Source organism: Sipha flava, unplaced genomic scaffold, assembly GCF_003268045.1.
Source record: "Sipha flava isolate LNK unplaced genomic scaffold, YSA_version1 42_pilon_pilon, whole genome shotgun sequence".
NCBI classification, from domain to species: Eukaryota; Metazoa; Arthropoda; class Insecta; order Hemiptera; family Aphididae; genus Sipha; species Sipha flava.
The window spans coordinates 2,241,678-2,313,766 of record NW_020273159.1 but is presented as its reverse complement, the minus strand read 5'-3'; the positions used below and the strand labels follow the sequence as shown (position 1 = coordinate 2,313,766).

The window sequence follows — 72,089 nt, the reverse complement described above, 5'->3', positions numbered from 1 at the left end:
ATTTTAATAATGTAAACACTTATCGCAGTCACACGCGCGCCCACACTAGTTTCGAGTGTTGTCCACACAACACCACTGTTATATTCTTACGTAATGTACACACACATATATATATATATTCCTCTATGCGGAATGCGCTTCTGGTGCGCGCGTAGTTAGCATTGAGCCGGGAGACCATATATACTCGCGACAGGCTGTTAACGATGTGGTTTCGGTCATCTGTTGATCGTCGTCGTCGTATACACTCGTATTTCGTTGCAGTTAGTGTAGTTATCTTCTTAGTGGATCTTTCTCTATATCTCTCTCTCTCTCTCTATGTTCGGTGGTTAAATTCAATTTATGATCAACTGAAGACTTCGGGTCGTTCACCACTCGTGTGTCCACTGCGAGTACTGTGTGTTTCGCACTGTCAAACATATGTATTTTTGACGGTTTTTTTTTTTTTTTTAATTTATCCGAGCCCCGTACTCGAACGATATTTTGTGTGCCTCGGTCGATCGAGAATTAGTATACATCGACCGAACAATCCAGAATTATTATAACTATTATCGTTATCATCATCATCTAAATCGTAGTATATGTATAAACGAATGCATTTGCGTTGTGCGTGTAAAAAAAAAAAAAATTAGGATAAAAAATTTTTTTGGTGGTTTCGAATAACGCACGTATTTATTGGTTTTTCGTGACAAAGCGTGATAAAAATCGCGCAAATAATTTGGCTGTAACGTTATGTGACCCGAGTGCTATTGGTCTATTCGCCATCGATAAACGTACCATTTTCTGTTCGAATAATTATGTGATGTAGTCGAAAATCTGCTTGTCGGTTTTCGACTATATTATTACGATAATTAACCACGTTTTAAATATCTCTCGTTGCCAATTCGCCTTTTAAGTACATCTGAAGCTATCACAAGTCCATCCGTATATTATTATGTAGTATTCCCGCTGTGCTCGTCACGACATCCACCGTCTCTACAATATACAATATGTTTAATATGTTTACTTACCATACGTTATACTATTATTATATTGTTGGTTTTGCATAAAAGCAAACAAGAGTTGACAACTTTTCGATATCACCCGATATTATTGTAATTCATACGAATACAATATACATATTAATGTATTTGGTTTTATCCACGTGAAATCAATTAAATTTCCTATTATATTTTCCATTACCTATCGTATGTTATAATAGTTATTTTACAGATAACCATTTTAATATTTATCCGTTCATAATATATTGTATAGAATTTGATCGGGCATCATGCGAGTATAAAACGCATTAATTATCCAGACTATATGTATTTTATTTGTATTCATAAATTACGTATAAATAGTAACCATATACACGTTCATACTAAACATTTATATACACAAATACGCTTTTCTTTATACTTGTTATTATCTAAAACGATGTTTCGATCCTATAGAATATGTAATTTATACCCATTTGAAATGTATTTTCGATAGTATAAGCTATCGAAACGCACACACACACACTTATTTACGGTGTGTTGTCGACCATCTAAAGGTAGAACCCGTCAAGTTCGATTGGCCGAAAACGAGAACGCTTATAGTTCGTATTTTATGGCTCGTTAAAACGACGCGACGAGAATTCAATTATAAACAATATATACGCGCGCGCTCGCTGTGTTATTATAATATATAATATATGAATAGTCTACAGAACGATTTCTAGCCACTCCGGCTACAGCAATGTTTATATGTATAACACTGATATTCTATGGTGTGTACACAATTTAATTTTTCTGGTGCTAATAGAATTGTGTTTCTTTTCCCCGTTTAGGTGTCAGCTTCGGATCCGGACTGCGGCGTCAACTCGATGGTGAATTTCACGTTGTCAGAAAACAGCGGACCGTTCTCCATCAAATCGGCCACGGGCGAAATATGTTTGGCTAAACCGTTGGACTACGAGACCCGAAAGCTGTACGAATTCCCGGTGGTAGCCACGGACAGGGGTGAGTGAATATCGAAAATAATATTTATGTTATATACCGTACTGTGCACGATTTCAATATTATAACCAGCGGCTATTAGATTCAATTAACAACGCGATCCTCGGCGATAATTACTCGAAAAATCATTATACGCGTATTATATAATTACACTAATGAAAAAAACGCCTTTGGGCGAGTGCGAGTACCATCTGTCTCTGTTGCATACGAGTGTATTTGTATATGAAAAAAATAACAACGCCAGCAATAGACTATAGCGTTTCAGCAGCTGACGCATACTTATATATGCGTATATGTTATGGAAATGTAACCTAATGAAACGTGTGATAAAACACGACCGTTTTTTTTTTTTTTTTACAATTTTACTCGTTTCGATCGAAGATTTATTATTTAAATTTATACGCAAAGATTTTTGGCGAATCAAAACATACGTATATATATATGCATTTACGCGAGCAAAGTGAATAACGTACAAGACCCTTTTGCGCTGTCGGCGATCACTGCACGTTTAGTACTGAAATTCCCGTCCAGATTTTCGGACAAACTCGCAGCTCACCTCCACTATAAATTTATACGCGCATATTTTTTTATTCGTTACCGTTCTCGCATGACCTTTTTTGTGCCGCGCGCGTTTCCGTCGATAAATCAAAGACCCAACTCGGGCGTTCGCGTAAACCGGTTGACCCGCAGACACGTTCGATTCTTATCAGTCAGTTTCGAGTGCGCAGCACCTCCGAGCGATCCGTTGAAATCAATCCGACCATACACAACGCATATATCTCGGCCTCATCTTCCTAAGGCCACCTGCTGCTGAGTGCCGTCATGGCTCATCCCTTGCCTTTCAACACACACACAACTCTATTTCCCTTTCTACTTTTACACCTCTCTTTCTGTCGGCTTAACTTATCACTCCTTTTCTCCCTCTGTATCGTTTCATCTCTCCGTCTATCCAACTTCTTCACTTTGTCCTGTTTTATTGCCGCTTTTCATCATCCGTGTATTACAACATCGTATACACACCAAACCGCGCACAGCCGAGGATCGCCACATGCGATCGTCTTGAAAATATTATAAGCGTGCCACCGTTACGATTTACGATGCAATCGCCTCGGCACGTGTATCTAATACATTATTAACATTCTTACAGGTGGCCTGAGTACGAGTGCCGTGGTTAAATTGGACGTGCAGGACGTCAACGACAACTGGCCAGTATTCTCGCCCTCCGAGTACAACGTGTCCATAGTGTGGAGCCACCGTGAACAGGGACCAATTGTAACGGTTCGTGCCAAGGACTTAGATTCCGGATCATTCGGCGTTGTTTCCTACTATTTGATATCGGCTAAAGGTAAAACGACAAATTTTCGCTTGTTATCCCATTGCTATCCCTTCACTATAGATCTAACATATGGTGCAGGTACACATAATATCGGTAGACGTACAGAAAATAGTATAAACTGTCTGTATACAATATTTCTCATTTCCCATGACCTGCGCACGTACCTATATAATAACTCCAACGGACGAGAAAAACGTTTGCGTGTGTAATTACAATATTCGTATACTTATGTATAGTAACATTAAAGAGATTATTATATCTGAAATCGAAATAACTTACATCTTAAGCCATCTATATAGATGTATTGTAATTGTACGTAGACCACAATAGTCTTCGAATTTAACTGTAAATGACGAACGTTTGTGTTTCAAAAGTACATTGTTCGATTCACGACGTAAGAATATTATGTCGGGTTACATGATTTCTTGAATTTTGTGGTTTCCTTGCTCGGTCTTTTTGTTATAACACACGAATATCCTGCGCGCATTATTGTAATACATTCACACAAAAGACGCTGTTCCTATATACAACTACTTATCCGACAGCCAAACATTATTCGATATAATTCTTATTATTTTTTTTTATCACATTTACCGACGCGATCTAACGGAAACCAAATAATTTACACGCACGTTATAATATTATGTTCGTTATTCGAAGTGATAAGCATATATTTATTCGTATATATTCTAAAACATTTCTATGTTAAACTAGTACTGACTTCGTGTGTCTGCGTAGACGTTTTTTTTTAATAGTCCTGCAGTAGCTGCTATCTTATACAATCAGATAATATAACTAACTAGTATAGTTAGTACAACTAAAAATGTATCCAGAGAATCTAATAAAATTCAAAAAACATTTTAGCAAATGATTCAATCGATATTACTTTTCGTCATTAAATCCGTCGTAACAAGAAGTCGTTTCAGAGAAAACCCTATTTTACTACCAAATGCATACACAAACGTAAGTATGCGCGTATACAACGACCACCTATACTCTCTCATTAGCATATAATAAGTATGCGACGTAAAATATGTGTGTACGTTTCATCCCGCCCGCTTGGGCTGTGCACCCGACGATGTAATAATATTATATTGTCTTTGACGAGGAAATTGGCGAAATGAGATTTTGTTATCCAAATACTCATAACAATGCAATTAGTTTTAAATCCTCGTGAAATATATTTTTAATACGATTAATGGATTTTAAAATATATAATCTCCTTGGTGTTGGACTGCTGAGGGTCTTTTCAAAGGATTTTTGCCCGCAATACATTGATTTTTAACTAACACCTTTATGAAAAAAAATGAAAGGAAAAAATGAATCTCAAATTAATATCAAATTAACATCATAAACGAAACTCGTCAGCGTCTTGGAAAATGTTTTAAAATACATTCTATATGGAGTATTCGAACATATTGACATCGTAAACCGCTGTACATCGCTAACCGTTCGTCGTACGTTGTTTGTTGCAGGACCGGACAGCGAGGATGCGGATACCTCGTTTCGGTTGGACGCCAACACCGGCGAGATATGGGCCGCTCAACTGCGGCCGGGCGTCTACCGGCTGCTGGTGGCCGCCAGAGACGGTAGCGGGTACGAAGCCGCTCAAGTGGCCCAAGTTCGGATTGCCGTGCTTACTGCAGACGCTGCTAAACCGTACGCGGTGTTTGTCAAGTCGCAGTACTCGTTCGTGGTGCCGGAAGACGCACCAGTCGGCACCACCGTCGGTACCGTCGCTGTGTCACCCAACCAATCAGGTACGGAATTTACGCTCGTATAAAATATTTAAAATACTTACGTATGTACACACATGGTTTTTACGTTCTTCGTGCGCTCGCTAACACGCTCAGTACGCGTATACTACTGCTGCAGTGGGTGGGCGAAACAGAATCCGTGGCAAAGGGTTGTGTGGCCGGTCCGTGCGCAAATGTGCGGCGGCACTACCGGAATCTTTCGTGCGGAAACTTCGTCACACGTATGTTTATCCTTGTATATATATATATGTGTGTGTGTATTTGTGCGTGTGGTTGAGAACGGCAACGACGTGGAGCAAGACACAAAAGGCGAATATAATATGTAAAAAAAAAAAAAACGGAATGTGTACACGCGTACGTACAACGCAATATTTCAAAGTCGTGAAGTACGCTGGCGACTTGTAATACATCTTTATTTCGCATTCGATCACGATCCGTTCCGGGGGGGTAAGTTATATAAAGTACTATACATCCATTGCGATTAAATACACATATCCATACGTACATTTACTACCTCTCTCTCTCTCTCTCTCTTTTTTTATCTCTCTGTGTCTCTGAATCCGACCACGGAGTCGTGCGGCATATATTATTATTACGTCGCGGCTGATCGAAATTCGGTGGCCGTCACGAACTTGGTCGCCCCTGTAGCTCATTATAATATACGCACCAGCAGAATAGTCGCGTTCGAAATGATCGTCGTCGAGACGTACACGCGCGACTTTCTGATTATAATTCACCTACTAACTAACTAACTAACTAACCAACTAGTTCGCCCGTTTACATCACATAGTATATGTGTATGAATTATATCTAATCGACCCGATCGATCGGTATAGTTATTTATATATTTATATTATATTCTCGCGCGCTCACGGTACGGCAAATGTCTAGACAGATGTATACGCGTGTGCGTTCCCGTGATGCACCCGACGACGGCCAGTCGTTCGCTGAAAAAAAAAATTCTTTCTTAGACATTAACTACATTTATGTTATATCGACGAAAAACGCATACAACTCTTGTGTCAGGTGATGCATATAATAATACGTAAACGCACGCACGCACGTATAAATATAACGACCACAATTCATGTCTGTTAACTTATCTCGCCCCGGCCTCGCAGTGGTTATTTATCACCACCGCCGTCGTTGGTCCAAACGAATTGCTCGTCGTTATTAAAATTTTATTCAAATTAAATAAACCGGAACGTAGCGTTTTTTTTTCCTCCGGCCGCGACGGCGACGAAGACAACGACGAAGAATTTACGACGAGTCAACAATAGGCGAAGTAGAAGGAGATTGGGGAAAAAAAAACGATATCTGTCATATTTCGTTGCGTAGACCAGCACTACTGTTCCGATACGTCGCTTTGAGGCGACGTCGATGTTCGCGATTTTCGTACACTCGGCCAAAAAGGAAACAAATTGTATATATTCTTTCTGAACCTGGAGTTCCGTTCGGCTACGTGCGTATCGTGTCGCAGCATCATCCCTACCTCGCGGCGATCAACCGGTATTTCTGGATTTCAATTAAACGTTAATCTCCGCGCCCTCTCGGCGGAATGGCACGCGATACATATCCGTATACCACGATAGGTGCCTTCCGATTTATAAATAATACAATCGGCGCGTGCATGTCGATATCGATGTCTATCTCGGCGGAGAAAATCGACCGGGGAACGCACGCATCAAACATAAAATATCGTATCCGTTCCGCGTTACTTTTTCCGTTTCCGTTTTTTTCGTTAAAATTAATCTTTCAATCGAAAACAACGTTAATTAAACGCGCTCAGCGGATTTTATATATTTTTTCGCTTCTTCGCAAACCGGTCCCGTCGAATTTGTGTAATCTTCACCGCCACCGCGCGCATAACGGCTACCGGTCAGTTTTGGGTGGTGCGCACACCACACGCTGCATATGACTATAATATATATAATACGTCATATTACATTATATTTTTATACGTGTACACGCGCGTTTATGAATATTTAAACGGACACACGTATTCCATTGTTGACAACGGGTTCGTCACTCAACTTACACGTGTATATAAAAGTATGTGCGCGTGAGTGCGCGTAATATGCGACTGTCTAATTGTCTCGATGTCGTCGTATTTCAAATGATTAAGATAATTTATGGGCAAACGTTGTGTACATAAAATATAATATATTAACGCGTGCGAGATATATTGAACGACAGGAAAACCAAGAAAAAAAAAAAATCATATAAAACATTCACGTGGCGCGCTTACCCTACGTGTTTGTGCGAGCTTATAATACGTACACGTATTATTATGCGCATAAATGCGCGCGTCCGCATATTTAATCCGAGTAAATTAATAATAAATATATTATGTCGTGTTCCATACAGGTTTGGACGACCCGGACTCTCTGAGGTACGCCATACATTCGGACGAGGAGGCGGTCGGATATTTCGCCATAGACCCCGTGAAAGGAGTGATCAAGACCACGGCCGTGTTGGATCACGAATTGTTCGAATCGGTCCTGCTCAACGTCAGAGCCTATTCGGATTCGAACAAATACTACGGAGCACACACTCAGGTAAGGCGCTGCACGTTTTCGATCGCGAACACTCCTGCTCTTCGGCGCAATATTATTACGCATACCTCGGGGGTATAATATAACGTTTTACACTCTGTCCATACATCTCGATTATACATAATCGCAAAAAAAAAAACGCTTGTTAACTCGTACACGTCGTAACACACGGTTGTTTTGTGCGCACGCAGGTGAACGTGTTGATCGAGGACGAGAACGACAATTCGCCGCGTTTCGACTCGAGCTCCGTGCGAATCGCCGTGCCGGAAAACGTGGCCACGGGGTCGCCGGTGTACACGGCGCACGCCACCGACCCGGACTCCGGAGCCAACGGCCGGGTGCACTACGAGCTGATCACGTCCACGCAGGAACCGTCGTACTTCCAGGTGGACCACAACCGCGGCACGATCAGCCTGATCCATGGGCTGGACTACGAGACGGTGCACCGGCTGACGGTGACGGTGATCGCCAGGGACTCGGGCACGCCGCCGCTGTCCGACAACATGACGCTGGTCGTGGACGTGCAGGACATCAACGACAACCCACCCGTGTTCGAGCGGCCGCATTACGCGGCCACCGTGTTGGAATCTCTGCCGGTCAACTCGCAGGTGAGTGCCGCTTACCCGGGAAGGGGATGAGAGGGCGATAAGTGAAATTAATGAGCACGTTTTAAAAAATATCACGAAAACACGATTACGCGCTGCACCGTTAGCGCTTGTAATCCGCAGTAGAACGAGCCCGTTTATCCACCCCTGCCGCGCTCTTGAGCGTTGCGTAATGGTCGATAATCGTTTTTCAAACACGTGATTTGTGGGCGCGTCCGCAAACATGTATTGTACGTACGACACACCGAAGCGAAACGGACGCGTTCTACGAAGTCGTTACGACATTTACACCGAGACGCGTATTAAAACGTCGTTACGCGAGTAATTGCTCGACGTTCGCGCGCGTTCCGAACTCTTCCGGAAAAACCGATTAAAAACCCGAACGTTTACGCTGGTCCGAAAACGATCGGGGAACACGTGCCCCGCCCATAACGGGTCGACGGTCGTTCGTTAATCAATAACGGTACGCAACGGGTGCGCGCGATGACCACGAGGGGGTCACGCGCAGAGGTTGATGACGATAATGATGATGATTGCTCGAAATGCAACAACCCGGACAGCAGCGGAAGACGATTTCGCCGAGTGGAACGCGTGGCATAACGGAACCGCCGCGGCGCACGGTATCGTCCTCTCGCGCGTGCGTTCCTCTGGTTAATCGAGCCCACGCGTTTTTCTCCCGCCGTCCTTCCCTTCCCCCACCCCCGCCACCAACATTGGCTCGACGCGCGTACCACGAAAAATCTCACGATGGGGTGTTGTTCGACGACGGACGAAAAGTGTTGTTCCACGGCGCAAACCGATTAAACAATAAACGACGGCCAGTTAATGACGGTAACAACATCGGAACAACAATATTATAATAACGCGGAACAACAATGCGGTCGCAGCGAAGACGGTATTATAGCCGAGTGTATTGTGATGTGACTGCAGCGATAATCTTGTGCGCGTAGGTACGCCGCTGGAAGGGGTTAACGATTATTACTTTTCTTGCTCTTGCTTTCGGGACGAAACGCCCCCTGCGTGGTACAACAATAAAATGTATCTAGTCGAGAACGGCGCAGCTAGATAGAGAGAGCGAAAGAGAAAAATATAATAACGAGAACATCAACCGCCAAAGACGAGGAGAAGAATAGTAGAAATAGTAGTAGGTCGAGGAAAAGAACGGAATATAATAACTTTTTTTCTTTTTTTTTTTCGGTAACAGCGTCGTCGTCGTCGTCGTCGTCGTCGTCGTTGCCGACCGATTTCGAGATCCTAGAAGCGTATTATAATAAATACATCGGCTTCGGCGCGCGCGCAGGGGGGTGTTAAGGCCCCCAACGAGGCGCGAACAATGGCGTCATTGTGTTGGCAGAACTGCGCGTTCCGATAATTACTCGTCACCACGGCCGGTGATTGATGGACGGTGCGAGCGCTCGGGCCCGTCCCGGTTCCCCCGTGGGTCTCGGGGTCGAGTACAGTTCAAGCTCACGGGAATGCGCGCCGTTATCGCCGGCACCCCGCACTCATCACCTCACCCGTCCGTCCGTTAATACCGCGTTATACCGCGCGCCCGGTAAGAGACCGCCTCTCCTTCGTTGGCTCTAACCGTTCTAATCGTTTCAATCCGACCTTGTCGTCGTTCGTGTCAATATAATAATAATAACAATAACAATAATTATGAAAACAATAATTATTATAACACGAAATAATTGTACAGACAAATAAAAGCGTACCGTACTCCGGTGTTTCATTTAAACGAGGCATTTTATCGCGATCGCGTCGGATTCAGATGCGTATCGTATGGTCTCGTACAATGTGTGGTGTACACGTGTACGGGGCCGACTCGCGCGGACAGTAATCTGGTCGCAGCGGACGGCCAATAAATTAGTGCGACCCTGCCGACAACGTAAATCTCGAGCCCGATTAGCTCGCTCCGTGACGACACGCTTACGATTGTCATAAACGTGTTCTACATAATATTACCGAACGGGCCCGCGGCCGGAGCTCGCGCATTCGTATTGTACGTTGTGTATTGGTCGACGCCGCACCGCATATTTCATCGGCGGCCCGATTAGTCCGGCTTCTGCCTTTCTACACCGCGCCTCATCCCTAATAAATCTTGACGTTTTCCATGCTATCCCACCCCACCACAAAAAAATTAAAGATTTTCTTGTATATTAATTATTGTCTGGGGGAACTTATGGACTTGATGCTTGAACTATGGACGTGTTGACGTGATATGTGGTTTTCAACTGTTTGTATTCGTGTTCTCGCAGATCGTGCAGGTGACGGCATTGGACGGCGACAGCGGTAACAACGCTCGCATCACGTACCACGTGTCAGGAGGTGACAGTGACGGATCATTGGATGTGCATCCCACCACGGGATGGGTATATGTCAAGGGCCCGTTGGACAGGGAGACGCAGGACACGTACGAGCTTACGGTGGTGGCTGCGGACAACGGGTCTCCGGGCCCACTCGCTGCTACGGTGGTCGTTGTGGTCACCGTGGCCGACGTCAACGACAACGACCCGGAGTTCGACAGGGAGCACTACGAGTTCCACGTGGAAGAAAACCGACCAGCGGGAACGGTGTTCGGCGCCGTGTCCGCTACGGACAGGGACGCCGGTGACAACGCTCTCGTCCGGTACTCGCTGATTCCGACCAACTCCAGTTTCAACATCAACTTGTACTCCGGTAAGTGGCGTGCAGCTATGTGGTCAGAGAGATAGAAACTTCTCAGGGGCATCGGGTGGACCGAAAGGCGTGAAAGCAATACGCAACTATAAATGATCCATATAGCTTCTACGACATGATTTAAAATATCGTTGTAGTAATATTTAACGGATAACATTTGGGTAACATCCACATACTATGCGTTTATCGATCACGAAACGCGTCCAAGTCCGACTGTAATGTTACCCGAGTGTTATCACTGTAGGTGCACATATTTAAATACACCGCCTACGATTTTTTCGATGAAAGCCGTCGGGCGACGGACAACACTCTGAAAAAGAGTGACGCCGACGTACGCCGGTTTATTAATTTGACGCCCGATATTGATTGTTATTGATTCAACCGATTTCTAACCTATACGTAAAAAACACGGTTCGCACGACGAAGCGCGTGCGAACCGTTAGAACAAACGGATTTTTTCTTCCAAACCGAGTGCAATACGTGCATACAGCACCGCATGACGTCCAAGCGATTCGTTCTACTAATTAGTTTTTTTTTTTTTTTTTTTTTTCTTCATTCCGTTTGTTCTCCGACGATTAATGAGCACGAGAAACGTACGGCACGGAAGTTTCTCCACCTCGTCCGGTTCACCGGCTTTTGTTTCGCGCGCCGACAGACACTACGCGCGGCGGTGGCGTTCGATTAATTCGCTCGCGTTTCCCGTCGACGGCGACCAGGTTTTTGCTCTCGGCGCGACCACGAGCGGCCCGCGATTTCGTTTCTCGTGACGCACGTCCATTGTGCACATGTGGTAAACGGTGATGTTATTAGCGCCCGATCGCGGATCAATCGGATCTTGGCCGACGGCCGTTCCTGCGCGCGGTAACCGCGGTAAGCGACCGGCGACAAACGCTTCCGCGCCCGTACGAAAACCGTTATCGCGCGACATCGCGCCGGCCGGTTTGGTTTTTCCGCACGACAAGCGAAACGCTGTCGCGTCCCGTGTTCGTGGGATACGAACCGGTGAGACTCACAGATCCGTTTGCCACCGATGACTAGCCACGTTTAGGACCAAGCTTTTACGCGCTACACGTTGTGCGCGTACAACGTATTTACACGGTTTTGACTGACACGCGCGTAACGCGATGATAAACTAACCGAATGGAATTACTCGTCATGACCACTTAAGTTTCTTTTATTGTATCGTTATATTATACACGTGTGTACCGCGTTAGAAGAGGTCGCGTAACACAGACGACGGCTGTAAGTGATACGTGCGCGCGCGCATTCCCTCGTCGACTACATGGGCACCCGAACGCGCCCGGTCATTATACCGACGCCGGTGCCGCCGCAACCGTCGTGTTTATCATCAACTGTGCGTGCGAAACGACCGATGGAAAAAAAAACCGTAGTATTTGTCAATAATAATAATAATAATAATAAAAAAAAAAAAAAAACTTCCGTAGTCGCTTTTTTTTTTTTTTTTTTTTTGTTTCCATCGCGGCAGGTAGTTCGAAATAATAACGACGGCGGTTCACCCACGTACTGTAATTCTTATACTATACCTATACTAATTATACGGCAGTCTTAATTTTATACAGAGCGTGTGTGCGTATCAGAAAGACAGAGAAAGAGAGTGAGAGAGAGAGAGAGAGAGAGACGTATCGATTACGCGGCGGCTGCGCACAGGCAATTTCCTTATAGTAAATTACGGTAGTTATGTCGAAAATTTGGGTCGAAATAGCATCAGCCCGACGGTCGCGCGGTTCGGTTATGTCTTCGACGGCTGCTAAGACGGCTGCTGTGCCTTCCAAATTACGGGTTTTTTCGGTCTATATTCTCTCGTATACACGCGCGCGCCCACCTGTACACGTATTTCACGCGATCTACTCGTATCCCCGGATCGGTTCGGGTAGGTATATTTTCGGTTTTGTGCGTGTCTCGTTCGCGTGCGTTTTCGTCGTCGCCGTAGATAAATATTTTGGTATAGTAGTTTTATGTGCCTACGTACGTAGCTGCTGTGCCCGTCGATCGGGATAATGATAATAATATCACCCGCGTGTTTGTGTAGTGCGTACAAGTCGGAATCCCATCCGAAGTGTGTATACACCGCAGTCGATAGAAAATTGAGATGGAAAAAAAAAATAAAAAAACAATCGAGTGAGGCCTTGAGGTCGGAAACACCCTGCGGCCCGGTACAGACCTATTGCCTCTCGATCGCTTCTATGAGTACTTCTTCTTGTACCTACTCCTGCAGTGGTGGCTATTTTTACATCGTATCCTCGCCCTTAGCTAAATAACATATATATATATATATATATATATATATATGCACGACGAAACAGTTAGCCCGCCTACAAATTGGTATTTTCAATATGAATAATTAATCACGTACCACCGTTGTACGGATGACGAAAATAATAACAATTCATACATATTATTATTATTATATTATGTACTTCTGAAACGCGTTTTCGGCGCTACGCGCGTGCACGGCGAAAACATCAGTCGTCTGCTGCTGCAGCTGCGGTGCACTCGTCTGTCGCGTTAGTTAAGTATAATGAATGATGTTAGCGTTATTACTGCACTGACGTAGCTAGATTGTCCGCAACGCCCAGCTCAACACGCCGCCGCTGCACATGGGCGGTGTGCGTCGGTTCTTGGTTTTTTTTTCGTTCATTAATATTCATTCGATCCGGATATTGTTTTATTCTCTCGAGAAAAACAAAAAATGATTAAAGCATTTTTCCCAAAAGAACATTTATAACTAAATAAACATATATTTATTGTATTGAATAATATTTAATGACCAAGTACAGTATTACATTGACAGCTTTATGTCAAGATAAATGTTGGCATATACGCGCGAAAGAAAAACAGTCAACTCCTTAGGCCTTGTTTTTATGTGCCTATGCATTATATTATGTATATATTATCAAGATACATATAAAATAAATTATAAAACAAATTTCCTGGATTTCATATAAAAATGATATTTCAAGAATGTTCCGATCTGGCCGGTGTGTCGTAAATCATTAAACGCGACAACCAATTATTAAACGTATATTAACATATCCGTGAAATGTATATAATACATTAAAAATAATTCATAACGGCCCTGGCACTAAATTATATCAACAACAAAATTTTTTATATTTATCGGTTTTATAATAATGTATTTTTTTTCTATTAACACTTTTTATTCGTGTGACTGTATCTAAATTGTTACGATGCGGTGTTTCGGTTTTTTTCGATATTTTTATTGGTTCGATACACGGTGGTACATTTACACGTCGACGTTTTCGATTTATCGATAAAATTGATTTTCCTCTCAAACTTAACGACTTGTAAATTAATACGCGTACACATTATACAACTAATATATTACCTACTTCAGCCTCTACTCGGAATCGATTTTAGAATGTAATGATTCCGTCGTTTATTGGTATAAAGCTAACGTTTCCGTTATAGTGACCTGTTTTGAACAAAAAGTTCGAACAATGTCCCATTCCACGAACGCGTCTATCCGGTATCCTGTCCGAAGAGAGTTTTACGCTCGACATACACTCGGAGACCTCTGATGAGCTTTTTCCTGCTGTAACTGATAATTTTCGTACAATACGAAGCGAATAACATTCCATAGACAATAAATGTACCCGGATGATGTCCCCGGAGGTCTTTGTCAACTGAATCCGGACGACCGCGGCAAAACCAAACATACCGTTTGTGGTTTAAATTTCGCATTGCGTGGTATGCACGCACAAGAGCAACGGTGGCATACCGCCGCGTGCGCAAGGTATCAGTTTGAGAAACGTGCGCACATAATTGTTTATATACGTTAAAAATTATTTGTCTGTTTATTTTTATTTTTTGTATTTTTACCGTTCAACATTTCCATCGTCGCATTGGGTTTCTTATCGCCGGGAGTTTATTAGCTCGGTGCTGTACATCATAATAGTAGGCACAATAACTGCAGTTGGTCTCGGCGACAGTGTAAAAACCATAGAGTAAAGAATGTAAAAACGAGCCCATCGGCACTGCGTCACTGCGGCGTTGATTACACATTATTGCGCACCGCGTTCGCGCGCGCTTTTTCGGCACGTAGGCGGCGGCGCTCACCGCGCGCAATACGTTTGCCGACCGGTCGGACGCGGTCCCACAAGACGATACGCGGTCGCACGTCCAAGCCGAAAACGTTTTCACGACGGTACAATATTCTTTCCGCGGTCGGCGTTGTGTCGCATCATCGTCGTCGTGCGACGGGCAGCCCGTTCGGTCGTGGCGCGTTAATCGAACGGCTGCCTACGCATCTACAATCGTATGCTGGCCGTCGCCCGGACCGATTGTCTCGCTCTCCGCGGCCGATTCCTCTCGTCGTTTTCCGTCTGTTCGCCGTTTCTAATTACCACCGCCGCTGATCGCATCGATCATTAGTGAGATTTCCGTGCGGCCGCGTACGGCGTATTTGTAACACGAACTCGTTTACGCCCAGAAACGTGGTATCGGTTTTGAAATTCCTATCCGTGTGGTCTCCGTGTCGTACACGCCGGAACCGTTTACCCGCCGCACACGTTATTTTTCTCCTCTCGTGTGATACACCTCTCCGAAACGCTCTTATGTCTCTCCCGGGCACGGCGCACGTACGTGTGCATCGACACACAATACGTGTATGTATATGGGTAGATACGTGCGACCCCCGTGCAGCATACAGGGTATTCATAAAACAACTCTTCGTAGGGTCGAAATCTCACGACAACTGCAATTTGTTGACTGACACGTTGTTGGATAACCGACGGGCTTTTTTTTCACGCGGCCAAGCTTCATTCTTCCTGCGGGAACGCGTATAATACCTGCGATTTAAACGTCGCAATAGATATTTATTGCAGCCGTTGGGATCCTATGTAGAAGATGGTCGTTTTACGAACGCTCTGTACATGTCAAATATTGTACATTTATTATACCTACGTATATGTATATATTGTATGTGGATTGACTAAAACCCTAACCGCTCGCATGGCCCGCCCAAATATTGACACTCTGAAGACGTGCGCGTGCGTGCGCGTGTGTGTACAACACAAATGAACATACACCGAAACGCTATTAAAAACGTCAACCTTTCCTCCTTTCCTCCCGTGCTCTCACCATATAACCCCTTTCGGCGGCGCGTCTTAACCCGTCTGTGCGCTCGATACAATCCTAATATTTACCACAGACGGTCGTAAAACGAACGAAACACTGTATACGTACGCGGCGGGAAATAATAGTACGTCGGGAGACTTGTATTGTACCTACTTCGTACCTATATGTGCGTACAACATTATAGTATAAATAACAGACAGACCGGACCCTCGTACCGTAAACCGTAGGTACCCGCAGTATACACGTATACACGGCGGTTCTAATGTCTCATTCGTGGTGTGAGGCGCGCAATCGTTCGCGATAAAGAAATGCAAACACCCGACCCGACCCAACGACGATGCGGTCGAGAAAGGATCGTAAAACTCCAGATTCTTTTTTCCTATCTCTTATGTTTTTACAACTCTCGTTTGTGCAAACACGCAGGCGCAAGCTGCGCGCACGACACAAAAAATAAAAACCGTTTTATTACAACGTCGGTTTTATATAATACGGTTCAACAACAATACGTAAATGTTCTGGTCTAAAGACATTGTTTTGAACGTGTTCTCCAGGTGAGCTGAGCACCAAGGAACCGTTGGACCGAGAAACCCGAGCCTGGCACGAAGTGATCGTTGAGGCCAGGGATCAGGACGGAGGGATCAGAGGTCGTAGCAAACGCGTGAAGGTCAAGGTAGCCGTGACGGACGTCAACGACAACGCACCCGTCATCGTGGACCCGCAACAGGACGTGGTGGCGGTTCGTGAACAGCAACCGCCCGGCGTAGAGGTAGTCACCGTCAAGGCGACTGACCCAGACCAGGGTAACAACGCTACGCTCACGTATTCCATACTTAAAGGTACGTATCATATACGTGGTTAGTAAAATCGTAAGGATATAGTTAGGATGTTCCAAAAATGCAGGTATTTTTTCCCCACCATCCAAACAACAGCCACTAAATTGTATTGATGACACGAATTAACAATGTTCTTGATAATTTAAAGAAAAAAATCTCTTTTTTCCAGAAAATACCATTACATGGTTGTTATTAATCTCAATCTGTATTGAATTTCATATACAATGTTCACTATCAAATATCAATGCGTATATAAAGTAGTAAATACTCGTGAATATTATTCTTATTATACGCAATAGGTTCATTTAGTTATTTTAACTATTTTAGATCTGTCCATAGTGATTTATCGTAAACTCTCCAGCATAGTTTTTTTCTCTGTCCTAATGCAATAAACGACGATGACGATTACACGCGTTTCGGAACGGAAATATCTATAACGAAAACCTATATCGTTTCAGGTCGCGATTCGGACGGCAACGGTGAATTCTTTATCGACCGCGTCACTGGTGTAATCAGAACAAAAGTGTCGCTGGACCACGAGGAAAAATCCATGTACAGGCTCTCGGTGGCGGCGACGGATAACGGACATCCGCCCAAACAGACAATTCGCATGCTAAGGGTTGAGGTGCTCGACTTGAACGACAACAGACCCATGTTTACCAGTTCCAGCCTCGTATTTCAGGTACAATTTGTTTTACCAACTCGTATGCTATACTTTAATTCGCTTCGTTTACACGTAGTAGGCGTTGTACGTATCTTCTGGGGTAACTTCAGCACCACATATATATGTATGTACGCGCTTGCGCGAATTCGAATCTACCTGCGGCCAATTCTCCGGGATGCGTCTAAATAAATAACGTAGTTTCTACCGCACACAATGACACACACACACACACACACACACCAACACACATACCGAATTTTCAATAATCATTTATATAAATCGGAAAACACGATATCATGCGAATAACCAGTTCGCCTCAAGTATACCTATAACGGTAGGTTAGGTTTATTTTTGTCGCCCAATTTTTTCGCTCGGCAATAAATTTGAATGTCTTCGTCTGTATATATACAGTATAATATATATATATGTTTATATGTATACTATGTGCGTATACATTTTTTTCTTCTGATATTGCAATCCTTGCGCCCCGCCCCTCTCGCGCATTTCTGCGATCCGAAATAAATTGGATTATCTACAGGACATAAATCAACCACGTAGAAAGGAGGACCCCGAGTACTAATTGTGCGTGCGCGTGTCGAAGCGTATGTAGACGAGGTCGCATTGTACAAGACTGCTGCATGATTTCGAAAATATCCAAAAATCTAGATAAAGTCATTATACGTTAACCTGTTCATTTTCGCGTGGATATTGTTTATGGAGGCTAAAAAATAACAATAATGAATAAACAAATCAAATGATAAAATAAATAATAACTCGTATTTGCCGACGCCAGTCCATTGCAATAAGCTTGAAAAATCGAAACTGGTTTTCGTGTGCGCGCACGCGTAGTTGCTTAGTGTGTAATCGAGAAATACGATTGCGACCGAAATAAAGAATAAAATATACGAGATAAAACAATTCGCCTATATTCAATTGAAACCCGGTTTCAGACAACGACGACAACGGTACATACGCATTTATATACTCTTTGCGCCGCGTTTGTTCGCGGTGCCTTCTATTTACTTATATTTATTGTTTGACTTCTTCCTTTTTTTTCTTTTTCATTTATTTATTCCTTTCCCTCTCTCTCTCTCTCTCCTATATTTCTTTCTCTCCTTACCTTCAAACACACGTACACACATACGACGAGATCCAGTGCTCACGATAAAGCATTGTTACGCGAGTGAAAAAAAAATTCAATTGCATAAAAAAAAAAAAAACTAACAAAATCGAACTTCTTGTGTTTTACATATTATTATTATTATTACTGTTGCGTAAAGCCCGACCGACTCCTGTTGACACCGTCTGTCTTTTCGGCCCTAATGAACGTCTCTTTGTGCGCCTCAGTGATTTTCTAAATGTAAATACGCTCTGTCGTCCGACGTGAACTTTTCGTGAACAACTTTTTTTTCTCTTTCCCTTCCCAACGATTCGAATCCGATACTGGATTAGTCACGAACTAACGAGATTTGCATTTATAGTTTTAAATACCACGCGGACCTTGAAGATTTATACGTTTTCGATTTGGATCAGTTTAATTAAGAGACGCATTGATCGAGTTTTATGAAATGAGATTCTAGAAGAGAGAAAAAAACGCGTTCGACTGATGTTCCCTCGCGCGCGCGCTGCGAAACCACTCGATAACCGGCCGGAGAGCTGATCGTTGGACGATTGTTCCCAAATGAAATTTTCTCTAGTTCGACGAATACCAATGGAATTCCTTAATCGAAACTCGCCTTTTGTGTATTGCGTATATTATTATTATTATAACACAACGGTACATGTAGAAAACCTCTGGTACAGCCTAATTTTAACAAAACCATTTGCGAGAAATTAACAATGAATATAAAAAATTTGAAGTACTTATGTCGTATATTGCTCGTCCGCGTTTGAATGTAAATAAACGCAATTATGTGCTTCACGGTTCATCATTGTTCGGCCGGCTTCTCGTAAAACTAGTATTATTATTTTCAAGGTTAGGCAGATAACTTCTAGCTTGACGAGTTAAATGATTTTCTTGAAGCTATTACAAATAGTTAATCAATTTTTTTAGTCACGTTGAGTTAGTTGCATTCCTAATTAAAATTCCAGAAGTTAAGGATAAACTTATACGTTCTAATTATTGCTTTTAATAATAGTAATAGAAATTATAATCGTAAAAGATTTGAATAGTATGTTTCCTGGATTTCAGTAGAAATTAAAATAACATACATAAATATCTTCATAGAAATATCATATTATTCGGTTCAAACCACTTAAAGTGTTGTAAATCGAACAAGTTGATAAAAAAAAAAGAGGCAATTTTAAACTTTAAACGTAACTTACATCGATAAATCTTACTTGGCGAGTTTGAAAATCAGTTAACTTGTCCAGACTCGATTATTATAAATTATTATTATTACTAACCGCGAAACCGAATAATTCGTCGGCGATTCGAGCGAATCGGTAAACGGCGTAGGCGAAAAGCTCAACCCAAACATAACGGTACCGCGTTCCGTGTTCGCAGGTGAAAGAAGACGGGACGCGGTACCTTTTTTTTTTTTTTTTTTTTTTTTTTTTTTTTTTTTTTTTTTTTTTTGCAGGCCGCGGCCAGGTGAAGTACACGCTCAGGCATTCGGACGCGAACCAGCAGATGTTCGACCTGGACAGGAGCACGGGCGCGCTGATCGTGGCCGGCCGCGTGGACCGCGAGACCAAGTCGGTGTACGAGATGGAGGTGCACGCGCTGGACACGGGCGCCAGCACGAACCCGCAGAGCAGCTCTGTGTCGGTGCGCGTCGAGGTGCTGGACGTGAACGACAACGCGCCCCGGTGGCCGGAGGACCCGGTGACCGTGGCCGTGGCCGAGGACGCGGTGGTCGGCTCGGTGGTGTACAACTTCACGGCGTCGGACGCGGACGCGGACGCCAACGCGGAGTTAAGGTACACGGTGGTGCAGCAGGGCCCGACGGCGGCGACGGCGTTCTCGTTGGACCCGCTGACGGGTATGCTCACGCTGGTCGAGCCGCTGGACTTCGAGACGACGCGCGACTACGTGATCGTGGTCCGGGCCACCGACCAGGCGGCCAACGCGTCCGAGCGGCTGTTCGCCGACGTGACGGCCAGGATAGCGGTGCAGGACGTCAACGACAACGGGCCACGGGTCGTGTCGCCCGCGTTCGGCACGCTGTACGTGGACGGGTCCACGCGGCCCGGCGACTGGCTGTTGAACGTGGTGGCCGTGGACCGGGACGCCGGTGACAACGGCCGGTGCGCGTACACGATCGGCGCGGGCAACGACAAGGGCACGTTCGGCATCGGGTACGACACGGGCGCGCTTGTGCTGGCCGCGTTCCCGGACACCGTCAGAAAGTACGTGCTGAACATCACGGTGGCGGACAGGGGCACGCCGGCCCGGCACACGTATCTGGCGCTCGAGGTGGCGTTCACGGCGAGCGCGGAACAGTCGGTGCAGTTCTCCCAAAAGCTGTACTCAGCCAACGTTTCCGAGGACGCGCCCGTCGGCAGTTTCGTCGCCAAAGTCACCGCCAACTCCAATGACAATCGTGAGTACCTACATTGCCGTCCCATTACGCTGCCTCGTAAACGCACGGTTTACGTGCTCGAAACGTGTCCGACCGCGCCTCCGTGCAATAATGCGCACGGGTCGCTCTCGGGTCAGGCCGATTCCAGTAATAATTGCTCATCTCGGTGTACGCCCTATAACGCGGCCTACCACCTTTGTACCGCGCACGTCGATAACGAGTTTATATTATGCGGGAAACGCACGCATTCGTACGAGAGACACCGTTGCGTTTTAGCCTATCCGACACGACAATTGATTTGACCTTTAAACGCGATGTGTGAAAAATTCAATAAAAACTATCGCAATCCAGTATCCTTAATGGGGCATCGAAACTGTTTTGCATACAGTACACAGAGCACGAAATGATTGGATTTCGTTTATGCTGTATACTCCATGCGCACGACCCGATATTATTATAAAAGTCGTTAAATTGCCAATAATAAAAGAGTATAATTACAGCAGTAACTATCGATTGAAAACCTAAACGTTGATTGCTTATTCGTTTAACCGACAGTTCTCCGCGCGCACAAATAATATAAAATCCTATTACAAGGTTGGCGTTATTATTATATGTACAGACAAAAAAAGAAAAACCAAACTAGTAATTATTATAAGTTGCAATTATATTATTTAAATCACGTCGACGGAACTGCATTGCTTTACACCGCGCGCGTATCCCCTCGCCAATACGCTTCAAAATTAGTATACCCGTTCTAAATGAAAACAATTTAACATTAATTGCGATAATTGCTGTAAAGGTCAGTCACATATCATCTCCTAAGCCACTTCCCCTTAACCCCTCGATACACTCATCTCTTTCACTCCCGTTGTCGTGTGAACGTGAGCCGTCTTAACGCTCACACTGACTACAAGGCAATTATTTGTTTTTTTATTTTTAGGGATTTCGTATAGCATACCGGAAGGTGTGGCCGAAAACTGTTTTCGCGTGGACAAAGACCGCGGAATCGTGACCTTGCAAAACCGAATCGACCGGGAACGCACGTCTCACTACGTATTGCCCGTGTACGCGACGGACGAGGTGAAGTCGACCATGGATGTGGTGACGCTAGAGGTGGGCGTGTTGGATGTGAACGACCACAGTCCCAAATTCAAGCACGACTCGTGTCACACGTTAATTGTGCCCGAGAACCAAGACACTTCGGTGATCCGTACCGTTGTAGCCGTGGACCCGGACTGGGGCGCTAACGGTCAGGTGGTGTACAACATTATCGGGGGTAACGGAGGCAACAAGTTCCATTTGGATCCCAAAACGGGCGAGCTGACGGCCAAGATGCTGAACCGGGAGGTACAGGCCAAATACCAACTGCAGATAACCGCTCAGAACCGTGGTAGCACCACAGCGGGTCACTGCAATCTGACCGTCATGGTGGACGACGAGAACGACAACGATCCAAACTTCGAGCAGAGCAAATACGAAGCGGTGCTATTGGAAGACGTACCGCCTGGCACTAAGGTGCTAACCGCAAGAGCGCATGATGCAGACGTGGGCGTGAACGCCAAAATAACCTACTCGCTGTCCAATCAAACGGAAAACATTTTCCAGATCGACAACAAAACCGGAGTCATCTTCACCGTTGGGTAAGTAAAGACAAGACAAACATCACTGTTACAAAGATTGTAAAACTAATTAGGTATCAACGCTGTGTGATATAGTTTTCATAACGCTCCGATTGGTTTTAGAAATTTGGATCGAGAAAAACAACCGAACTATTGGCTGCAAGTCGTGGCCAGAGACGGCGGAAAGTATAATCCGCGATCTTCTACGACACTCGTGTACGTCAAAGTGCTGGACGTGAACGACAACGTGCCGATATTCACGAAATATCCGTTCACTGCCGAAATACCGTCACACATACAACCGGGAATAGATATCGTCCGAGTGTCGACGACCGACAAGGACGAAGGTTCCAACGCGGATGTGTTGTACTCGTTTAGGGAAAACCAAGGAGCCGCCAACAAGTTCCGAATCAACCACAACACGGGTGTGGTGACAGCTTCTTCAAGTCTGGCTTCGGACAATGGTCAAGTGTTTCACTTGGAAGTGATCGCAACGGACAAAGGAAACCCGCCTCAGAGCTCGTCCGGACTGTTGGAGATAAAGATCGGCGACAACTTCGATCGGATCCCGCTGATGCGTTTCAAGAACTCCACGTACCACGTGACGATACCGGAAAACTTGGAACAAAACAAAAACGTACTCGAGGTAAGTGGCTATAGCTACATGGTCATAAATCATGTCGCCGATCTTTTATAGCAAATTAATAATTTCTCGTTCGTTCTCTCCCATGATAGATTTCGGCGTTCCGTAGCGATGGTCGGAAACAAAAAGTCTTTTACAAATTGGCTCCGGTCAACAACGAAAACGGACTGTTTTATATCGACGAAGATACCGGCGTGATACACGTGGGCAAATCGGAAGGTTTGGACTTTGAGACGTACAAACTGGGCATACATTTGGTCGCCATCGCACAAACCGACGCGCCAGCCTCCGTGATCATGTGGGGCTACGCGGACGTATGGGTGCACTTGTCCGACGTGAACGACAACAGCCCGGTGTTCACGCAAAAGGAGTACACGGCCACGGTGGCCGAGGGCAACCCCAAGGGCGCGTTCGTCATCAAAGTGACGGCGATCGACCTGGACGACAACGAGAACTCCCGGCTGTCGTACCATTTGGTCGACGGGAACCACGACAACGCTTTCGTCGTCGACCCGACGGACTCCGGCATAGTGAAAACGAACATCGTGTTGGACAGCGAGATCAGAGATACGTACAAGTTGACCGTGATAGCGACCGACGAGGGCACGCCCCAGATGACAGGAATGGCCACGATCCGGGTGATCGTAATCGACATCAACGACAACCGGCCTTCCTTCCCGCCGCAGATGACCATCAACGTCAAAGAAGGTTTGTGCCGTGCACAAAGCACTCGTCCGCCGTCGTACCGTTCTTATCTTTGTTGCGTGTGTTTTAACGCGTATGTGTTCGCCGCATGTTGCAGGTTTGGAAGTCGGAAGTATGATAACGACAGTGGTCGCCAACGACGTGGACACGTATCCGACGCTGACTTACTCTTGGGCGCTGTCCGTGGGACAGATGGACCGGAAGCTGTTCGCGTTGGACCGGTACAGCGGACGCGTTTCGCTGATCGGTAGTTTGGACTACGAACAGACCCGCGCGTACCGTTTAGGCATAGTTGTGTCGGACTCGGAACACACGGCGTCCACCGAACTGTCCGTCGTGGTAACCGACGACAACGACAACCCTCCGGTTTTCGACCGTCCGTATTACACGTTCACGATGACAGGTACAATAACGATTCCGTGACATTCCGTGTGTCAGAAGCGCCTGGAACACGTGTCGGTAACTTTGATGTGATTTTGCAGAAAACGTTTATGGAGAATCATCAATGCAAGTGGTCGCGAAAGACTTGGACTCCGGACTCAACGGAAAGATAAAATACGCTTTATCAAACGACTTGAGTGGGTTCAGAATCGACCAGCAAACCGGTGTCATTACTGCGAACCGGCTAAAGTTCGATCAAAAACTAATACAAAAGGTAAGGTTTTGAGATTTCGTAAGTCGTACAACGAACATCCGTTACTCATATATTGGCATTTCTTTTACGTAGGGCATCGTCGATTTGTTGGTAACTGCTACGGACCAAGGAACTCCCGCTCTTTCTACAATTGTCGCGGTTCGCGCGAACGTACACAACACGATGCATTCTAAAACAGTGAAATTCGCTCAAAATGAATTCAGGTATGCATGTGTTCCGGAATACCTTACTATCGTTTCTCATACCTTTTTGATGATAAATATTAACAAATTATTTTTTCTTTTACTTTTTAGAGTATCGGTTCGGGAAGATATTGTTTTGGGAGAACCGTTTTTGAAACTGTTGCCCAGCTACTCGATGGACAGCTCGGTACATTTCAATATCGTCGAAGGTGATGAAGACAAAAATTTCGATCTTATAAGTCCGACAGGTGAGCTTTTCGTGAAAAAGCACCTAGACCGAGAAACTCGTGACATATATTCGCTAAAAATTACCGATAGCGGCAACAGTTCTTACGTGTTCGTCCACGTGATCGTTGACGACGCAAATGACAACGCTCCCAAGTTTACGACTGACGTTCAACAAAGTCTTTCTTTACCGGAAAACGCGCCAATCGGACACTCTGTTATCCGGCTGATGGCCGACGACTTGGACACGCCGCCGAACTCAGATATTTCATACGAGATAACTTCGGGCAACAGCAAAAATTATTTCAACATAGACCGCAACACCGGCGATATCTCCGTGAAATCTATTCTGGATTGCGACTTGGACGTTGCCGAACACAATCTGGTGGTAAAAGCTCAGGACGGTGCGATATCACCGGACCGTCCGTTGGCCACGATCAAGTTGGTCAAAATACTGTTGGAAGACGTGAACGACAATGCCCCGAAGTTCCCCGTCTCGGAGTACTTGGAGTTTGTGGGCGAAAACGAGCCGGTCGGAGCGCTGGTCTTCACGGCCAAGGCGATGGATGCCGACCGTGGCTATTACGGACAACTCAACTATTCGATCGCGTCGTCGGCCAGTTATTCGGGTGCGGACGATTCGTGGAAAATGTTCAAAATAGACCCGTCGTCGGGTCTGGTGACCACGAACGCGGTGTTCGACTACGAGACGAGGAGCCGGTACACGTTTACGATAATCGCCAGCGACGCGGGTGACAAGACGACCAAGGTGAGGGTAAAAATCGAGATCGAGGGTAAGGACGAGTTCGCGCCGCAGTTCATCGAGCGCACATTCAAATTCATGGTCAACACGGTCGACTTGCCCGTGGGCTACGTGATCGGGTACGTGTCGGCCACGGACAGAGATAAGGGACCGGAGGGCCGGGTGGTGTACCACCTGACCACGCAGAATGCGTACTTCAAAGTGAACCGGACCACAGGGGCGATAATGGTGAAAAAGAAAATCGACAGCAACTTCGACGCGACGCAGGACATCAGCTTAGTGGTGACGGCCAGTTCGGGTAAACAGGGATCGCTGACCAACGTGAGCGTGGTCGAGATATCATTCGACCCGCTATCCCAACCGGGTCTGAATATGGCCAGCAGCAGTTCGGGCGGCCAGGGGGCGACCGGCGGGCCGGGCAACAGCAGCAGCGGCCTGTTGGACTGGATCATCGGCGTGCTGTCGCTGGTGCTGCTGGTCGCTCTGCTGATGGGCGGCATAATGTTCTACTTCCATCTGAAGAACAAGCAACACCGGAACATTAACAAGCCGGAACTGAGCGGACACCAGCGGACGGACAACACGTACGTGGACCCGGGCGCGTTCGACACGATACCGATACGCGGCGTGGGCAACACGCAGGTAGTGGGCCAGTTCGCGCCGCCCAAGTACGACGAGATACCCACGTACCGGAATAACAGCAGCACTAACTCGGGGGCGGCGACCACGTCGGACCTGTCGGGCTCGGAGAAGTCGGGCTCGAGCGGTCGGGGGTCGGCCGAGGACGACGTGGAAGACGAGGAGATCCGGATGATCAACGAGCGGCAGAACGCGGACCAGCTGTCCGAGGTGACGGCGCGCAACACGCAGGAGTACTTGGCGCGGCTGGGCATCGTAGACGCGCAGACGGTGGTGCCGCCGCACCTGCCCGAGGAGAACCGGCTGTCTTCCAGGCGCCGGCGCAGGCCGATGGAGAACATCGACATGTACGACGAGGACGAGGCGACGGACGGTGACATCACAAACATGATATACGCCAAGCTCAGTGACGTGAGTAGCGAACGCGGTGCAGGGGGCGGCGGCGGGAATAGCTTGGTCGGCGCCGTGGTGGTTGGAGGCAGCGGAAGCAGCAACGGTGGAGCGGGAGGCAGCGAGGAAGACGGCAGTGGCAGCGGCGGGGGCCCGGGCGGCGTCGGCGGCGGGGGCCCCGGCAGCAAGTCGTCCAACGCCGCCGTGTACGCGGGCTCGAAAGTGCCGCCGCCTCAGCCGTCCATGGTGGGCTCGTTGAGTTCGATCGTGCACAGCGAAGAAGAGCTGACCGGCAGCTACAACTGGGACTACCTGTTGGACTGGGGCCCGCAGTACCAGCCACTGGCACACGTGTTCAACGAGATCGCTCGGCTGAAAGACGACACGAACTCGGTGAAGAGTTCCAACAGCGGCGCCGCGTCCACCACGGGCGGCGGCAGCGCCAAGAACAGCGGTTCGTCCGTCAAGAAAACCAATAACGTTCCTAACCAGCATCACCAACCGCAGCAGAAGAGCACGCCGCCGCCGCTGCTGACCAATATGGCGCCCAGGGCCCTGTCCTCGCGGCAGTCGACCGCCTCGCACCATCACCACCACCACCACCATCACCCGCACCACCAACATCACCAGGCGCAGCCGCCCATATTGCTCGTGCCCCGGTCGCCGATCAGCCACGAGTCCAACCCGGGCTTCAGCCAGTCGGTGGCCATGTCGCCGTCGTTCTCGCCGTCGCTGTCGCCGCTGGCCAACCGGTCGCCGTCCATATCGCCACTGCACTCGGCCGCGTCCACGTCGGCCCGCCAGAGGCGCCAGACAGCGGAAACCGAACTCAGGCTGTGACCACCAGTGCCCTAAACGTTGTTCTCCACGTCCTACGGTGTTAGATGACAATTGTTAGTTAAATTCCTCTTTCCGCGCGACGGCACACCGTTGTTTCGTGCGAAACACTAATGTCGTCGTCGTCGTCGTCGTCGTCGTCGCGTTTTTCGCGGCTCCGTTTACCATGTAATAAAATAGATTATTATTATTATTATTATTATTTGTACGTATAGTTTTAATCGTTCGTCAATTCGAAACGGCGGTCAAATCAAAGGCAAATATGTTTTATATTACGAAATTGTGATATTATTATGAACGTTATAAATATATATATATATATTATATATGTACAAAAAGGACACAACAATTATATGTTGTACGCGTACTGACTACCAAGCATAGTGTTAAGTTTTATTTTTCGTGAAAATTGAAATGTTTTCTCGGTTCAAATTGTGTAACGGTCGGTCGTATAAGTTTAAAACACCTTGCCATATTCGAAATCAAATCGTATCAACGCCCGAGTGCGATTTGCCCAATTTTTTTGTGTTTGTGTGTCCACACGAACTTAAGTGTAAATTATTTTTATAGTTTTTTTTTTTTTTTATCAACACAAACACTAACTTTACACTGTGGCGAATTAAAACTACCTATATTATGTATAATTTTTAATTTTATATTTGTAAATTACCGAATCGTGTAAAAAATGACTGTATAGTATTACTGAACCGTTAGGTTTCGAAAACCCGAGTTACACACATTTTCCTATGTATCTCGTGCCATCGCGTCCACGGTCTTCAGCTATAGAATATGTATTTTGTACGATATAATATGTAATTTCGTGTTATTATTAATAGTTAAAAATATTTATTCCTGCCATTTACTTAAATGCAAAGACTGTTTTCAATAACTCTTCTTATTTTTACATAAAACTTTTTTTTTTTATTATTATTATTATTGATTTCCGATAGGTACTTGAAATTATTACTTATTGTAACTTTATTTTTAATATTTTTATTTTAGGATGTACAATCACGTTTTCAAAAATAGCTAATACTCCAAGACTAAATATAGTTTTTGTAATTTGTTTACCATGTTTTTGTAGAAATGAAAAAAAAAAATAATTGAATGTTAAACTTTTGTAAATATGAACATTAAAAAAATAAATTTTGGAATGATAAATCAACGGTACAGTGTGTTTTTATCGATAAACGTTTACCTTGCCTGTTCTTAGCATTTATATTGTTTTTTTTCGCTTTCTTTAAAATCATTATATCGAAGCAATTAAATTAACAAATAAACAATTCTAGAGTAGTAGAAAATCAGTTTGTTTTATTACAAGGTAATACTTAATTTAATATTGAAATATGAATAAACTTACATAAAATAAATTATAAAAACTACTGAAATATTGTTAAAACTGAAAATTTCCTGGAAACTCACAATCATATTTTTATGTAAATAGAGCCAAAATGGAATCGCCAACAACTGGAATCAACAATTATTGGATACTTTAAAGCAACAATATAATACTAAGAATATTATTGAATTTAATAGCAACAAAGTATACAGAGGAATAAAATGTGAAAATGTCACAACACATTTAGTCCACAATCTGTTCATTTTAATGAACACTGAAAACATAAAAATTACTTAAATTTAGTATAAAACGATATTAGGTAACTTAATTGTACTAATTCACTCTGTTACGTACCACCGGCTCGATTTCAAGTATTGCAGTCGAAGATGTATTTAATTTTAATAAACATGAGACTTTTAATACGTTTAATACATTTATTTTATAACTCAAAGTGTTAATAAAATAGTACGTATATCTTAAACAGTGCCATAGAATAACGTTATATTCTGTAATACTATTAACATCCTACCATGATAAAATACAGAATTCTATGCAGGGCAGGCGCTAAAAGTTTTGACGCCTTTAACGGAACTATTATTTGGAGCCCTTAAACCCCCTTCCAATCCACTTAATTTGAATAGTAGTAAAACAAAGAATTTTAGTGAATTTAAATAAAATTAGTATTAATTTATTATTATAACTTATTATTATATCAGTGCATTTTTTGGACAAGTTTTTTTTTCGTTGCAAGAATATAATAATTTTAATTTAAAGATTAGTGTTTTTTTCTTTTTTTGCTTTTTGAAAGATTTTTTGGGGAATATATTATTTCACGCCGTCACTGCCTATAATATAGAAATTTATAATGGTTCAGTATCGCACTGTATTTCGTTAATACTTCGACTGCAGACTATTTCGTATTTATTTTTCGGATTTCTTGGTCAAAACGCCGAAACAGTGGCGCCCAGACAGGTTACCATGGAGTGCAATTGCATGTGCTCTCGTCGGGGGTGGGTGTATGGGTGGGTTGGTGGGTATATAATTGGACAATTTCGATACCAAACATTATGGAATATGGTAAGCAAATAACATTATTATTATAACACAAACATTATACCTATACGGCACTGGGTGTAGACATTTTAATTTTAATTAATTATAATAAATCTTAATTTGTTAAATTTATAGTTATTTTAAGAGTTAATTACAGTTACAGACAACAATTTAAACAAATATTTATTTTTTTTTAAGAAAAAAAAAAATGGTGGGCGGGTGGGTTACTTTTTTTAGTTGCATGTGCTCTCAAAATACTTTTGTGCGCCACTGCATTACGTTCATAGTTACATATTTTATTTGCTTATGAATCATTTTCTGACAAAAGTATATGAGTATTAGTATTAATAAAAACTAAATAAAAAAACTAAGCCTATTTTAATGTACTTCTTTTATCGTGATTGAGAAGTATTTATAAATATTATTCATGGTTATAAAACACAATTTTTTATATTTAATCCATATTTCAAATAACAATAAAATATTATATTTGTACATGGTTATATTCTAACAGCCTAATAGGTTTAGTAAAAACTTAAACTTTCGTTTTGAAACTTAAACAAGAGTGTATAAAAACTATTACAACTTTAACACACTTCAGTATTCCATCGGTTACAAATTATATTTTTATAAATCCTGCCCATTCTATATATTAATACTAATAAAATAAAAAAATAAACTATAATTTATTTTTCTTTAATCCTCAAAATGTAATTTATTATTAAAATTTTATATTTATTTACATATTATAATAAACAGCCGAAATCTAGGAGCCGATCCAGAGTAAAACGAAATTATGATAGATAAACACATGCCTACTGATATCCACAAATACTGGTACGTCGTTTTTCTTTTGAATAATAGTAATTCTAATTAAATTAATTAATTTTATATTTTTTAGTTACTATTTTATTTTTTTATATTTAATTCATTAATTTTTTAAACTTACAATAATTAAGTATACTCGATTATGTAAATAATATTTTTCCATTACTTAAATCAATTTTTTTGCATTCAATATTCATTTAAATTATTAATACTCTAAATTTATAAATTTCATAGTATTAGTAATTTTTTTTACTATTATTAAATATATTTTTTTTATTTTGTCTGCATAAGTAGTCTCTATACTTCTGGATACTCCTTTTCATATTTTCTTTTGTGATTAAAGCATTCATTTTTTGCTATAATTTAAAGTATAATGTTTTTAATAATATTTACATATATTTTCTTTAGTACATAAATAATGTTTAAAATTACAATATAAATTATATTTTCCTCGGCCTCCGGGCACCAGGAAACTAAGTCTTTTAGCGTACTTCTTTTATCGCGACTGAAAAGTATTTATTAATAAATATTATTTATTGTTATAAGAAATAATTTTTAATATTTAATCCATACGTCAAATAACAATACATTGTTATATTTGTACATGGTTACATTCTAATATGTGCTATAGCGTAATAGTTTAAGTAAAAATCGTTTTGAAATTTAAATGAGTGTATAAAAACTATTACAACTTTAACAGACCTCAGTATTCCATCGGTTAAAGTTTTAAAATAAATTGTTGTAAATAAAAAACATTCATATTTAAATATTATTTTTTGGCGGCACACCGCGGAAGGAGCAACGATGAGACTCTATGTCCAATGTTATTCGTATTATTCTATTTATGTTATAATGGAATCTATACGTGCACCTATTTACAATTTCGTAGATTGTTCAAAAAGTAATGATAAAAACGTTATATAGGAAAAAAATTATTTATTTATTCATTCATATTTACATGCACTTTTTCAAAGTAATCTCCCTCGAATATAATTCACTTTTCCATCATTCTTGCCACTTTTTAAATACGAATGCCAGACCATCTTTCTCGAGATCTTTGCACCATGCCTCCACAGCTTTGATGACCTCTTGATTGCTGTTGAATTTTCGACCCCTGAGTGGATACTTGATTTCAGGGAATAGCAGAAATCGCACGAGGCTAAATTTAAACTATACGGAGGGTGGGGTATAGTTTTGATGCCACGAACATTTAAAAAATTCACTATAGTATTGGTGACGTGGGGCCGTGCATTATCATAATGCAGTAAAATTTCATTAATTTTCTTATGCAGTCGCCTTTTGTTGAAATGACGCATAATCGTTGTTAAAACCGATCTATAATAATCTGCCGTAACTGTTCGGCCTTGGAGGACAGCGTGTTATTTGACGCCAAACACTGTAGTTGTAACAAAACGTAAAGTCCGTATAGCTTTTTCATTTTGTTAACTTTTATTTATGAAAACAATAATAATAATAATGACGATAACAATTATTATTGTTTTTTTAATATTACAATCAGGTGTACAGTTAATACATATATAATAATACTCGTTGTCGAGTTTACAAATCTTCACGCGACATATATATATATATATATATATTGCGGTGTATTACTCACTATGCCGAGATGTCAGTGTTCGTACTAGGAGATTTACACAAGAAGGCCAACGTGCTGACCAAAGTATGCTGTATTAGTAACGTAGCCTATGGTCGCGTCGAATGAGTCCTAGTACTTACGAACACACGGGTGTAGAGAGAAGGATAATTTTGTATCGCACACGGTTGATGGACGTGGAGGTCTGAGCAACAACGTTGGGTAAGGCACGAGACGTACTCCGAGCGGACACTGGACGGATGGTGGCACGTTCAAACTCGGACGGCGACGGCTCACGCTTTCAGTAGTGACGACTCCTATGCTCTTCGGCTGTACGGGTGACTGTTGAGCTGCTGCCTCTCTGCCAACGTGTACGGGAGAAGTACCCGGTGAAACTATATATTAGATATACGTATGATACGTGATTTCTTAGTATCAATCGTATCCATACATCTTACATTGATAGCACACCCAGGTACGGGGGGGGGGGGGAAATGTTGATTTTACGGGGCAGATCTCGGGGCCGTTATATACGTATTACTTCCCTACGTTAGCAGCAGAAGTGTGTAATAACTAGGGAACGGATTTATATGTAATAAAAATACATAAATATGTACATATGTATGTAAGTATAATTTATAAAATATGTACTAAAACCATCCAAATATGTAGGAAAAAAATTTAATTAAAAAAAAAAAAAATTATAATTATCAAATTATCAAAATGATTTGTTGCATTGAATTATTACAATATATTTTAAATTATCAAATATTAAATGTCGCCTATTAGATCTGAAAATATTTTTAAAACGGTTAAATGATCGTTCCACATCAACCTACGTCGGTTGATTAAAGCATATTTGAAAGGCATAATATTAGAAGGCGATAATTCCAAATTTTTAGAAGGGTGTCTGCCACTCATTATGTCATTGATTGATTTAAAATAAATATGGCCTGAAATTTTTTTCGGTAAAAATAGGAATTTTCTTTTTTACTACTTCTCCTATTGGTCCGTTTACGAGTTTTCATTTTGCAATCCTTGATTCGACAATTTGCATACTTTCATTCAAGGACATATTTTTGTTTCTAATTTTGTAAATGTATGTGCAATAAAACTAAAATTCACTGAGATGAAAATTAAATTAGTTTTCAATGTTTCATTTTGCATATAATAATATTTTGAGCTTTTCTAATAGCGATAGAAGTTCTGGATATAAATTTGAAATAATTTCTTGTATTTTTGTACGAAGAAGACGTATGAATGATGAAATAATAAAATATGTTTAAAAATATTTACAAATTAGTGAAATATGTAAAAATATGTAAAATAAAAGTAGCATCATATTAATAGGAATGATTTAAATCATGAACATTTCTTATCAAATTTTAAATATCTCGTTTTAATAAAAATATGTATTTACATATAAATCCGTTCCCTAGTAATAACCTTATTGAAATTGTGTATGTGATATACCGCGTGTTACAGTACCGATCACTGGTCGATGGTCTCTACAGGCGGGGACGGTGACTTCGTGATGTCAATCACAGGTGTGCGACGATATCGCGGTATGTATCATCGGATATTACACGAGCACGGATTAATACAGCCCTCATGGATATATCTTTCAACAGGCGGCACCGACGGACCGCGGTAAAGGCGAAACGTGCGCGTACTACTGGTCGCGATGTGCATCAGCGCTATAAACCTTAGTGGCCGAGGGATATTGGTGGAACGCGGGAAACGAAGAGCGAAAAACGATAAGTATTTTCAATACTTTAACATAGTGGCCGATGGACATAGATACAATATATAATACAATAGAAATGTCTCGAATACTAATATTTCGATTGTTAAAAACATTCAGTTATGCCCATCATTATTTGATACAATAATACGAGAATGGGGCATAACGAACGGTGTGACACTGCTATTACATTAACGGCCGAACAAATCCTCTAACTTTCATCCGAGAGGACTGTTCACTGCTAACTTTGTTATGTAATAGTTGAGTGCTTCGGAACTTGTGTTCAGACGCCGTTTGTATAAACCATCCATGGTACGTTGACTGTTGTAATCGATGGGTTTTCATTATGTATTTTGTTATTATTGTTGTCGACTATCGGTGATCTTGGGTAGTCTTACAGTTTCCTACTGGCTCAATAAGCACTATACAATAGTTAATTATCACCTTTGATGTGTTAATTAACTATCGAGTGGATAAACAATAAGCTTTACTGACACGGGAACAGTAGTTGCTCTGTTGGCAGTATAGTCGGGCTATATGTCGGTGTTGCTCTCTTAATTAATAACGATAAATCGCGTTCGTTACAATGTCTAGCAAAAAATTTCATTTTTACAAATTACATTTCTTTTAATTTTTGTTCAAAATATATTTAAAAATGTATAGTCTTAACTTTCTTACGATACACGAATAACGTAACCGGGAGTTGATTTTCTTTATTTACTTTAGTATAATAGAGCCGATTTAGATTAAAGTGGAGAACCAGTGTCAACTACCTTCGCGCATGACTACATTGTTTTTATTCCAATAGTTCATGTTGATATCATGGGGTTATACTCTCCATGTCTGGGACCCGATCAACAGGCTCAAAAAAGTGGTTGATTGGGTTTCGAGAACACAGTGGGACTGGATGTAATATTTACAATTATGCAAGGGGTCGTTGGCAATAATCGGAATAACTCAAGTAAATTGTCGTCAATAAGCCAACGCGGACCCGGAACTTCATCGATCAAATAATCGGAAGTGGATGAGAATTTGGTAGCCTTAACATCCAATCCAAGAAATAGCACACATAAAAATAGACAACAAATATATACAACTCCAAAATGCCAAAAATGTAACAAGCAAATACCTATCTGTTCGTGCCAAAATTGTCTTTTCTATGGCATGTATGTATATTTGTTTTCGTATCGATTCTTATCGCACGTATTGCCGTGCGGTCGACGATAGCAACAGCTTTCATGGGTTGACCGCCCAGTGAACGCGTGAGATCGTTACTATCCGTGATTGTTGTAATGAACGTTACCACTTTCGTGTGATACATAATGGTGCGTTGCGTAACCGCAGCCATCGTCGGCGACGGTGATAAAACTCCGTGTGCGACCGCCGGCCGGGTACGTAAATCGCATTGTAATCGTCGCGCGTAAATGTTCGTTATTCCACGTTTTCATTGTTTTTTCGGTTATGTTTTAGTAAAAGTTAAAGTCATGTTCTCAGTGCCACAAAGTTTCGTAAGTTCTCGTGTGTTTTGGTTTAATGTGATGGCGCTGAGGCATTTTATCTTCATTGTGGTGTCCGGCGGCGTAGCTTTCGTGGTGAATAAAGTCGTCGGCATCGTCTCGCTCTCTGTTCGTGTTCGTCGTGGTGTGCAAATCGACTGTACCGTATTCAAGTTTTCTTTGGTTGGTCTACAGCCTTCTTTATGAAACCACGTTTTCTGTGTTTCGCGTTCTTCTTGTCGGCCGTTCGGTTAGTGTCGTTCTGCGCAAATAGTATTGCCTTCGTTGAAGTTACCGTGTTCTAGGGTGATCACTTACCAACAGCCATTGTGAATATGGTTGTTTTGTTCATTGTCCGGAACTGTAGACCTTCCATATTCGTTAGTGACTGTGTTTTGCTGGTTGCACATACTAGTAGCTGTGACTTATTTTTCATTCGTACCTGTGGTGTACCGCCGTAGAAACTTGTAGTCACGGTGCTGATGCTGTCGCGTTGGGATAAAATCCGCCATCACACACAGTCACATGTGAGTATTGGTCGACTATATTTGTTTCATGTGTTTTAAGTCCGACGAGCCTAGCCGTCAAAGGCAGGTTAGTTATTTATGACAGTTGTGCCACTGTAGTTACTTTTTATTTATTTTGTAACTTACTTGTTATATTATAAAAATCGAATAAAATATTTTAATTAATGTTTTATATCTGACTAATTATAAATCTATTTGAACATTTTTAATGAATAATAAATCCTTATATAAGTAGTCTCATTTAATATAAAAATAATAACATACTTATTTCTATGTTTCTTTTCAGAACTACGATTTTTCATCATCTAACTATATCAAAATTCTTTCAGGAGCCAGGTAACCATTTTTCATTTGTTTTTTTCATTATTAAATTTTTATTTTTAATAGTTTATATATATGTATATATGATAATTTTGTAACTTACTTAAAATAATTTACATTTTTAGTTCAATAATGTCCGAGCCCTGGTTGTACTATTTGTTTTTTCTTAATGTTTACACTTAACAAGCATGTCTTTACTAGGCACTTCAGAATCAAATACAAAATTCAAATAAAGTTTGCCTATTTGTAATTTGTACTCTACTCCTCCCAAGGGTAAAAGACATCGATGAAGACCTGGATGGTCGTTTCATAAAAATTGTAATGAAGACTTCATGAATTAAATTTATATCTGACTCTGGTGTAATTCTGGCTGCGCAAAAAAAATATGCTGTCATAAAAATTTGAGCTCTACATATGTATATTTTGTGCCATCATCAAATATAGTTATGAGTAACTGACAATAATAAGTGTTCTTCTCATTCTTATCTACGCGATACAATATTATAGAATTTGATGATTACTAATTAGACACTTAAATATAATTTACACTTTGTAAAAGTTTCAATAATATTTTATTTTATAATTATATGAATTAATTAATATAATAATATTACGTTATCACATAATAATTGAATCTTATCAAACCAAGGTAGTTATATTATTTTATTATTTATTATATTATATTGTTATTTTATTATTTACTGAACCGAATTACAATCTATATCTTATTAAACCAATTACATAATATTTATTGAATTAATACAATTTAAGGATTGTTTTTGCAAGAGGACATTATAGTTGTTACATTTATAAATTATAATATTATTCATTATCGTAATTTTCTAAAATTTCTCATACACATTTAAAGTAAAAAGAAATGTTTTTTTAATCTAAATAAGTCTTGCGCTACAATTCATCTTTTGATTATATTTTTTTTTTTTTGAATACTGAACCCTATTATTTTTTATTTTTCTCCTCTTTAGGAATAAATAACACAATAATACAGGTCAATAAATAAATTATTGAACAAAAGGTTTAAAAATATATTGTCAAATATTAACTTTAATTAGATAACTTATTTATTAGTAATTGAGGATTTATTTTGAATACAATTAAAGTTTTTACCTTAATGTCAAAATTTTAAAATTTAAATTTATGGAAAAAGCTCCCCAAGTCGACAGTTGGCCAAGGAATCTAAAATATTAAACATAGTAAATGGTAGACATAAAATAAATTATTTGTGTATTCATTATAGTCATTATAGTTAAATTCGATCATACACCATTAAAAGTAATATTATAACAATAAGTTCTATTTCATACAATAAAATAACGTTCCTGTATCTTTATTGCATTAATCATTGACGTTTTAACAATGATAATTATTAATTCATAATAAAAATATAATACACAGTAACAACGCCTAAGGAACAAATTTTTTAGACTTAAGCTAAAATAAATTACATTAGAAAAAATAAATAAATAAAACAAAATCCAATAAACATCATACTTTACATGAGATAATTATGTAACAAAGTGATCAAATTACATTTATTGAGTACATGTATAAATATACAAATACAACTTTGTGCGACAATTGAGAAAAAATTTGTACAGACGGAAAAGTTTTGTCTTATCTTAAAAGAAAGACTAGAGCATATGGAAAAGGTTCATGGATCGATTGGATCAGTCTTGGTATCACAGAAATATAACTAATATATCACGATGATGATTCCATAAGCATGATTTCATCTTCGGCAGTTTCCCCACCAGTACTTGCTTTCTTTCTAGATCGGTTGTTTACACCAGAGCCAAAGTGACTAATTCTAATAATGAAAACATATACTTTAAATATTTAGCAGTCAGAAAAAAAAGAAACCATTTGAATACTTACACAATATCTGTATCATCATCATCAACATCAGATGCTACTTGAAAGTAAGGATTTGCATTTGTCGGGCGGAATTTATAACCCGTCATCACAAAGAATACAAATGTTGCAGTTTCTTTGGAGAATTCATTAAGCCATTGCAAATGAAATGGAACAGTCATCTAAAAAAAATTGAAATGATTAACATTTTATTTATAAAATAGAAAGTATATGGTATATTTAAAGCTAATATCTCACTTACTCTAAGCATGTAGATTAATATGCGTGTGAAATAGATATAAGAAACAAGCATAACATAAAACTGTTGAAATAATTTGAGTTTCCGTAAATTAATTGCAGCTTTACCATCTGTTTGTGATGCTTCTTGTAAATGACGAATAGACCTATTTAATACATTAAATTATTATTATATGTATTTAAGATATATATTATGTATTAGCAACATTACCAAAGGATAGGAAATAATATCGCAGCACAGCACATGAAATCAACAAGTAAAAACAAATCCAACCAAGCATTGTGCTGTACATCTCCTTCTTCTGATTCTTGAATAATAGCATATGCTACATTAGCTAATACCTACAAAAATACATTATTATATTTGTTTAAATTAAATATTTTTATTATATGGTAAATAAATATCTTACTTGCAAAGGTATAACAATCATGAATATATTTTTGTCTTTATCAGACAATACATGTTTGACAAATGTCATACCAGTACCAATAAGAACAATTGTTATGAACAAAACTGATCCCTTAAGCCTAAAAGAAAGTCATAAATAGATACAATAAAAAAATTAACATTAAACATATACAATTCTTACAAACGAATTGTATAGAAGATAAAGGCCCACGGAGCAATGTGCTGTCCTTTGATTTGAATAAAATGGAAATCCAAACCATGAAAAAACAGAGTAGCTGATTTTAGGAACACTAATAAAGCCATCATGTAGTGTATTTTATATACAGGGTAACTAAAATTGAAAATGTTGTAATATTATTATGTTAGTTACCATAATAAATTTAACTCAAATTAATTTGAAAACTTACGTGGTTCTATACAAAAAATAAACCCATAAAACACCAGCCATAAAGTATATAATCGACATAGAAAAATAAAATGATGGCAATGGTATGTCCCCTGCAGATAAATAATTTCCTTTGGCATTGCTTTCAGTAATAGTTACCTATAAAAAAACCTTATATATTAAACATTGTTAAAATATGGATAATAATATATGATAATAAATTATAATACCATAAAACTTTGTCTAGACTTTGGAAAAATAGCATAATTTGGACAGTTATGATAGTATAAATTATACAATCCTTGATTTGACTTTTCTTTCACATATACAACAAACTTTGGACAAAAAGAAAATAAAATATTGTTTTTAAAATATAATGGTATATCAATATACTCACACTTAAATTGAAATAGTATGGATCCTCACTGTTGAATATTGGTAAAGTCATGTCACTACAGGTTGTTTCAGTATCTAGTAGGGTAAGATTATATTTAACATTGATTTTTTTTTAAAAAAAATTAATTAATTAAAAAGACAAACCATCAAAACCAATCTCCTGATGTTTTTTTAAATCATTCATATCTTTGAATAAATAAAATGGTTCCATAGAAGATGAACAGCTAACTATAACTCTAAACAAAATATGTTTTAATATTAAAATAAAATAACAAACTATATAACACAAAATATTTCACCTTTTTTTCTCAAAAATATAATAGAATCAGTAGTTAATTTATATACTAGAAACTTAAAGCAAAAAAAATACAATACATTTTATTTTTATTTACTTATATGTTTCTATTTACTAATGAATTTGTTTTATTTTAGAATAAAAGTTAATATACTGAACATTTTTTACCACCCTAATGTCATTATCCTATGAAGTTGAAAATGTTCATCTAGTAAATATTGTATATAAATCACTTATTAATCCAAGTTTATCTACACATATCAAATCTAACTTATATTAATTGTAAGTTAAAATTCATATTTCTATTAAATTACCTTAAAGAACTAATTACATTAAATGATGAAAAATAATTGAACAAAATATTTTCTTTTGGATTTATAAGTAACTTTTAAACATATTACATAATATATATACGATAAAAAAATAACAGATACAAATTAAAAACTTACTTATTACTAATGAAATTAAACTTGAAAATGGCAAGGTTAGAATTTTTACGTGTTTCGTATACATTACTCGGCGATTCTATAGGACATATTTCTTGTTGGAAATCGACATAAGGATTTCCTTCGTCAAAAATTGATTTTTCCAACAATAATCCGTGCTAAAATAATGATGATTTAATTTTAACATTAATCAAACAAACATAACTGAATAATAATAATAACTCACAGTTTCGTTTAATTTATTGAGAGGCAAGTGAAAATTTTTGATTTCAACTTCCAAAATGCCACCATTATAAAATCCAAATGTGGTCAACGCTATATAACGTCGATCATCGTCCTACGTCGAAACAAAAAAAAAAAAAAAAAACAAAAACATTTTCCGACTGCTTGCAAAACGAAAACCCCAGAATTATCATAAAAATTACGAGTTATACTCACTTCAATCTTCAGCGTATGGATCTTTGCCGTTACTTGAACAATCAGCGTCGTCATCAACAAAAAGTACAAGGCAGTGCGGCGGCGGTCGGAGAACATGGTCAAATATTGCGATTGACGAACGTATTGTTAACGGAAAAACTAAAATTTGCTTACAACATGGCAATGCAATGTTCGGGTCGATCGTACGTATTCTGTACGCACCGAGGAAACGATTGACGGTCTTGTATATTACGCGGAATCACAGTATTCGCCAAAACCGACACGAAAACAGAGGACGACTGCGCGATTAGTGATTACGATGATTTTATCGTGATAAGCGCGTGATAGTCCAGTGCAATATAAACAGCGTTGCGCTTAGATGATAAAAAATTATCTACACACAGATGGGTACGGCAGAAATTGTATTTATCTAGATATAAATAGATGCGATTATTTTTATCTAGACAACTAACCAAGACATTGGGTATCTCGAAATTTAAATTTATATTCAATAATTGAAAATTAAAATAAGTTTGTGTTTTCGTTATAGCTGTTCGCAAGGCCGGCGATCATTAGCGGCCTCGCCGTTATCATTGTTATTAATTATTATTATATAAAAATTATGCATATCTTGCACTTTGTATCACGCACCTGTGTTGTCGTTTTTCCCGTCTGTAAATTATTGTAATCGCGGTATTTCTGCCTTTTTTTTTGTGTTACGTGTCGATCGTGATATCGCGCATCTTTTCGTTTTCGGTAAAAATTTGTCAAACTGAAAATATGTTAACACGTCTAACGGTGCAATGACTGCAGAGATAAAATATAATTTACTGGTAACCGACTTACTTGTACTGTACTAATATACTTGCTTGTTACTTGTTGACGATTTACTTGTAACCCATTGTTTTCGAGGAAAAAACGTACAGGAATAACGAAAATGGTTTATACGATTACAGTACAACTAGAAAAAGTTTTTATCGCCTTGTAATTGCGGTAGTAGACTGCGGCTTTTTCGTGGTATTTATGAACGAAATAATATGTATTACAATTATAGAGTCGTACAAGAAAAATTATAATTCTATATTTTTTATTTTATGTTGATCCTCAAAAATTTGCCGCACCGGGGCAATTGCCCTCCCGTTAAACACGACTCTGACCAGTGGCCATTGTCGGGGCTGGACTGGATCAGAAATTGAACGAGTCAATAAATCTCAAGCTTTTTCAGTAACACCAGATGAAACTACCGATATTGCTGGCATAGAACAAGTCTCTATGTGTGTAAGGTATTTAAATTATGATGACGGTAAATTCAAAATATGTGAAGATTTTTTAACATAAAAGTCATCGTTCAAAATAAGCTTTTGATGTTTTTACTCATCTTTTTTTTGATTTGCTAATAAGACCCCTAAGCTCCAAGTGCCCGTGGGCCCCGGCATAGCCTAAGACGGCCGGGTATACGGTTAGCAAATAGGTTAGCAATAATTGTTGGTAGGTACATCGTCTCGCTTATAAACTATTTGTTATTATATGTATTCAAAGAAACCAAGTGGAAGTAATGCTTTGGAAAAATTAAAAACAGAAATGGATTTATGTCTTGTACTGGTACCGACAAGAATTTTTACACATAAATAAGAAATAATAAAGAATATTATGTTTACAAAATTTGCATTAATATCCAATATTTTTGAAACATGTTTTTCTGATCATATTTTATGGTTTTCATAATACTACTAAAATTATGACTGCATATGAATTGCATCCTCGTTATAAAAATTGCGATTTGTGACATACGAATTGCGTCCCGGGTTTTCAATACGACTATTCTAATTGCGTCCCGATTATCTGATATCAGAATATATACCTCTAATAATCTCGATCAATAATCGATACGACTATGTGAGTACTTACGAAATAAATGTAATCGGTTAGTATGTCTTTCGATTCCGTCTCGTCGACAATCGTGCGCAGTTCTATTTCTATTTAAAAATATGAGCTTAATTGTGAGTGACTCTATGATAGTTCATTTTATTATTAATAATTTTTAAATTTTTTATAAACGATTTATTCAGGTTTAATTTCACGGACAATAAATAATTGTAAAACTTTCCATTAAAAATTCAACGGTATGTTTTATTCTACTCATCCAAATATCTACAAATTTATTGATAAATTTAAAAACGTACAAAAAGTTACTCACAAAAAAATTCGCAGTAGTATTCAAAGAAAGAAAATAAGACATGCAATATGTGAAAAATAAAAATTTTTAAGAAAACAAATGATTAAATACGACGTGAACAAAATATCACGTTTTAGTTATGTCAAAACAGTATCGTTCAAATTTTTACCGAGCCATAAATAATATATTAACATATATGTAACTTATAGTTTTTGAATTTTTTTTACATATTCTTTTATTTTTAAATTTAACGACGAAAACAGTATTTTTGATGTATATAATTACAAAATGATAAAAAAAAAATATGTTTAACTTACCTTTAGCAATATAATGTTTTATGTTACTATTACAGTCCTAAGTCTGTACTAAATAGGAAGAAAAATGTATTTACATTGGACGCAATTCGTTTGCTGCGAAGATTATATATATATATATATATATATAGCCTACATATCAGGGATCGGGAACCTTTTCATAGAAAGTAGCCATTTTTTTTTAGTCGTAAATTTTTCGTCTCAAATGAGACATTTTGGTTGTCCATGATGTTTTGGACAAATGCAATAGTATCAGTCCACTCACTTCTTTTCTCTCTATTTTCCTCTTCAGTTGTACGCTTTTTGTTTATAGACATCTTATTCACAATATTGCTATGTTTTAATACGGTGAAAATTTTATAGAAATGAATAATAAATATTGTGGGGTTATTATATATCAAATAATATTTTATTTTTACAAGAAATAAACATCGTTTAAGAAATTTAGAACTATTATCACAGTGATAACGTATAATATAATTTATATTTTACGTGTCTCGATATTGATGCATTTTCCGAAGAGCCATTTTAAAACTTCCTATGGACGGGCGATATTATTAAGAAATTTTTGGGCGTATTTAATTCATAAAACGGTACAAATGATCAACTAACCAAACAAAAATGTCTCTATTTTATAATATATAATTTACATTTTTGAAATATATGTCTGATATGCAACATTTAGACACATAGCATCGTTCGAAGAGCTAGAATTATATTTGTTTAATAGATAAATATAGTAGTTATAAATTATATAAAAGCTGCATCAAGACTTTTATACCGAATACGGCAAACAGCACATGCGTAGCTTATACTTACAGTACCATGACAAACCTGTGACACATAGGTCAAAAATGGTTATTTTATGCAAATGTTTTTTTTGAACCCTAAATTTTGTTTTAAAATATTTAAATTAAAATATGTTTTATGAAACAAAAAAAATTACTAACATTAACTAATGTATAGTTTGTATTCTTCTGTAAGTACAACATGGGAAATTCAACCGCTGCATAAATACATAATCAATATGGTATTAAGTATAAGACATTAGCATTGATTATATATTATTAATATTTATTAGTATTAATAATCAATGGTATTAGATACAATACATATAAGCATACAATCGCATGGGGTTTAAAAATTTCTTATAAATAAAATCAATGCTGACATACAAATGATAGATAAATTTATTCAAATATAATTATATTATTACACTAATAAAAAAAATATAAACAAAACACACATCATTACAAAAAAATATTATACAAAAGTGTACTGTTTAATATATTTATACCTAATATAGATAGTTTAAAATATAATATTTATCAACATAACAAAAGGTTCATATATATAATATATAAAGTATAATTAAACCGAATGTTAACAACACATAAAAAATAGGCACTTAAAGTTTAATTTGTTATCTCGTATTCTTAAATACACGTAGGAAAAAAACGGTTTAAGAAAAAATACAATGCAAATAATTTAACGATGATAATGTACACATGTATGTATATTTTTTACTTTCGTTTTATAAATCAGCATTTTTTTACATACACACATACGGGGTTTACAAAAATATACTACCTACGATGATACGTACAAATAATTATAAATACTAATATTTAGCAAACTATTATTTACTAATAATATTATATTCAAGATGTTTGCGTCTCTGATCATACTTATGTTGAATAATTATATATTTACTGCACGCACATAACTACTATTTTATTTACGTAAAATATATTTCTAAACTAATGCCACAACATAACATATACTGCTTACGTATGGTTTAATATTATTTGTTGTTACGAGTGCGTACCGTACACAATAGTACCGTACCGGTTTTCAATTATGGACGGATTTAAAGTTCGCATGCACGAAATACAATTTGAAGTACTCTAACTTAGTATGATTTCGAACGATTGATTTTCACAGTAAACATAAATATAAAACAATTAATTAATTAATGAAGGTTATATTGCGATGATTATGTAAAAAAAAATATAAAAACACATACTGGTCATGTACGAGTAGTATTTATTCAATTGTTTTCCTGCAAGAGCAATGAAAGATTTGGGATGTACAATAATTTGTGATAATTTTACGATGATAAAAAAAATGGTGTTTGTAAACGATAATATTCTTCGTATAAAAAAAAAATTAATTAAAAATTCAGTGTTCGTAATAAAAATATTATTTAAAAATTAACAAAAGAAAATTCCGTGTATGGATCTTGCCAGTGATTATTTTCGTGCGAATAGTAAAGTTAAATTTTATTAATTGTACACGATGTTGCTGTAATTTTTCTCAAACGTGTTTCCGATTAATAATTGTGAACAAATATATGGTAAAAAAACGATGATTTTTTTGCGAACAAGATATCTATCAATAAAAGTGTATATGTAGATAGTATAAAAAATTAATTTTGATGTACAGAAATAAAAATATACTTTTTTAAAACAATAATCAACCGTATTCGTCCATAAAAGCGACAAAATAATAATTGGAAAAAAAAAACTTATTTGTTAACAACAAAGGAAACTACGTTATTTTTTATTTTTTCATTATTTTTTATAAACTACATTATTTATTACATACTATATTGTTATTTACACGCAAACTGGTATGAGCACACATACTCCCGCGAACACGATTCATTGTTTATTCGATCCCGTGAGCGAAAATCATAATGAGACCAGGTTCGGCCATCATCTCATCGCTTACCATGATATTATCGCAGGGCAAAACGATGACCGCTTGTTTTCCGGGTAAACGCTTGCAGTTGTAACGGTCGTAGTGCCGTCTGTTGTGTTGGCGTGTTTCCAGAGACGACAGACCGGAGGGCCAATTGCGTTCATGACAGTTTTTCACCAAGTCGTCTAGTATGTGAGACGGACAGCCGCTTTCGATCAGTGCTTGCTTAATATTGTTCTGTATCATAGACAAAAAAAAAAAAAACCGCGGAAATTAAAAAACGGTTTGGTAACCCCTGATTCCGAGCCCATGTCCATTTTTGGGCTACAGTATTTATCTGCGAAGGTTTATTAACGGAAAGATAAAACTAATAAAAAAAAAAACTAATACGAACAACCATCGTTCAGAATCTAAAATCCATACGTTTACGTTAAACTCATCGTGCCAGTTGCAAAGGTATATGTCACGTACCTGGAGGTATTCGTCGGGCGTAGAAATCATTCCTCCCCATCGGGTCACTCTAGCTTGCGGTAAGGTGTTCGACCACCGTTCGATCTCGTCCCTTTCCAACTCGTCGTTCAAGTCTATAGCGCTTGGATTGCACACCCGTATAGATCGCACGTAATTCTGGAAAAATTTAACATAAACGGTCAAATCGCCACACATCGAATAAATAAAAATTTTAATTTAAATGCAAAAAACCTCTAGGCAACTCGGCCATATCTTAGCGACCATTAGTATGACGGAACACAAGAAATCAATGATCATCGAACAAAAATTCATACTGCCAAGTATCTATACTGATATTTGCAGAACGAAACCTCTTCACTATACTACGACTGATTATACAATACATTTTAACAGAATGCGTATTTTTTTTTTTTTTTTTGTACATAGTTTTTATATGGTCATTATTAGAGATTGTGTACATGTTGAAAAATATTTCGGGTAATTAATAATTATTCTTTAAATCTTGTTAAAAATTGTCAATGAGTCATTTATTTATTTATCGATTGATATGTATAGACGATAAACAATTGTCTTTATAAAGGTTAGTTAAAAATTTATAAAGGAAATTATCAGTTATTAGTTATCAATTAATCAGATGATTAACTACATGATGTATATTTATATTAAATAGAAAAATTATAATAACAATACAAAAAAAAAAATCAATTACAATTATAATTCGATAAATTACTAAATAATTTAGTTTACAATAACTAAACGATTACAATATAAATGTTTCAAGGGTAGCTTACATAGAAAATACAAACTAACATTTAAAATCATTATTAAATTATAAAATGTTATTATTTTCAACACTTATAATATTCAAGTGGTTAAGTTTATTCTCAATATTTATTTACATACAACATATCATAATTATTTACGTAGAATTTTGTTTTAATACTAATATTTTGTAAGAAATGTTCAAGAATGGAATTAAAAAATTTTATATTAACTATATTTATTATATTAAAGTGAAATTATAATTATATTATAAAAATATTTAATTAAATATTCTTATACTATAATATAAATTCCAAATATTTACGAGCTAGTGTAAATTAACAACTATCTAAAATATAATACTTTTTATATATTATACCTAATAATTCCTTTATTTCATACTATTGTGATTTGTAAAGTATTGTTATATATACATATTTATTTTTCATAAAACTATTTACATAAATAAAACAAAAATATTCAAATTTTTCATTTCAAATGATATTTTTAATTTTATATTGTTCAAAAGTATAGGTAACTTCGAAAACGTTTTCAGATTAATTGCACAAGTCTATAAATATATTATATATATTCACGTGTGAATCCAATTTTTTTTTTAACAAAATTACAGTTAACCTATATGTGCTTCAATAATATTTATTCCAGACAAAACTAAAATACGACCATACTGTAAAATTTAGAACGAATAGTTATCGCACTGTAAAATGAAATGATAACAAGTACCGCCGATTGATGATAACAACGTGTTTGAAAAATAAATGGATTACAAATACATTATTTCTGTGTTGTAGGCCAAAAATACGGGACAGACAGAATAAAACGTACATTTTTACAAATAGTAAACCTCAATACATTTTTTTTATAAAATCGTAAACATTTTCATTGTTTCATAATTCAGTCTATTTTTAACTTTTTTTTTTTTGTGAACCCGGTCAACTTCGTTTAATATGACATCAAATCAAAAGAAACAAATTAAATTAGGTTTCGATTTTTCTATAGTTCCTGATTTAGTAGCGTGTATACAACAGTTGACGGAATGGGGATACTCGTACGCGTGCATTCCATTGGTACATACCAAGCTGAAACCTGACCATAACAACAAGGAGAAGACTTTGGATCGGTCAGAATTAGTTACCAGAGCTGATGTGATCTTAAAAGCAGAAACATGGAACAGGATGGTCATCAAGCTCTCGCCAGACTTAGATTTGGATGCTCCTGATCATGAAGTAAGAAAGCAGAATGCATTACTATTTAAACAGGAAGTATCATATTCATCATATTTGAATGTGTCTGCCATCATGTTCAATTTGCCATTGACCAGTTGTATACCTAATCTATCACGTCTGATTAATGTCGCACTGAACGAAAATGTTTTTGTTAATTTTTTCGTACGAGTACCTATGAACAGTAACAACAAAGAAGTAGATACATGGAAATTATGGTCTACTTTCAGCGCTGCTTGTGACTATAATAAATCCATATACTTGGCATTAGAAGTTAGTGCGGATCTCCCTGATGAACAAGAATTGAATAGATGGCTAGGCGAACCTATCAAGGCAGCCATTGTCCATACTTCCATATTTTTAACCAACAAAGCAGGATTCCCAGTTTTTTCCCGTCCACATCAGGTTTTTATCAATAAACTATTTGATCTAGATGCTTGTATATTTATAAGTGGTGACTCAAATCAAAATATGAAACCATATTTTGAATACTTGTCATTCGTTCATAACAACAATAAATCTAATACGCTTTATAGTTATTCATATGCGTATGAAGATTTGTTACAAGTTCCTTTACAGCCACTAATCAATGACTTGGATAACAATGTATATGCAGTCTTTGAACAAGATCCAATTAAATATCAACAATATGAAAAAGCTATAACAAAAGCATTAATTGACAAAGCTAAAGATGGTAATACTAATGTATTAACAATATGTGTTGTGGGTGCTGGTCGTGGACCTTTGGTGAATGCCAGTCTTAAAGCATCAGACAACGCTAAAGTCCCTGTTAAAGTCTATGCAATCGAAAAAAATGAGAATGCTTTACATGTATTGAATTATAACAATGAAAATTATTGGCATAATTTAGTTACAGTAGTTGGAGCAGACATGAGAACATGGAAATTTGAAAAAAAATGTGATATATTAGTATCTGAACTATTGGGTTCATTTGGTGACAATGAATTATCACCAGAATGTGTAGATGGTGCTCAAAAGTTTTTGAAAGAAGATGGTATTAGTATACCTTCATCATATACATCTTATTTGAGTCCATTACAATCTCAGACTCTGTTTAGCAATATGAGAATGTTCAAATGTACTACAGCAATGGACAGTCAACATGAAAATTCTGAACAATTATATGTTGTGAATATGCGCAATATGTACATAATAGCCCCTGCTCAACCGCTATTTACTTTTGATCACCCGAGAAATGACTTAGAAAACAACAACGATCGGTATGCAACACTTACATTTGATATAAAACAAGATTGTACTTTACATGGGTTTGCTGGATATTTCAATGCTATTTTATACAAGGACATAAATATAAGCATTGAACCTTCAACATTTAGTATAGGTATGTTTAGTTGGTATCCTGTGTATATACCAATCAAAAGCAGCATAATGTTGAAAAAAAACGAACAATTGAAAGTGCATTTCTGGCGCCTAAGTGATGCTACAAAAGTTTGGTATGAGTGGAGTATATCAAAACCTAATGCCATGCCTGTGCACAATCCAAATGCACGTTCCTATTCTATGCAACTGCATTGAGATAATATAAAATTAAGATTTCTTCATAATTGTTTATATAAATAATATGTTATTAACTAAAATAAAGTATATTATGTAAATATAATACTAAAATGTACTGTTGAAGTTGTTTTTTTTTTTTTTTTTTTTAATGTTTTCTTGTAACACAATTATTAGACATTATACTAATACCTGTAAATTGAATTTATAAAATGTAAATAAATGAACAACAGCATTTTGCTAAGTACAAAATGTATGATATTATGTACAAAATACTTCTTATTCCAACAAAATATGGCACAGGATTAATAATAAAATCTTAATAATAATATTTTCTTCAAATATAAGGATTTTATAAAAGTAATTCACTAATTCAAATAAATAGTAAATGTAATACAACAAAAAGTAAAGTTAAATGATCCATTTACTTTTTGTTCTTTCTCAAATAAAAAATATTAATTTACTATCATAAAAATTAAAAATTTAGTCTCAAAGATAATAAATTTTAATCCATTCAAGAAAAACCTTATTTTAAAATATAAAAATATTTTTCAAAATACTAAAAAATGTGTGATTAAGATAATAATACTTGCACCTGTTTAATCCATAATAAATATCTATTTTTATTTTTATTATTTATTTATTTATATTTAATTATAATAAATGTTAGGTGTAATACATTTTTTCAATTAATCATATTCATATATCTTTATGCTACGAGTGGTTTAATATAACAAATTAACTATTCCTTTACATTTCATTGAAAATTTATTGAATAGAATGAATAGGTTATATCATGAAAAATTTAATAACAGTCTAAAGCTTACTAGTAAAATATCAGTTTTAATCTATTGGAAGTAAAAATAAACATTTTACCTTTAAAACTCGCATTTCATCTTTAATGCTAGTCATTTCAAGTTTTTGGTGGGCCATCTCTTGTTGCATATCATTTATTTTCTGATTTTGTTTTTGTACTAATTCTCGCAATTCTTTCACACAATTATGATCCTTTTGATTATAAAAAAGTTTTATTAAAATAAAAGAATAATACAAGATTGTAAATAATATGAAAATGTACACAAACCTTATGTTCGTCTTTCGGTATGATTAAACCACATCCCTGTTCACAGGGAAATGGTCTTTTAGGATTATATTCACATTCAGTTAGATGAGAATCTAATGAATCTAATTTGACAACACTATTACATCCGAAGTTGGAATTTTCACAAAATATGTATAATCTAAACATGTAAAATAAAAACAAATATTAGTCATTATTATACTACCATTTGGTAGAACAAATGTTATAACACTGATCTAATACTTTTTAAATTTCTTTAGATAAATCACGTCTAAATCATAAGGTGATGAATAACAATTGAAATAATAATATTTAGAAATTCAAAGTATAAAATTACCATTTTTTCTTACCACCTATTATATTTTAAAAATATGAAATTATATGAATGTTTTTATTTTTAAATTTATCGAATTATAATATTTTAATATATAGAATCAAACACACGTTCAATTGATTGAGTAAAGTGGTTTTATAGGTCAAATAAATTTAGGAACAGAATGCACAAACCTGCTAAGTAAATTTTTTAAAATTCGTGGTACTGGTCGCAGCTGAAGAACATTGACAGAGAGTCTATCTACTGGACACGTTGACTGTCGAAGTAGCCATTCGAGTATACAACCTTTACAGTATGCATGTTCACATACAGGTGCCTAGAAACAATAACAGCTTAATATTATAATATTTTTTAACAAATGATAGTCACAAACAGTAGCGGCGAATTACTTTATTTCAAAAAAGTACTTAATATATTGTTATGTAATAAATATTTAATTTTACTTGAACTGGGTCTTGCAGTACTCCGGTACATATGGGACAAAGAAGTTCTTCGTCTACTTCACCAACAAAACGTATAATGTCAAATCCCATCGCTATACACGAAATTAACAGATTCTTAACCGTAAGCGAATTGAAAAATTAAAAAATGTTACACAAAAAGCCCGACAAGAACGTACAATTTACGTATAAGTAGGTAACTAACAACGAAATAACATCAAGAACTAATCATACAATTATTTACTTGTTCAAACGTTGTTATCAATACAAGTCTTATTTTTGAAAATTGTCTTATCGAGGTCATCTAACCTAACCCACAGATATCTATAATATAGATATCTGTGACCTAACCTAACCATAAGAACCAGAAGAGTTTATATCATAGTTTTCCTCGTAGAGCAGTGGTTCCCAACTGGTGTGCCGCGAGAAATGTTATTAAATATCGAAAAGTGTTTTATTTCATGACATTTATTTTTTAAAAAATACAACAACAAAAAATTATTTTAAGAACTATATTATTTAATGTAAACAAAGGAATATTATATCATATAATGAATAAATTAAATTTATTATTATTATTATTACTATAATATTTAAGCAGTTTAAATGATAAAACATATGAGCCAAGTGAGCTACTTTGGCACACCACTATGTGTCGTTCAAATACGCAGCAAGGGTCTGGTTTTTCAGCGCTAAAAAGTCTTGACAGCTCGTTTTCATAAAATCTCTGTAAGACTTTACCATTCGACAGCCAACGCATCTCCGTATGAAGAACCAGAGTATCATATTTGGATCCAGCTTCATAACAGATTTCTTTGAGAAGCCCTCGATTTAACGAAATTTACCATGTTTACAACTAGGTTCAAAACACATTTCGATTATGCAGGAATAGTCTTCACCATTATTGCCTCGCGGTGTATAAAGCAATATGTTGAGCTCACATTTGGAAATTTTTGATTAACTTTAGCAAAAAATCCTTAACATTTTCCTGTCAGCAGGTACAAACACAAAGAGAGTTTTTCCAAGACAGCCCATTGTCTGTTAAAGTATTGGATATTGAATCATATACGTCTGCTTCATTTGACATTGTGGGTAGTTCAGAATATGCCAGAAATTGTTTGACTTAACTGAGTCGTCATCAATGAATCTGATATAGCTTAATAATTTACATTTCTTTCCAATATCAGTTGACTCATCGAGCTGTAGTGCAAATAATCTACCGTCACTTAACTTTTGACGCACATGGCAGACATGTCACCAATACGCCTTGATACTGTATCATTTGACAATGGAATCACAGATATTTACTTATTTGCATTGTCACCCAGCATAGATTTATCTATTTCTTTGCAGGCCGGTAAAATAACGTCTTCTGCGATAGTTTTGCTACTATTTCAGACACTTTATAACTGGCCAATAGTGCTTTCTCACTAATAATAGCTCTACGTGCCATGGTTTTTGCTTGTTTTTCTTTCAATGACAACAATCAAATTAAGAAATTTTTATCTTTTCCAAGTAGATGGCTATGTTTACTACGACATAGTTTTTATAACTGTACAGTTTTCGGAAACAAATTGAAAATACCAATTGACTAATTGTGCTCTAATTGTGCAAATAAGACGATACATGTTTAGGCACGTGGCAATAACTAATGACTTCACTAAAGTTGCCGAAATTTTTGTGGTTGTCAAGTGCGCGAGTGTGCCGTGAAAACTTGTGATGTATAATAGTGTGCCGTGAACCAAAAAAGGTTGAGAATCACTGTCATGGAATCTTACTTGATGGATACAGAAATGCACCGCTGATTGGGCTTATGCGCTAGATATAGATAATACAGATTTATTAATATTTTAAGCAGCAAATTTTAATTTCAAAGCAAATAATAATTCAAAGTAAAATAACCCGCAGGGCTTCGCCCCACACCCCTTTCCATTGCATAATTAAAACTTATTACTTAGGTAATACTTAAAAACGTATACAATTCCACTACTATTACGGGTCGATAATAATCGTTTTATGATAATTGGGTCATTAAATAATATATAATACCACTGTGAGATCTGTCCGCGTACGAGAAGAGCCGTAAGTTGTTTCGCACGTGGACGGAGCACAAATGGTCGGCTTTTGGGTCTCAGCACAAGCAGTACTGGTTGTTCGCGAACAACCGATCGGCGGCGGTGGGTGCGACCGCAAATGCATCCGGATGATGAGGTAGGGCATGTCCATGATCATTCTGTTCGCCGATTGAACGCGCAGCCACGACGGGACGCGCTGTTGCGATCATTCCGCCGGACCCCCCTCGGGTGCATGGCGACTTCGTTGTAGCTGGCTGCACAGCGCACGGTGGGGTGGTTCGGGTCCAGTCGGATGATGGTGACTGCGTCGTGATCTTGACTGTTGGCCACCGCAGTCGTGGCCAGCCGGAGAAATAGGACGATGGCAATGGGGTGGTCCGGGTACAATCGAATAGTGGTGGCGAAGTCCGGGTCCAGCCCGACGACGATGATGGCGACGTGGTCTTGACCGTTGGCCACCGTAGTCGCGGCCAGTTGATGGAACAGGACGACGACGGTAGTGGGGTTCGGGTACAGCCGGATGGTGGTGGGGTCCGGGTACAGCTGAGTGTTGGTGGCAAAGTCCAGCTCCAGCCTGACGACGATGTCGGCGGCGTGGTCTTGACTGTTGGCCACCGCAGTCGTGGCCAGCCGAAGGAACAGGACACCGTCGGTTTCGTGTCCTGCCTCGTCACACAGTCCTTCGAGCGGTGGCGCCGATCGACATCCCTGCTGTGGTGGTGGTGGCGGTACACGTTGCCGTCGATGGGCCTACCGGCTCGCGCTGCGGCCACGTGGGCGGACTGCGAACACGGCGTCAAGTTCAAGATACCGGTGCCCACCAGCGCCCATGTGCACGCAGTTAACACCATTCGAACGAAGACGATCATCTTGGAACAATGGCAAACAACAATGATGGTTTTGCAAAAAAAAAAAAAAAAACAAAGCATAAACGCGAACGGATTAGCTGCAATATCGTCCGGTGAAACAATAATATAACGTCGCAATGTGGTCGGGCAATATGAAAGCAGATCGATGTTAACTGCGTTACGTGGCGACGAGTGTTACTGGCCAAACATTTATTCCCATTGATTCGTACACATAGCCGGACACTAGATTTTACTAAACATATAGAAATATTGGTGTTGATTTAGCAATAATTAAGATGTTGAATATAAATATGTTCAATTAAGAAATATTTGTATTACACATAACAATAATGACGCGTTCAATTGAGTTGTAAATCATTTGTATTTGCTATTCGTATTCGTCATTGATAATAAGTAGGGTTACTTCTTGTTTTTTTTTATGGTGTAGGCGAGTTATAAATTTGTCTTATGAAATGGTGAAACTAAATACTAAGTTTAAATTTGCATATTTTCTCATATTTTAGGAAAAGTGCATATTTGAGCAATTTGTAGCATATTTGTACATATAACGCATTTTTAAATTTGTCCCTATGTAATATCTGACGCCATTATTGGCTATGGATATTTTTTTTTTGGGGTACATTTTTTATTTTGTAAAGAAGTTTTACTTCAAAGATATTAGATCATTAAATATTGAAAATGTAAAAAAATTAGCCGCCCGGCAACAGCACCTTGTAGCTCCCCCTAAATACGGCCCTGGATCCCCTATACAAAAGTTATGTATACGCCACTGAAGAGGAACATTAATGACCGGCAATATAATATTTAAAACATTTGATGGAATGCTGAGGTCTGTTAAAATTGTAATAGTTTTTATACACTCTCATTTGAGTTTTAAAATTTTTGCTAGAACTATTAGGCTATAGCGCATGTTAGAGTATAACCATTTAAAAATATAACAATATATTGTTATTTGAAATATGGGTTAAATATTAAAAATTATGTCTCATAGCAATAAATAATATTTATAAATACTTCTCAATCACGATTAAAGAAGTACGTTAAAAGAGGTTTAGTTTCTTGGCGCCTGGATGCCAAGGGAAATATTATTCATAATGTAATTTTAAACATTATTTATATACTAAAGATAACATAAGTAGAAATTATTTAAAACATTATACTTTAAATTATAACAAAAAATTAATGCTTCAATAACAAAAGAAAAAATGAAAAGGGGTATCCAGAAGTCTAGAGACTACTAATGCAGACGAAAAAAAAATATATTACTTAAATAATAATAATAAAAATTACTTATACTATTAAATTTATAAATTTAGAGTATTAATAATTTAAATGAATATTGAATTCAAAAAATTGATTAAAGTAATGGAAAAATATTATTTACATAACCGAGAACACTTAATTATTGTAAGTTTAAAAAGGTAATAAATTAAGTATAAAAAAATAAAATATTAACTAAAAAATATAAAATTAATTGATTTAAAATTACAGTTGTTATTCAAAAGAAAAACGACGTACCAGTATTTGTGGGAGTAAGTAGGTACCTATATGTTTGCAGTGCATTTTTTAACTAGTTAACTAGGCGACACAAATGTCGCCCACTGATTATACTGTGTCGACAGTATTTTAAAAGATTGGGCGAAATAATGCGAAACAAACGTGTAATACTATAATCGTACTATGGTATTATACATTAACTATTTTGAGAAAAACATTTTTTGTCGCCCAGTGAAAATTTCTTATAAAATGCACTGTGTGTTTGTCTATTGTAAGTTCATTTCACTCTGGATCGGCTCCTAGATTTCGACTGTTTACTATATATAGAAAATAAATATTATGCTTTAATAATTAATTACATTTTGAGAATTAAAGAAAAATAAATTATAATTAATTTTTGTATTTAATTGGTATTAATGGGCAAGAATTATATAAAAAATATAATTTGTAAGAATAAGAATATTTAACAAACGTGAATAGAATAAGACAAATAACATTGGACATAGATTGTCTGCCTCATCGTTGTTTCCGTCGAGGTGTGTTAATTCGTGTGTCACGGAATATTATTTAAATGTAGAAGTTTTTATTTAGGTACAAAAATGTATTTTAATTATAAAAAAACATTAACCAACTTAATACTAGGTATGTTGTAGGTTTAATAGTTTCTATTCACCCTTACTTTAATGTCGTTTCTAAATATTTATTTTTAAATATTTCTAACTATTTATCTTTATGTGTATGAGAATAAAAAGATCAATATAGCGATTTATTTGTTATTCATAACATGGATGCACTATTTCTCATTCAAATTTTTTTCAAAATTCTGATGCTTCGCGTTAATATATCCAAGCAATTTGTTACGATTTGTGTTGCTAATGTCTTCATTTGAAGTGGTTTTCTTTTCTTTTATATTCTTTCCGCGACTCTGCTGCGTATTAAGTTACCTAGGACGCCATAGCGCGTCTCTTTAAAATCATGTCCTTATCTATCCAATTCAAATTTTGGACGTATTTTTAATATCGACATAATTTATTATCAATAAGCTCATTGTATTATTCATGAAGACTAGATATATCTATAGATAAATCTCTAGTTTTCAAGGTTTTATTATTAATCAATTATCAATAATGTACTTTAATAATAAAGAATAAATTGCATTATCTAAATACTATTTTTCATTTATTTTAATATTATATTTTATAACATGAATACATAGTATGTACAGTATTGTCAGTACTTTTATGTACCTACCTGACATACTCATAGTACCCTTTTTGTGAAATTACTTTAATCAACAAGAACATGAAAAGTAGTTAGACTAATTTTAAGTATGTTCTTCAATTTTGAATATTAAAAACAAAATGAAACAGAGAACATAAACACGATTAAATAATTTTGACATGCCTGTCAAGAATCATTTGATGATTCAAAAGCAAATAAAATATATAACCATGAAAGTTATGAACATAATGACAATGATGAAAAAATTAAACCGAAAAAAGATGTTTTAAATTTGAATATACAGTCTGATGATTAGGGTGACATTGATTTGGGTCCAAAGTGACCTAAATTTCAAGTAAATAAAAAATACTTAAATTAAATTATTTTGTTTTACAAAAAAAATATTGAAGAATTTATTTTTTCTAGACATTTCCATTAACAACATTTTGAGCTCAGAATAAAAATTCTAATGGTAAATACTATAATGAATTTAAGTGGCTAGAATATAGTAGATCTTGTGATGCTATTTTTTGCTTTAAATGTATTAATTTTGCAAAGAATTTAAAAACAGGAAATTTAATAAAAACTGGATACAACAATAGGAAAAAGTACCTATGTTTTTTTTTACTTGAGTATTTATTTATATAAATTAAAAATAATTATTGATTATAATTTATAAATCATATAATATTTTTAGAGTTCAAACTAAAATAAGAGACTTACACCCTGAAGCAGTTTTCACTCATCTTATGACTCATAAATTTAATTTGATTATAACATTTACTTGTAGAACCATAAGGTGCATATACGAGGAAATTATATCTATATCCAAGGTTTTGACACAAATAAAACTAATTACAATTATCAATATTGGTCTTCTCATGCATATTACATATGTTATATTGGATGAAATTATTAGACACTTTGATTTAATGATTTAAAAGAGAAAAAAAATGCAAATGCGCTTGCAAATTCAATAGACGATTTAATTTAATTAAATTTGAATAAAAACATAATGATTTTTGATTATTACCAAGTATAAGTCAACTTTAATAAATACATATAAATGAAATATAATAATTGTTTAATACTTTTATAGTTGTAATAGTTTATTAATTTTATTAGGCATTGTTTTCTATTGATAAAGAAGCATTAAGTTGTGAAATGAATGCAGCACACAATTGTGCCATACAGTTATAACCACATTTTGGTTTAGAAGAATTAAAAAAAAAAAAAAATTCAGAAGGAGTGTATCCTAATATTCATTGTTAATTGTTAATTATTAAAATTAAAAATAATATATTCTATTTTTTTTATTATAATTTAAACATAGGTAGCAATAGTAAAATATTTTCGCTCTAATTATTGTCGGCTCATTTGGTTTTCGCTCTTTTGCTTACGTTCATTTGCGTCGCTCTTTTTTTGTGTTACCACAATTATTCATAACAATAAAACTGAACAAAATTTAATAAACAATAACTATAAATATTATAAAATTGTCAATACAACATTCATTTTATTTTTGTGTAGATTTTTATTCAGATATTATACACCAGTTCATGGCCTAGTTGGTTCAATCCGTTGCAGTTTGCCAGGTAAACATCAATAAAAGTGTTTAATTTTTAATGAAACAAAATAAAAATGTATTTAAATCCAGTAGTTTTATTAGAAAGAAAGTGGTACTATAATAAATTAGGTATTATAATATTATAAAGTTTCCTCGAAAAGGAAATATTGTATGTTATATGTTTCAAAACTGATCTTTATTAGATGATGGTGATTTGTTGTAGTTAGATTCACGAAAAAAATATCTATCCATTTTAGCACAACATTTGAGAGTACAATCGTATTCTTTAATTCCTTCTTCATTTCTAACAGTCGCATAAAATCGGCTTAAATTATTTATTATCTGTGTCGCCTTTGCTTCAGCCGCTTCGGAACGTTGAGTATGCTCAGGTTGTTCAATATCGAATGCCATTTGTATCACAGTATATTTGAAATCGTCCCAAAAACTACAAGGAATAATTTAAAAGACTCATTTTATTTTAAAAATTTGCGATATGTACTCACATTTCATGTATGGTATTTGTAATGAACATGAGCATCTGCTGCGCAGTCTGAGTCACTGGAGTTAGTGTAGGATTAAAATTATAATTCGATTTCATTCTACTTTTTGATATACGTATATTATAATTTGGACATTCCGGGATATCCGCGATTGCAGGTATCATAAAGTCGTCTGCGTTGTCTAATCCTATTTTGTCATACTTATACAAAGTTTCGAACAATTTTGCTTTGCTCAATTTTTCGTCTAATTAGTTTACATTTGGAATTTAAATCTTATAGATAATATATTAACTAAGTTAAATTATTTCAAATATATACATATATTAAACACCGCGTGTGGATTTGGAGTTTGAGTCAGTTTGTGTGAGTGGACGAATAGGAATATTTATAAGTGATATATAAAGTACAACGAGTTGACCGTAATTTGAGAAATTTAAAAATTCAAGGGGGAGGAGCGATTTACCCTCATAATTCTAACTCTATTAAACGCATTCAGCATATATGTAACAAAATAAGAATAGTACACTAGTACTATTATTATATTGTCACAAAACACGCCTTTGCAACGTGCATGGTAACTGATTAAGTACAGACGATAGTGAATATGAGATAAATGAGTAATTAGTTAGAAATAATCAGTGTTGGGAAAGTTCCTTTTAAAAAGGAACTAGTTCCCGTTTCTTTACACATTTTTTACGATTTGAGTGGTAATCAATGGTGTTTTTCACGAACAATTTTTAAGTCAGAAATAATTGGTTAATATTATTTGTACTTTGTTATCATTTAAATTTTTAAACGATTATGGCATGATTATCACAGTAACATCGTTATCGTATATATCACAATTATACTTATATTATCATATTATTCATATTATATCTTGTATGCTATAAATCTCGAACTAAATTAAAATTTAAAATATATCAACGATACCTAGGTTGTTCGTTTTACTATTTACTAATGATAGATGAAGTGATACCAAATTGCCAACACTAAATATATGCTAGAAAATATTATCATTAAAAATAACTAATTTTTTTTTTCATTATTAAAGGAACGGAAATTTTCTTTCGAGTTCCTTAAAAATAGGAACTCTTTCCCGTTCCTCGTTCCTATATTTTAAATAGAACGCATTCCAAGCTTCGTTCCAATCATTGATTATAGATAGTACTATCTATAATCAATGGTTCCAATAAAAGAAACGCGTTTCTTCCCAACACTGGTAATAATTAATTATACACGCAATCTAAGAGTTATTTTATCATACCAACGGCCAATGATATAAAATGGCAGATCCAACCCACAACGGCAGTCCCTTGTGAAACACTCATACGCATACGTTGAATATTTTTAACGACGACGGTCATTATATCAGCCAACCAAAAATGTCTGAAATTATCTTCTATGTTGTCAAGTTTCAACGCAGAAGACACTAACCTATTTTAAGTAATTTTTTTATTAATAAATATATATACAATTAAAAATAATATAAGCTTAGTAATATAATTTATACTTTATTTATCTAATAATAAACTTAAGGTGAAAATATAGATCATTATATATATGTATATGCAGGGCCGGAACTACGGGGTGGAAGACGGGGATTCATCCCCGGGCGTAACATTTTAGAGGGTGTAATTTTCGTAATTATTAACATCTAATTTGATATTTTTAACTTCGTTAAATACTGATATTAGGTTAAAACTCAATAAGTACGATTGTATATTGATTATAAGAATACAATTTATTTGAGTATTTGTTTATTAGTCTATGGATAGGGCGTAATTTTAACATTTTACCCGGGCGTAAAAATTCCTAGTTCCATCTCTGTGTATATGTATATGTATATGATTATATGCAGTCAATGTATAGACGGAAATTATAATTCTATATTTTATACCATTTTAAACGATATTTGTCACCAAGTTAGATTGTTGCAAATATTGTTAAAGAGACACGTTTTAAATAGTATTAGAAGTACAGTAAATACAGCTTCGGTTAATCGCCAATTATTCTAAGTATGAATCAGGGCCGTATTTAAGAGGGAGGCAATAGGGAAATGAATGGAGACTCGGACGGTCAAATGTTGATCGATTAAGCGGTCAACCAACCACCATTGTAGCCCGGTGTAATATTGTATTAATTAATATTATAAATATTAAATTATCAGCATAAATCACAAATTTAGGCTAGATAAGGAATTAGGTATAATTAAAACTTTATAAAAAAAAGGATAAAAAAATGTATCAATTTTTTCAAAGGAACGGGCGTACAAATATGTTTGCTTCAGGGTGCAAAATTTGTAAATACAGCCCTGGTACGAGCCACATATTTATTTATTCTCAATTAAATTTAAGTGTACACTAGGCGTCGGACGAAAACTCTTTAGGACAGTGCATACTGGCGTTAACGACGTTGATAGCGTACGATCGTAAAGCGATTTATAATTACAATAAAAATTTATCGTAAACGATTACTGCCGGTCAATTTTTAATGAATAATAACAATTTTTATGGGGTTGGAAAACGGACAGCGCTTAGTCGTGCGGCTACATCTGAATCGTATGCCAAAAAAAAAAAAAAAAAATATCGAATTGCATACCATCTTTTAGAGAGGTCTGTCCGAATGCATACCACGTCATAGAGGGGCCTGTTCGAATTATATGCCACGTCTTAGAGTTTTATCGTCAAAAACACGACATTTATTGTACATTCAATTGATTACTCTAAACTACAATCGTTTTATTTAACGTATAATATTCACAGTGTCACCTTCTCCAATTTGGTAAAATGTTTACTCGGATATAAAATATATTTCAATCTAGAAACTAATCAGTTTCTCTTCATCCATTTTCTTAAAAAATTAGAAAATTCAAAAATAAAGTTTAAGTTGTACACATAAGTGCATGGTAAATAAACTTGGGGATACACAGCATGCAATTTGGACATTCCAATTTATGTTAATTTTTTTGACATACGATTCGGAGGCACCGAGTCGTGCATGTGCAAACTGGTGTACTCTTAGGCTAAATAGAGTATAGTATTAACTAAATTTTGGAACTATAGGATAATAAAAAAAAAAAAAAAAAAAATAGAAAAGAACACAATTTTCTATTTTATTAAATTAAAATATACTGAATGAGTAATCCTTCAACTCCAAGTTAAAAACATAATAGTTTCATTAATTAAGTACTTTTCGACTATCATTATATTTTTAAAATTTTTATTTGGTGGAAGTCTAGCTTTCCCTAACTAAAAGACATAATTCATTGTCTTTGATTGGAATCATCTAAATTATAAATTAAAACACGATAACTGAAAGGACTTCAAATATTAAATCTTCCCAAAACATATGGTTTCAACTTTAAGTTAGAATATGCAGTATTAATTAGACATAGGTAAAAATTGAATAATGTGTTTAGGTACTCACATTACACAACTGTGAGGGTTCACATCTAACAACTGAAGTGTTAGCAGATTTTTAATTTGTAAGCAAGTGAAACACGTTAGTTTGTTTGGTTTAAAATTAATTTCATTATCATCCAATAGATTATTATCAGTAACCACATTTGTTGCAGATTCTGCCATTCCTTACAAAGTTATGATACATCAATCGTAGGAATAAATAATAATAAATTGCAGACTGACTACAGTAGTTCAGATTATAAAAAATAAAAACTTAATTGCTATCATAAGATCATCATTGCAAATAATAATAATAATAATAATACATATTTGTTTATTTAGTCACCTTGGTTTTGTACAATATTAAAGAAGCCCTTATAATGTAACCAATCATGTTTTAAGAGATAAATCATTTTATCCATTACCAATTAATAAAAAATATTTGTTATGCACCCCGGCAAATATTCTTATGACCGCGGGAAATTCAATTCACAATATTGATATATTTAACACTACTCAATTTATCAAATATTTTATCCAGTTAATAGTATTTAATATCTTACTTTATTTCATTATGTTTTTAATTTATTAATTATAGTTCATTTTATTTTATCTAATATATTATAATCCATAAATCATTATATAACATTTACCTTTGCTACTTTTTACAATGATTCATGAAGTAGCAGCATATATAATAGAAGAAATAATACTACTATCACAGAACAAACTGCTAATAACTATGACTGCAATAACAAGTAACAAATATAGTATGTAATCGTGACCGGCGTGAGAGTGGGGTAAGGAGGGCTAGAGCCCCGGGACCTGTACGTCCAAGAAGGCCCGCCGTCTTAGCCTTTTAGACAATATTTTTATTGAACTAAAATATGTACAAGTAGTGTGTATGTCGTAGGCATATAATCAAATCATGCATTTTATTAAATGCCTAGGCTAGGAGCGTCCCCAGGAATTATTTATGGGGGGGGGGGGGAGTCAAAAGTTTTTATTTTATCTGATAATGAGAAATTAAAATACACTATATACTTTTATTATACTATTTATTATTAAATCGTTGAGTAGGTTGTAGAAATTTCAATGGAGGGGTGCGGACCCGAAAACCGTCCCCCCCTCCACTTGGGTACGCCCTTGGCCTAGGCATATAGTCAAAGAATTTAATGTTTATGCAATTTCACTATCTGTCTAGACATTTAGTTATATATCTATTTCATGTCAGTAAATAATAAAAATATATTTTGTATTATTTTAAAAATTTTAAAAATTTTCAGTTATTTAGTTATTTGACTATATGCCTACGACATACGCTGTCTTATTGTCCGTACCTATTGAACTTATGACAAAATATAATTGTTTTGGATACAACCACAACAATAGATGGTACACACTTAAATAATAAACTTCAATTATATTTTTAAAATCTATAACTTTTTTTGGGGGTAGTAAAAAGACACTCTTGCTACCCTACAACAATTTCTGGAGTAGCAAAGATACCCCACGATACCCCTTAGTGACGCCTATGAATAGAGTAGACTAATTAGGCTATTATTAATCTATCCTGTGATTAAACTATAAAATAATATTTAATATAATAAATACAAAATGTTCAGTATGATAATATAATATGTGAACATTTATAGTTTTTCCATACGAAAATGTTTTAGACAAATGGTAAGCGTGCGCCGCCAGGATTATTACTACTATTACTAACTTTATGAATCTATAGTATAATATAGACATCTGTGCTACAACCACAGAACGACAGTTCATATGGTAGTTCGTGGCTACGACCACTAGGATCACTGTATTCGTGATAAGGGTGCCAAAATTCTACTGCTAGGAGAGAATTCTCAGATTATCTTGTCACACCATTGTTCTGTGGCATAGAGTAATATTACTCTATGTTCTGTGGTTAAAATAAAATAACATCCTTATCTATGGTAATAGATGATAACTTTATAATAATTTGATACTGTTTGTTATTTGTTATTTTACCGTTTATTCAACTGTTCTAGAACATTTAAGTTCTGCAAGTTACTAAAAAACAAAATTCAGTCGACTCGTTTGATTTAATTTATCAATTTTTAAAATAACCGTTTTACTTTTCATTATAATTGTATAACTATAGTTCAACACTATGGGCACAGAAATTAAAACAATTCCAGTAAAAAATGATGCTGAGGACAACAATCAAGATCAAAAAGTAGTTGAAAAAGCAAATACGTTAGTAATTATTGACTTCTTCATATCTATTTTAAATAGATAATACATATTATAATGTAATTAGTTCATTATAAATGATTCATATAGGGTTGTCTGTCATGTCTTGGTTTAAATTGTTTAGGTGAATATGGCTTAGCATTGTATTTCTGAATGGCTATATTTTCTAAAATAAAACATCAATACTTTATGTTAATATTTTATTTCTTTAGTAAACACTTGATTGAAAACCACTAAAAATTAAAACAAGTATTGACATGTCTTGTCCAATTTTAGAGAAAAATACAGTAGTCACTGGATAATTTGAAATCAAAGGAACGGAGTTAAAAATTTGATTTACTGAGTGTTAAAATAATTGAGGGAAAAAAATTAATTCAAATTAAAGAAAGATGAAAAATTGTATGTATGTACATTTTATTTTATGTAATTTTCAGTCCAGAAACTCAAGTTATGTTTAAAAAGAAATCTAAAGGACGATCATTGAGAAAAAGGTTTGAGGATGATGAAATAGAAGATGACATAAATATGTTGTAAGTATTTATGATACAATATTAGAAACAATTTGAGTAATTATAGTTTATATCTAAAAATACCTAGCTCATAATGAAAAATTTATTTTACAGGAAAAAACTTGAAGAAATGAAAACTATGCAAAGACTTCGAGATAGACCTAATGGTGTTAATATTATAAGTCTTGCTTTGGGAGAAAAACTCTCCCAAGAAGAAGAAAAATTAATGGTAAACATTAACTAATTATATCTTATCTCATCATGGTCGTATGTCAAAATTATTTACTGAATTTTTATATGTACAATTTAGCTTTATTATTTATTTAATATTGTTATTGTGATCATAATTTGTTCTATAACTAGTATTCGACATCAAAGATCTAGCAATATTAAACTTATATTAATCAAATCTTTTAATTTTGAAAAAATTTATCGTATTTTAAATTATTCAATAATAAAAAAAATAATAATATTCAACTATTTTCAATTTTCTTTTTATAAATGTTTAAAAAGTAAAAACCTTTCATTATTAATATATATATAAGTATATGATATTGTCTATTTAATTAAATTAAAATAATTTGAATTGATACCCTTATTATTTATATATGTTTAAATAGATTATTAATAATGAATGTAATTAAATTATAGTAAATGAATTACAACTAATATAGGTTGATCCATTTAAAGTAAAAACTGGTGGATTAATCAATATGAATGCTTTAAAAAGTGGTCAAGTAACTCAAGTAGATGATGCTTATGACACTGGAATAGGAACTCAATTTTCAGCTGAAACTAATAAACGAGATGAAGATGAAGAAATGTAAAATCAAAACTATATGTTGTTATTGATAAAATTAAATAAAAATAATTTTGTAGGATGAAATATATTGATGAACAAGTTGCAATGCGAACTGGTCGAACAATAGATAAGGATGATGATACAATCAATACCAATAAATCAAATTATTGTCCACCAGAATTGGCAGCTTTGCAAGCTGTTCCATCACATTTACGAAATTCAACTACTCATAGATCAGAAGAAATGTTATCAAATCAGATGTTAAGTGGTATCCCTGAAGTAGATTTAGGAATTGAGTAAGTACATTTTTAAAATTTAAGTATACAGTTAGAATAAATCAGTAAGTCTATGTGATATAAAAGTTATTGATACTAAAATATAGTCTTATTTTATTTACTAGATAAAATGTATTACTTATAAATTATATTAAATTAAATTAAGATTTATCTCAATATTTACCACCCAGACATTTTTACTGAAAATATTAAGTTATAACATATAACCATTAATTAAAAATTATAATGAATATAATAGAATTTTTAATATGATATAACTCATTATTCATAACCTTATATTATGGATTTAATAGTTAGTTTTTTAAACTATTTATTTTATATTATGATTCATTCTTTATGTTATTAAAATTATTAGTAAAAAGTAATATAAAATATTTTGTGTTATGCTATAAAATTTCAGTGCAAAAATAAAAAATATTGAAGCTACTGAAGAAGCCAAAATGAAATTAATACGTGATAAGCGTAATAAGAAGGACGGTCCATCACAATTTGTTCCCACAAATATGGCTGTAAATTTTGTGCAACATAATAGATGTACATATAACGTTTTCTTTATATTTTTTTATGTTTAATGTTTCATTTTAATAATCCATTTAATTAAATTTTAGTTAATATAGAAGTTGTTGGACCAGATGGGAAAAGGAGTTATAAACAACAACCTGCAGTTAAACAAGAACATATAGATGACAAAAATATTGATAAAAGAAAAAAGAAAGATAATGCTACAGACGACTTCCATTATGAAAGATTTAAGAAACAATTTCGAAAATATTGAAATTTGCCAATTTGTGTATAATTTATAAATAACAATTTGTTTTTAAACAGATTATTGTATAAATAAACATGTATAATACATTATAGTGTTTATAATAATTGAATTTGAATAACTTGGGAATAAAAAAAGTACAAATATTTAATTTTGTATCAAAATTGCAAAATTTCAAGATTAAAAAAAATTTAATTTAATAATATTACATAGTAAACTTGCATATGTGCAACATAAGTCTACAATATGTTTCTTTAATTTTATAGTGGGTATAATTATTATAATAGTGGTGTTATGGTTGCTTGATTGGTAACGGTCCAATATGTGACCTACAAATGTTACTCAACCTACCAATAAGATTGTGTTGATGTTTCTTTATCACGGTTATTGTCTTTATGGGCATTTTATTCTATATTATTCTTGTTCTGCAATACTTAATACAATCATTAATACTTGTATTCAGTGGTGTACATACAATTTTTTCTGGGGGGAGGAGTGTTTAAGATTCAATTCATAATATTCTTAGTAAATCTTAATACGAGGTCTTATATAATATTACATTTAAAATGGTATTATTATTGTGTACCATATTTAATGAAAATTATTTTGTTACTCAATTTTTTAAATATATACCTAACCATAGTAAAATGAAAATATAATTTTACTATATTTTGTAAATATTAATAAATAATAATTAAATATCATTAAAAAAAAAAAAATCAAGGGGGAAACCCCCCCTTAACTACGCCACTACTTGTATTTACTGTCCTCAGTTAATACAGTATCGATTTCATTCGTGTGCGCTCGTTTTGTGAATTTTTATGTTTTGACTCATCAATGAACATAACATCTATTATTGGTCACATATAACTGTAGGCACATTATTAGAGGTGAAGTGAAATGTGTTCAATACTTAAAAGACCGAGGGTTGTTACTGACCGATAATCCGATGACACATATAACGGTGAAAGATGGTGTTGTACGTAATGACCAACTTGTGGAATATTAAAGAAATAGTAAAAAAGGAAATTCCGATGGCACCATGAAAAAAGTTGTGACATGATGTACAAAACGGGTTTGTCAGACTTATCAATCGATTCGTAAAGATAATGAGTTTTTTACCTACACGAGTCTTAACAACCGTTGTAATAGTCAGCTATCAATATGTGAAATGTGAAATAATTGAAATTGATTAATTCCAGTAAATTAAGCTGTAAATTGAACTAGCAAAAGCAAAAACACTATCATTGATTGGAATAATCTTTGCAGAGATAAACCAGTAAATTGTTTTTAAAAAAAGATAGAAAATGGGTGGTCAAGTATAGCTAATTCGTAAATATAAAATTTTTCCCAAATGGCAAAATGCTTTTCTCGATTGGTCATTAATAAGGGTATGGGACTTGTTGCATTTACCTATTTTTACAATGTAAATTAAATATAGGTAAGTGGTTTGTCTCGCGCGGTCGCGATTGACGATCTAAATTTGTTCGCAGCGCGAACGCGATTTGACTGCTCGAAGACCAGTTACAAGGGCGTATTAGAGTTGTGGCTATGGGGGGGGGGAACCAATTTTTCTTCAATACAAACTTAAAAATAATTTACAGTTAATTACCTACAGCTCATGTTTCTGTTATAATGATAACATATTATAATGTAGACTAGTAATTTATATTTTTTAAGTAAATCAATGTATTATATTCAACAAAAAGATGAGCCTTGTGGGGGCGAATGCCCCCTTCGCACCCCCTTAAATACGCCCTTGACCAGTTATAAAAGCATTTCAACAATGGCATACTTTAAGCTATTTCACTTTTTTTTCAGATTTCATGACCACCGAAACTATTATGGGTTGCGAAAAATATATGCAGTGTCGGATTACCCATTAAGCGGAGTAGGCACCCATTAGTGATGGGCAAAAGTAACTATTAACTACTGACTTAGTCGGTAATATCAAATGACTAATTTAGTTACTCGAACATTTTTATTATTCGACTAGTTATTATTATTTTTCGACTAATTTTTATATTTAACTTATATTGTTATTATTTTACTTATTTTTAATTTTTATAATTTGATTTATAATTTTTATTCAAATCGTTTTTATTGGACTGATTGAAAGCTTTTAGCAGAATTATTTTATTCAACATAATAATATAACAAAAAACTTAAACATTACTTCAGAGCAATATAAATTAAAATTTACAAATTTACAACTGTTTTAAATAAATTTTGGGTATTAAATATATTTTATATTTGTAGTGTATTGTGCAAGTGTTATTTTCGGTATTTTTCTTTTAACTAGTTTAAAATAAAAATACGACTACAATTTCTCAGAATTACCGAATTATCAGTTCCTAATTTTAGTCGAATAGTTATTAGTCGACTAATTTCATTTATTTTTGTTAGTTGGTCTTAAACATTTTAGTCGAATAATTAGTCGGTTGTACGTGATGAAAACCGACTAATAGTCGGTAGTATCAAATAGTCGTTCCTGCCCATCACTAGCATCCACCTTAGGGCCTCACTCATTTAAGACGCTCTGTGAAAACGGAAAACTATATTTTTTTTATTTACGAATTTACAAGACAAAAGTCACTATGAAATACAATATATATTAAATTGTAGGTGTTATATGTAGTAATAATAATAAAATTATTTTGAAAATAATAGAAATAACGTAATAATTAATTAATTTTTCTTGCAAATAAAAAAATGTAATAAACATGATTTTATTTATTAATAATAGTTGTTTATTATTAAAGCTGTTTATTTTAATTATTGGATAGTAATGTTAAAGAATTACGTAAAAAATAATTTTGTAGGGCCTAAAATTTTAATTGCCTAGAGGCCCACAAATATTTAATCCGGAACTCAATAGGTATATGGCAAGACAAGTGGGACGCGATTCAAAAAGATTGAAGACCACTTAGATAGATACACCGTTAGATAATGTATGTATTTTAAATTGTAACAGGTTAGCTACTATAAATGACCCCATAGTATACAGTGTCGTCATAATATCATGAATACAATTGATTTCTGAAAAAAAATAATGCCACCTGGAACGCTCGTCCCTTCTATTCCCTTTAAATATGTACCTATTTTTTTATTTATGACTTTTATTATGAGGACATTATGATTTTCCTTAAATATATAACTATAATGAATTTAAATTTCACGATTTCAAAGTTCACGATTCATGGCCACGCAATGGATTTTTTTTTTGTCTGCAGTACAATATTATTATTTTACTATTCAAAAGTTCCATAAGTTATTATAATTTATGTCACTCACTCATTTCATGTTTACCAGTTAAAAATGCTTAAAACAGTAATAATCTTACACATTGTACACCTCTATACATATTTTGCCAAAATGGATACATTGAATAATCCAATAATGAAATCTTATCCAAATGTTCTACTCATTATTGTGATTTGTAATCATGCTGACGATGAACAATGAATTCACTTCGACGATACATTCAAAATATTAACGAGACGTTAGTTCATTAATACTTAGACGTAACTATAATAGAGGTTATGGGGTGCTCAAGCTTAGCAGATTAGTTAAAAAGTAAATATAGTCACTCAAACGACATACAAATAATAATTTGTACATGTAATCGAAACAATGTCCACTATAATCGTTCATTACTCATGTCTCGTTACCATATTTGCGTACTATATTTTTTTTATGCCACTAAATACACCTACGTATATTATACCTACTGTAGGTCCTACACATAAATGATGCGTGTATATAACAAGTGTACCTTACGGCCAATTTTACATTTAAAGTTTATTAGACGTTTAACTATGATACATTAATACTCATATATTATAAATACCTATTAATACTCGTCTCGTCCGATACAGGAACAAAATATATTTTATTTTGGAGAAAAATTCCGAAGAAAACTAATCAAAAATGTCATATAATATATTACATTTCGCATTTTAATGAAACATCCCACGTAATTTTTATATTCGTTTTAAACAGTGACTGTGAAAATAATAAATTTGTTTTATTTTTTATTCGAAACACATTTATAAATATACAGTTTTTTTTTCCATCAAAATCAATTGTTCAAATGTTTTTCGTTTTTATTTTTCACATTTACATCATCCATACGTCTTACGCATAATTGTAGAAGATGTATAGGTGTAAATAACAAGTTATTCTAATTAATAAACATTGAA

The 72,089-nt window shown here is 35.7% G+C and overlaps 4 protein-coding genes and 1 long non-coding RNA gene across 7 annotated transcripts in view; 3 read left to right on the top strand and 2 right to left on the bottom strand.

The window, feature by feature from the left end:
- Window positions 1-28,775, top strand: part of LOC112689114 (protein dachsous) — a 32,352-nt gene extending 3,577 nt beyond the window's left edge. Inside the window, exons 2-18 of the mRNA XM_025562635.1 lie at window positions 1,811-1,982; window positions 3,127-3,324; window positions 4,791-5,075; window positions 7,440-7,630; window positions 7,819-8,235; window positions 10,491-10,911; window positions 16,581-16,865; window positions 17,321-17,544; window positions 20,033-20,048; window positions 20,109-21,071; window positions 21,991-22,690; window positions 22,793-23,315; window positions 23,405-24,020; window positions 24,115-24,420; window positions 24,500-24,672; window positions 24,745-24,875; window positions 24,966-28,775. Coding sequence (XP_025418420.1) covers window positions 1,811-1,982; window positions 3,127-3,324; window positions 4,791-5,075; window positions 7,440-7,630; window positions 7,819-8,235; window positions 10,491-10,911; window positions 16,581-16,865; window positions 17,321-17,544; window positions 20,033-20,048; window positions 20,109-21,071; window positions 21,991-22,690; window positions 22,793-23,315; window positions 23,405-24,020; window positions 24,115-24,420; window positions 24,500-24,672; window positions 24,745-24,875; window positions 24,966-27,711 — 8,367 coding nt within the window. The 3' untranslated portion in view covers window positions 27,712-28,775. The remainder of the gene's footprint in view (window positions 1-1,810; window positions 1,983-3,126; window positions 3,325-4,790; window positions 5,076-7,439; window positions 7,631-7,818; window positions 8,236-10,490; window positions 10,912-16,580; window positions 16,866-17,320; window positions 17,545-20,032; window positions 20,049-20,108; window positions 21,072-21,990; window positions 22,691-22,792; window positions 23,316-23,404; window positions 24,021-24,114; window positions 24,421-24,499; window positions 24,673-24,744; window positions 24,876-24,965) is intronic.
- A 6,747-nt stretch (window positions 28,776-35,522) lies between these two features.
- On the top strand, window positions 35,523-37,114 carry LOC112689194. The gene is made up of 3 exons (XR_003149105.1): window positions 35,523-36,289; window positions 36,576-36,625; window positions 36,736-37,114. It is a non-coding gene; the product is annotated as an uncharacterized LOC112689194 (long non-coding RNA).
- Window positions 37,115-37,713: 599 nt separating this feature from the next.
- LOC112689221 (protein GPR107) lies at window positions 37,714-41,443 on the bottom strand. The gene is made up of 13 exons (XM_025562813.1): window positions 41,107-41,443; window positions 40,895-41,005; window positions 40,672-40,826; window positions 40,072-40,163; window positions 39,929-40,002; window positions 39,762-39,866; window positions 39,554-39,690; window positions 39,328-39,477; window positions 39,148-39,265; window positions 38,949-39,079; window positions 38,742-38,883; window positions 38,504-38,661; window positions 37,714-38,435 (listed from the first exon to the last, which is right to left on the bottom strand). Exons 1-13 carry the CDS (start codon window positions 41,200-41,202, stop codon window positions 38,330-38,332), a joined length of 1,575 nt encoding a protein of 524 aa, XP_025418598.1. The 5' UTR covers window positions 41,203-41,443; the 3' UTR covers window positions 37,714-38,329.
- A 3,721-nt stretch (window positions 41,444-45,164) lies between these two features.
- LOC112689145 (E3 ubiquitin-protein ligase NRDP1) lies at window positions 45,165-52,239 on the bottom strand. The gene is made up of 6 exons (XM_025562689.1): window positions 52,150-52,239; window positions 51,880-52,022; window positions 51,376-51,532; window positions 51,168-51,299; window positions 46,750-46,905; window positions 45,165-46,515 (listed from the first exon to the last, which is right to left on the bottom strand). The coding sequence occupies exons 1-6, from the start codon at window positions 52,237-52,239 to the stop codon at window positions 46,246-46,248; spliced, it is 948 nt and encodes a 315-aa protein (XP_025418474.1). The 3' UTR covers window positions 45,165-46,245.
- Window positions 52,240-61,217: 8,978 nt separating this feature from the next.
- LOC112689157 (telomere length and silencing protein 1 homolog) lies at window positions 61,218-67,941 on the top strand. 3 transcript variants are annotated; one of them, XM_025562710.1, is made up of 7 exons: window positions 61,218-61,321; window positions 65,949-66,044; window positions 66,138-66,252; window positions 66,698-66,846; window positions 66,903-67,121; window positions 67,522-67,655; window positions 67,730-67,941. In XM_025562710.1, exons 2-7 carry the CDS (start codon window positions 65,965-65,967, stop codon window positions 67,894-67,896), a joined length of 864 nt encoding a protein of 287 aa, XP_025418495.1. In that variant the 5' UTR covers window positions 61,218-61,321; window positions 65,949-65,964; the 3' UTR covers window positions 67,897-67,941. The 3 variants fall into 3 exon arrangements, with proteins under 3 accessions (XP_025418495.1, XP_025418494.1, XP_025418493.1); XM_025562709.1 differs by lacking the exon at window positions 61,218-61,321 and adding an exon at window positions 65,158-65,497; XM_025562708.1 differs by lacking the exon at window positions 61,218-61,321 and adding an exon at window positions 65,161-65,517 and having other exon boundaries at window positions 67,730-67,940.
- The last annotated feature ends 4,148 nt before the right edge of the window (window positions 67,942-72,089 follow it).

Coding starts and splice junctions, on each gene's coding strand:
- LOC112689221 (XM_025562813.1), bottom strand. CDS start 41,202: ATGTTCTCCGACCGCCGCCGCACTGCCTTGTACTTTTTGTTGATGACG. Junction 40,164..40,671: donor TTTAATTTCATTAGTAATAA/GTAAGTTTTTAA, acceptor TATTTTGTTTAG/AGTTATAGTTAGCTGTTCAT. Junction 39,691..39,761: donor AGTCTAGACAAAGTTTTATG/GTATTATAATTT, acceptor GTTTTTTTATAG/GTAACTATTACTGAAAGCAA.
- LOC112689145 (XM_025562689.1), bottom strand. CDS start 52,239: ATGGGATTTGACATTATACGTTTTGTTGGTGAAGTAGACGAAGAACTT. Junction 51,533..51,879: donor TTAAAAAATTTACTTAGCAG/GTTTGTGCATTC, acceptor TTACATGTTTAG/ATTATACATATTTTGTGAAA. Junction 46,516..46,749: donor CGCCCGACGAATACCTCCAG/GTACGTGACATA, acceptor TCTATGATACAG/AACAATATTAAGCAAGCACT.
- LOC112689157 (XM_025562708.1), top strand. CDS start 65,432: ATGGGCACAGAAATTAAAACAATTCCAGTAAAAAATGATGCTGAGGAC. Junction 66,847..66,902: donor CGAGATGAAGATGAAGAAAT/GTAAAATCAAAA, acceptor ATAATTTTGTAG/GATGAAATATATTGATGAAC. Junction 67,122..67,521: donor GAAGTAGATTTAGGAATTGA/GTAAGTACATTT, acceptor ATAAAATTTCAG/TGCAAAAATAAAAAATATTG.